The 60,948-nt window shown below is 47.8% G+C and overlaps 2 protein-coding genes, 1 long non-coding RNA gene and 1 pseudogene across 10 annotated transcripts; 2 read left to right on the forward strand and 2 right to left on the reverse strand.

Moving 5' to 3' along the window:
- Positions 1-22,104: 22,104 nt before the first annotated feature.
- Znf556 (zinc finger protein 556) lies at positions 22,105-32,929 on the reverse strand. Of its 7 annotated transcripts, none has more exons than XM_047530249.1 (6): positions 32,645-32,929; positions 31,748-32,005; positions 27,549-27,675; positions 26,593-26,776; positions 25,118-25,991; positions 22,105-23,328 (listed from the first exon to the last, which is right to left on the reverse strand). In XM_047530249.1, exons 1-6 carry the CDS (start codon positions 32,810-32,812, stop codon positions 23,314-23,316), a joined length of 1,626 nt encoding a protein of 541 aa, XP_047386205.1. In that variant the 5' UTR covers positions 32,813-32,929; the 3' UTR covers positions 22,105-23,313. The 7 variants fall into 7 exon arrangements, with proteins under 7 accessions (XP_047386205.1, XP_047386204.1, XP_047386203.1 ...); XM_047530248.1 differs by having other exon boundaries at positions 22,105-23,331; XM_047530247.1 differs by having other exon boundaries at positions 22,105-24,469; positions 32,645-32,928.
- A 3,387-nt stretch (positions 32,930-36,316) lies between these two features.
- LOC124968937 (RING finger protein 11-like) lies at positions 36,317-36,811 on the forward strand (annotated as a pseudogene).
- Positions 36,812-46,309: 9,498 nt separating this feature from the next.
- On the reverse strand, positions 46,310-50,246 carry Znf555 (zinc finger protein 555). Its single transcript, XM_053743317.1, is given in 5 exon segments — positions 46,310-48,266; positions 48,269-48,946; positions 48,949-49,134; positions 49,137-49,484; positions 50,118-50,246. Coding segments are annotated over 4 exon segments (1,170 nt in total). The 5' UTR covers positions 49,375-49,484; positions 50,118-50,246; the 3' UTR covers positions 46,310-48,198.
- A 5,601-nt stretch (positions 50,247-55,847) lies between these two features.
- LOC124967876 (uncharacterized) lies at positions 55,848-60,509 on the forward strand. Of its 2 annotated transcripts, none has more exons than XR_007105627.1 (4): positions 55,848-56,151; positions 56,409-56,629; positions 57,339-57,443; positions 60,037-60,509. It is a non-coding gene; the product is annotated as an uncharacterized LOC124967876 (long non-coding RNA). The 2 variants fall into 2 exon arrangements; XR_007105626.1 differs by having other exon boundaries at positions 56,492-56,629.
- Positions 60,510-60,948: the final 439 nt, after the last annotated feature.

Here is a 60,948-nt window from a genome sequence, read left to right on the forward strand (position 1 = left end):
TATGAACGTCTCACAAAGCAGGTGGAGCAGCCCCTGTTCCACAGAGTTGGTCATCATGCAAAGAAATGCCACCTTAGCCGAAGGCAAGGCCAGAGTGCACTTTGGAACAGACAACAATCAATCTGGAGCTGCAGTTGTGGCTCAGTGGTAGAGCACGTGCCTAGCCTGTGTGAGGCATGGGTTCCGTCCTGAGAACCACAAAAAGTAAGTACAATGAAGGTGCTGCATCCGTCTACAACCACGAGAAAAAGAATCAAAGTATCCCGCAAGAGCCCAACCGTCCTGCGATTCCACTGTGCAGACAGGAGGAAAACGGCCCGCACACTCCTCCAAAGATGGCTGACTCGGCCGACTCTCACGTCTGGACCAGTGTTGCTCTGAAGAGAGCCTCCCACGCGCAGGCACGAGCTCAGCGAGCCACGACAGCAGCACGGAAGGTGCCAGCTAGCGCAGTTCAGTGGAGAATAGCCAACCCACGTCCACTGTCGGCCACAGCCTTTACTTACCTTGGACTGAGCAGTGGGGCCTTCACCGTGTTTTCCTGGTAAATACACTGCTGTTCGCCCCTTATTGCTTTTTATTGAAAGGCGAGCTCTTTTAAGCAGGCAAGTCAGCATCAGGTTCCTGCAGTTGCGACTTGACAGTGCTTTCCTATGTTGAGTCCGTGGGTTATGAGGATTTGAAAAATACTGCTCCATTTAGAGCCAATAAAATTTAATCAATATTCAACATTGGTTCAGAAAATTTTAAGTCTTCTAAATCACAGCTTTTTTTAAAATTTATTTTTATTGTAAACAAATGGGATACATGTTGTTTCTGTTGTACATGGAGTAACAGCACACCATTTGCGTAGTCATACATTTACATAGGGTAATGGTGTTTGATTCATTCTGTTATTTTTTCCTTCCCCCCCACCCCTCCCAGCCCTCTTTTCCCTCTATACAGTCCCTCCTTCCTCCATTCTTGCCCCCTCCCACCCCCCATTATGTGTCATCATCCGCTTATCAGTGAGATCATTCGCCTTTTGGATTTTTGAGATTGGCTTATCTCACTTAGCATGATATTCTCCAGTTTCATCCATTTGCCTGCAAATGCCATAATTTTATTATTCTTTATATCTGAGTAATATTCCATTGTATATATATACCACAGTTTCTTTATCCATTCAATTGAAGGACATCTAGGTTGGTTCCACAATCTGGCTATTGTGAATTGAGCAGCTATGAACATTGATGTGGCTGTATCTCTGTAGTATGCTGATTTTAAGTCCTTTGGGTATAGGCCGAGGAGTGGGATAGCTGGGTCAAATGGTGGTTCCATTCCAAGTTTTCTAAGGAATCTCCACACTGCTTTCCAGAGTGGCTGCACTAATTTGCAGCCCCACCAGCAATGTATGAGTGTTCCTTTTTCCCCACATCCTCTGCAACACCTGTTGTTGCTTGTATTCTTGATAATCGCCATTCTAATTGGGGTGAGATGGAATCTTAGGGTGGTTTTGATTTGCATTTCTCTTATTACTAGAGATGTGGAATATTTTTTCATATATCTGTTGATTGCTTGTAGATCTTCTTCTGTGAAGCGCCTGCTCATATCCTTAGCCCATTTGTTGACTGGGTTATTTGTATTCTTCGTGTAGAGTTTTTTGAGTTCTTTATAGATTCTGGAAATTAGTGCTCTATCTGAAGTATGATTGGCAAAGATATTCTCCCACTCTGTAGGCTCTCTCTTCGCATTGCTGATAGTTTCCTTTGCTGAGAGAAAGCTATTTAGTTTGAATCTATCCCAGTTATTGATTCTTGTTTTTATTTCTTGTGCTATGGGAGTCCTGTTAAGGAAGTCTGATCCTAAGCTGACAAGGTGAAGATTTGGACCTACTTTTTCTTCTATAAGATGCAAGGTCTCTGGTCTGATTTCGAGGTCCTTGATCCATTGTGAGTTGATTTTTGTGCAGGGTGAGAGATATGGGTTTAGTTTCATTCTGTTTCATATGGATTTCCAGTTTTCCCAGCACCATTTGTTGAAGAGACTATCTTTTCTCCATTGCATATTTTTGGCCCCTTTTTCTAGTATGAGAAAATTGTCTTTCTTTGGGTTTGTGTCCGTGTTCTCTATTCTGTACCATTGATCTACCTGTCTATTTTGGTGCCAATACCATGCCGTTTTTGTTACTATTGCTTTGTAGTATAGTTGAAGACCTGGTATTGCGATAACCCCTGCTTCACTCTTCCTGCCAAGGATTGCTTTAGCTATTCTGGGTTTCTTATTCTTCCAGATGAATTTCATAATTGCTTGCTCTATTTCTGTAAGCTACATCATTGGGATTTTAATTGGAATTGCATTGAATCTGTATAGCACTTTTGGTAGTATGGCCATTTTGACAATATTAATTCTGCCTATCCAAGAACATGGGAGATCTTTCCATCTTCTAAGGTCTTCCTCAATTTCTTTCTTCAATATTTTGTAGTTTTCATTGTAAAGATCTTTTACCTCTTTGATTAGATTGATGCCCAAGTGTTTTTTTTTTTTTTGAGGCTATTGCAAATGGAGTGTTTTCCTCATTTCCCTTTCAGCTGTTTCATTGCTTGCATATAAAAATACTTTAGATTTATATGTGTTGATTTTATAGCCTGCTATTTTGCTGAATCCATTGATGAGGTCTATAAGTTTTCTGGAGGAGTTTTTTGGATCCTCTAAATATAGAATCGTGTCATCAGCAAATAGTGACAGCTTAAGTTCCTCTTTTCCTATTCATATCCCTTTAATTTCTTTAGTCTGCCTAATTGCTCTGGCTAGAGTTTCGAGGACAATGTTGAATAGAATTGGTGAAAGAGGACATCCCTGTCTTGTTCCCATTTTTAAAGGAAATGGTTTCAGTTTTTCTCCATTAAGAATGATGTTGGGAGGTTTCAAGATGGCAGACTAGAGGGTGGCTGCATTTCATGTTGCTCCAGGACTCAGGATTCAAAAGAGGAGATATTGAGAGACTTGGGACCAACTCAAAGCAGCTGGGTGAGTCTCTCCCATTGGGGAGGTGTCCCAGATGGGGCAGTAATCCTGGAATGCAGGGAACTTTGTGAAGTAGAGTTGCCCAATAAGACACCCCTCCCCCCGCTGGAGCAGTGAACTCGGACAACTGGGAGCATCGTAGAGGAGGCCGCTCAGCACAGCGCTTGGACTCGGAGCAACCACTGGGGCTCCGGGTGGCTGCCCAGAGGAGGAGCTGCACAGCAAACTGTTTGGACTCAGAGTGATCGCTCCTGAACACCGGGGGGCTGCCTGGAGGAAGAGGAGGAGCGCAGCAAGTCGCTTGGACTCGGAGTGACTGCATCAGAGCTCCAGGTGGCTGCTCAGAGGAGGAGGTGAGTGGTGAGTTGTTTGGACTCAAAGCAACCGCTCCTGAACACCGTGGGGCTGCCCGGAGGAGGAGGAGGAACGGGGCAGGTCACTTGGACTCGGAGTGACTGCCCAGAGCTATGGGCAGTTGGTGGGAGGAGGAGGCGCGCAGTGAGTTGCTTGGACTACTAGTGACCACACCGGAACACCAGGCAGCTGTCTGGAGGAAGAGGTGTGCGGTGGGTCACTGGGACTCAGAGTGACTGTACAGGGTTCCAGGTGGCTGCTCAGATGAGGGGCCACATAGCCAGGCAATTAGGTGCAGAGTAGGGTCTCAGGACCTAGGAGGCTTCTTGGTGGAAGAGCCACACAGAGACATGCTTAGGGGTGGAGAGAAGGTTCCAGGACTTCAGGCAGGTTCTCTGAGGAGAGGCAGCCTAAGGAGACTCATCTGCGAAGGGTGAGGCTCCCAGGCCCAGGAGGTACGTCCGGGCCCCTGGGAACGTTGCAGAGGAAGGCAGCCAGCCCAGGCGGTAGTTGTAGATTGAGGGGAACCTCTAGGAGGGGAACTGACCAGCGAGACCTCCCCACCGGGTGAGTCTTCCTCGCCGGGTGAGGTTTTCCCACAAGGATGGTAAAACCAGAGACACAGGCCCAAACAGGCCTTGCCTTAGCCCGCAGCATAATTCCCCTTTGGATGACCATTGGTCAACAAGTGGAGGCACCTCTGCCCACTAGCAGGGAATATACCCCACCTGAAGGTCACCACCCCTAGAGAGGCAGCTTCCTTGTGGAGCACCGAATTATCAACTTCCTCCAAGACTTCAGGCTACTGAAGGATAAGAGGGGATATACTAGCAATCTTCAGGGACACTATAAGTCAATAGAGGAAATCTGCAATATCTTAATGACCCACTGATTCCTGAACAATATGAGAAAACAAGGGAAAAATGCCCCAACCAAATCTAGATGTTACATCAATAAAATCCAATGACAGCATGGCAGAAGAAATGACAGAAAGGGAGCTCAGAATGTACATAATTAAAATGGTCAGGGAAGCAAACGATGAGATGAAAGAGCAAATGCAGGCATTGAATGATGAGATGAAAGAGCAAATGCAGGCATTGAATGATCACACCAATCGACAGTTAACAGAGCAAATTCAGGAAGCAAAAGATCATTTCAATAAAGAGTTAGAGATATTGAAAAAAAAAACAGAAATCCTTGAAATGAAGGAAACAATAAACCAAATTAAGAACTCCATAGGAAGCATAACCAATAGGATAGAACACCTGGAAGACAGAACCTCAGATATTGAAGACAAAATATTTAACCTTGAAAACAAAGTTGAACAAACAGAGAAGATGGTAAGAAATCATGAATAGAATCTCCAAGAACTATGGGATATCATGAAAAGGCCAAATTTGAGAATTATTGGGATTGAGGAAGGCTTAGAGAAACAAACCAAAGGAATGAACAATCTATTCAATGAGATAATATCAGAAAATTTCCCAAATCTGAAGAATGAAATGGAAAATCAAGTTCAAGAGGCTTATAGGACTCCAAATACACAAAATTACAACAGACCCACACCAAGGCACATTATAATGAAAGTACCTAACATACAAAATAAAGACAGAATTTTAAAGGCTGTGAGAGAAAAGAATCAAATTACATTCAGGGGGAAACCAATATGGATATCAGCAGATTTTTCAATCCAGACCCTAAAAGCTAGAAGGGCCTGGAACAACATTTTTCAAGCCCTGAAAGAAAATGGATGCCAACCAAGAATCTTATACCCAGCAAAACTTACCTTCAAATTTGATGATGAAATAAAATCCTTCCATGATAAACCAAAGCTAAAAGAATTTACAAAAAGAAAGCCAGCATTACAGAACATTCTCAGCAAAATATTCCATGAGGAAGAGATAAAACACAAAGAAGCAAATCAGCAAAGGGAGGAATTATCCTAAAGGAACTGTCAAATAAAGGAGGAACCAAGTCGTGTCAAAAAAATAAATAAATAAAATTTAAAAAATGAACCAGATGACCAGGAATACAAATCATATCTCAATAATAACCCTTAATGTTAATGGCCTGAGTTCATCAATCAAAAGACATAGACTGGCAGATTGGACTAAAAAGAAAGATCCAACAATATGTTGCCTGCAAGAGACTCACCTCATAGAAAAAGATACCCATAGACTAAAGGTGAAAGGATGGGGAAAAACATACCATGCACATGGACTCAGCAAAAAAGCTGGGGTATCCATCCTCATTTCAGATAATGTGGACTTCAAGCCAAAGTTAGTCAGAAGGGATGAAGAAGGACATTTCATACTGCTTAAGGGAAGCATAAATCAGCAAGATATAACAATCATAAACATCTATGCCCCAAACAGTGGCTCATCCATGTATGTCAAACAAATCCTTCTCAATTTCAGAAACCAAATAGACCATAACACAATAATACTAGGTGATTTTAACATGCCTCTCTCACCACTGGACAGATCTTTCAAACAAAAATTGAACAAAGAAACCATAGATCTCAATAACACAATCAATAATTTAGACTTAACAGACATTTATAGAATATACCATCCAACCAAGAGTGAATACACTTTCTTCTCAGCAGCACATGGATCATTCTCTAAAATAGACCATATATTATGCCACAAAGCTCATGTTAGCAAATACAAGAAGATAGAGACACTACCTTGTATTCTATCAGATCATAATGGATTGAAGTTAGAAATAAATGAAAGAGTAAAAAACAGAAACTACTCCAACACCTGGAGATTAAACAATATGCTATTATATGATGAATGGATAACAGAAGATATTAGGAAGGAAATTAAAAAATTCTTAGAGGTAAATGATAACAAAGAAACATCATATCAAAATCTCTGGGACACTATGAAAGCAGTACTTACAGGAAAATTTATTTCGTGGAGCGCATTTAATAAAAGAAGTAAAACTCAACAAATAAACGACCTAACACTACAGCTCAAAGCCCTAGAAAAAGAAGAACAGACCAGCACCAAAAGTAGTAGAAGACAGGAAATAGTTAAACTCAGAGCTGAAATCAACGAAATTGAAATGAAAGAAACAATACAAAAAATTGACAAAATAAATGGTTGGTTCTTCGAAAAAATAAACAAAATTGATAAACCTTTAGCCACACTAACAAAGAGAAGATGAGAGAAAACCCAAATCACTAAAATTTGGGATGAACAAGGAAATATCACAACAGACACGAGTGAAATACAAAACATAATTAGAAGCTATTTTGAAAAATCTATACTCCAACAAAATAGAAAATTTCGAAGACATCAACAAGTTTCTAGAGACATATGAATTGCCTTAACTGAACGAGGAGGACATACACAATTTAAATAGACCAATATCAAGTAATGAAATAGAAGAAGTCATCAAAAGCCTACCAACAAAGAAAAGACCAGGACCAGATGGGTTCTCAGCCGAGTTCTACAAAACCTTTAAAGAAGAGCTCATTCCAATACTTCTCAAAGTATTCCAGAAAATAGAAGAGGAGGGAACCCTCCCAAACTCATTCTATGAAGCCAATATCACCCTGATACCTAAACCAGACAGAGACACATCGAGGAAAGAAAATTTCAGACCAATATCCTTAATGAACATCGACGTAAAAATTCTCAACAAAATTTTAGCAAATCGCATACAAAAACATATTAAAAAGATACTGCACCATGATCAAGTGGGTTTCATCCCAGGGATGCAAGGTTGGTTCAACATCCGGAAATCAATAAATGTAATTCAGCATATCAATAGACTTGAAGCCAAGAATCACATGATTATTTCAATAGATGCAGAGAAAGCATTTGATAAAATACAGCACCCCTTCATGCTCAAAACACTAGAAAAAATAGGGATAGTGGGAACATTCCTTAACATTGTAAAGGCAATCTACGCTAAGCCCATGGCCAATATCATTCTAAATGGTGAAAAACTGAAAGCATTCCCCCTAAAAACTGGAACAAGGCAGGGATGCCCTCTTTCACACCACTTCTTTTCAATATCATCCTTGAAACTCTAGCCAGAGCAATTAGACAGACCAAAGAAATTAAAGGGATATGAATAGGAAAAGAAGAACTCAAACTATCCCTATTTGCTGATGATATGATTATATACTTAGAGGAACCAGGAAATTCCACCAGAAAACTTTTAGAACTCATAAGTGAATTCAGTAAAGTAGCAGGATATAAGATCAATGCACATAAATCTAATGCATTATTATACATAAGTGATGAATCTTTGGAAAGACTAATTAGGAAAACTACCCCATTCACAATAGCCTCAAAAAAAAATAAAATACTTGGGAATCAATTTCACAAAAGAGGTGAAAGACCTCTACAATGAGAACTACAGAACACTAAAGAAAGAAATTAAAGAAAACCTTAGAAGATGGAAAGATCTCCCATGTTCTTGGATAGGCAGAATTAATATTGTCAAAATGGCCATACTACCAAAAGTGCTATACAGATTCAATGCAATTCCAATTAAAATCCCAATGATGTAGCTTACAGAAATAGAGCAAGCAATTATGAAATTCATCTGGAAGAATAAGAAACCCAGAATAGCTAAAGCAATCCTTGGCAGAAAGAGTGAAGCAGGGGTTATCGCAATACCAGGTCTTCAACTATACTACAAAGCAATAGTAACAAAAACGGCATGGTATTGGCACCAAAATAGACAGGTAGATCAATGGTACAGAATAGAGAACACGGACACAAACCCAAACAAATACAATTTTCTCATACTAGAAAAAGGGGCCAAAAATATGCAATGGAGAAAAGATAGTCTCTTCAACAAATGGTGCTGGGAAAACTGGAAATCCATATGAAACAGAATGAAACTAAACCCATATCTCTCACCATGCACGAAACTAAACTCAAAATGGATTAAGGACCTCGGAATCAGACCAGAGACCCTGCATCTTATAGAAGAAAAAGTAGGTCCATATCTTCAATATGTTGGCTTAGGATCAGACTTCCTTAACAGGACTCCCATAGCACAAGAAATAAAAACAAGAATCAATAACTGGGATAGATTCAAACTAAATAGCTTTCTCTCAGCAAAGGAAACTATTAGCAATGCGAAGAAAGAGCCAACAGAGTGGGAGAAAATCTTTGCCAATCATACTTCAGATAGAGCACTAATCTCCAGAATCTATAAAGAACTCAAAAACTCTACACCAAGAATGCAAATAATCCAATCGACAAATGGACTAAGGATATGAACAGGCGCTTCACAGAAGAAGATCTCCAAGCAATCAACAAACATATGGAAAAATGTTCAACATCTCTAGTAATAAGAGAAATGCAAATCAAAACCACCCTAAGATTCCATCTCACCCCAATTAGAATGGCGATTATCAAGAATACAAGCAACAATAGGTGTTGGAGAGGATGTGGGGAGAAAGGTACACTCATACATTGCTGGTGGGGCTGCAAATTAGTGCAGCCACTCTGGAAAGCAGTGTGGAGATTCCTTAGAAAACTTGGAATGGAACCACCATTTGACCCAGCTATCCCACTCCTTTGGCCTATACCCAAAGGACTTAAAATCAGCATACTACAGAGATACAGCCACAACAATGTTCATAGCTGCTCAATTCACAATAGCCAGATTGTGGAACCAACCTAGTTGTCCTTCAATTGATGAATGGATAAAGAAACTGTGGTATATATATATATATATATATATATATATATATATATATATACACACACACACAATGGAATATTACTCAGCCATAAAGAATGATAAAATTATGGCATTTGCAGGCAAATGGATGAAATTGGAGAATATCATGCTAAGTGAGATAAGCCAATCTCAAAAAACCAAAGGACGAATGATATCGCTAATAAATGGATGATGACACATAATGGGGGGGGTTGGGAGGGGTTAGTGTTAGGGTTAGAGTTAGGGTTAGGGAGGGGGGCAAGAATGGAGGAAGGAAGGACTGTATAGAGGGAAAAGAGGGGTGGGAGGGGTGGGGGGAAGGGAAAAAATAAGAGAATGAATCAAACAACATTACCCTATGTAAATTTAAGATTACACAAATGGTATGCCTTTACGCCATGTACAAACAGAGAAACAACATGTATCCCATTTGTTTACATTTTTTAAAAAAAGACAAAACAAAACACACACACAAAGAATGATGTTGGCCATTGGCTTAGCATAAATAGCCTTTACAATGTTCAGGTATGTTCCTTAAAAATCACAGCTTTTTAAGGTCTAAAACCATCTTATGATATTGCCAACATAATGACAGGAAATTTACCCATTAAATTGTTAAACTTTTTATGGTTATGTGAAGATACGAACTGTTTCCCAAAGATAAGCCGTTACTTGAATTGTACTTGTTAGGCAAAGCAAAGTAAGGAAATGCCAGCTGAGGCTTGTGAGTAATTTCCCCTGGGACAACAGTCTTGCTGGGCTGGATCTTCTGCTTGTTGGTTCAATATTGACCGGCAATATAGAGGTTGAAGTCATTTTAAATACTAAGTCATTTTACCTTTCCATTTTATTAGTGAGATGTTGCACTTATTTGTATGCTAATAAACTTATAAAGTGATTGGCACAAAGACTTCCTTGAGCAAAAAGTTATATAGTTAAGTACAAAAAGATACCTGCTTTGAAGACTTAAAATTTCTGTTTTCGTGACAATGACTTTTTTTTACCAAAAGACTAATAGGAACTCTTGATCCTTAAATCAATGTACTCTCCATTTTATTGCCTTACACGAATCAGTCCTGTTGGGTTGGTGAGAGTTTGTTTTTTTTTAATAAACCCAAGTTTGATTTAAAAATAAATTCTAGTTACTAAGCACTTTTAAAAATAAACCCAGAAGCACATTTTTCTGCACAAATCAGTTACAAAGTTCAAATGCATTTACTTTAAGATTCGGTTTTTAACTTTGTAAACTATATCCAAGAGATTTGGCACCTCTGCATTACTGTATGTGTTTTCTCTTGATTTTATTTTGATGAGGACACTAGATAAAGATTTTCTGGCATTCTTGCTTACTCGGTTACATTTATTTAAAGCTCTGATTGCCAGTTGCTCAGATAACAAGTGACAAGGCAGAATTCTTTAAAGCCTTATAGTTCCTTAAGCCTAAGGTTAAATCTTGAATACACTGTTGAATTCCTTAATATCCTGATGACTAGCAGATTGACAGCTGCACATTTGGCACGCTGTTTTTTGGATTTTATTTTTCATTGAAGATTTATTTGGCAATGTATAGTAAATTTTGTAAATTTGCATCAAGTTTATGAATAAAGAACCATTTAAACGTTAAAAGAACCATTGAAGCCAGGCACCATGGTGACCACATGTCATTCCAGTGACTCAGGGGCTGAGGCAGCAGAATTGCAAGCTCAAGGCCAGCCTGGGCAATTTAGTGAAACTGTATCTCAAAATAAACAATAGAAAGGGCTGGGACTGTAGCTCAGTGGTAGAGCACTTACCTAGACTGTGAGATCATAGGTTCTATCCCTAGCACCACACAATAAATAATTAATAAACCAATGACAAAATGACCATTTTCTTCCCCAGTAGTCATGTGGTGGAAATATCCTCAGAAAATGATGACAGTAATCAGTGCAGACAACCCTTCAACCTGATTCTCAAACCAAATGTACATAAGGAACTTCCTACTGGAGTCCAGCCCGGTGAAGACAGGAAGTCTGAGAAACCCATGACAGCTATTGCATCTGTGAGAGTCCCAGAGCACTGTCCCAGTACCAACAAAGGCCCTATTAGTGTATGGGAGGCGAACGGACATTTACTTGCTACTTGCCTCTCAGGGCACACGTCAGAGCTCACACTGAAGAGAGACCCAAAGCACGTGAAGACTGTGGCAAAGCCTTCATGTACTTCTCCAATCATGGAGCACACCTGAGAACTCACATGGAGAGAAGCCCAAGTGTGAACGCTGTGGGAAAACTTTCAGGTCTCCCCAAACCTGTGGATGCACAGAGAAACCCCACACTGGCAATGAATGTGATAAATCCTTCCCATCTTCCTCCATCCTGAGAAAACATGAAGGTTCACAGTGCAGAGAAGGCCTACAAATGTAAGCAACGTGGGAAGGCCTTCTTTCATTCCTCTTATCTGACCACATACCCACAAATGCACAATGGAGAGAAAGCCTACAGCTGGCCCTCAGGGTTCATAGGAGGACACGTCCTGGTGAAAGGCCCTACGAAGGTAAGCAATGTGGGACGGCCTTCCGCTCACCCTCATTCTTTAAGGGACATCCGAGAACTCACGCTGGAGAGAAGCTGTGTGTGTGTGATGCATGGAGGGCTTTCAGCAGTCCCATACTGAAGAACCCACGTGAGAATTCACACAGGACACCCCATACCTGTAAGCAGTTTGGGAAAGGCTTCAGTTGGCCGTTGTCTTTTTGAGGATATTTGAGAACTCACAGTAGAGACAGACCTTTTGAATGCAAGGAATGCAGTGAAGCCTTCAGAAGGCTCTCAGCACGGCAAAGACAAGAAAGAACACGCACTGGAGAGACGCTGGGGGCTGTGACCACACCTGTGAGCCCAGCTATTCAGGAGGCTGAGACAGGAGTGCAAGTCTGAGGCCAGCCTGGGAAACTTAACAAGCCCCTATCTCAAAATAAAAAGGGCTGGGGATGCAGCTCAGTGGTACATCACTTGCCCAGCACATGTGCGGTCCTGGGGTCATCCCCAGGACCAAGGGGAAAAGGTAAGTCTTTTGAAGATACTTTTATTTGACTTTTCCTTCTTCCTTTTTCTATTTCCCAGCATCTGGCTGGGAATGGGACAGAACGTCCTCAACTTGACAGACAGAGCCTGTTCCTGGCGTATGACAGCTGGATACGTGTACTGCACCAGATCGCAATGCCATCCTGAGCACATGCTCCACATTCCTCTGAGTCTTTTTCAAACTCAATTGTTCCATAGTAGATTCAAGAAGCAAACCCTGCACGAGATCTGGGAGGCAGAAGTGAGGATGGCGTCACTTCCCGTTGTGAGCCATCGCACAGGGAGGTAGCTATGAACAGGCTCACCATGCACGTCCCAGCCTTCTCATAAAAAGTGCCCATGAGCTAGACCCGGGTACTGAGTCCCACATCCCGAGGTTGGCCTCCTGCACCCTCACTTCCCATCACAGTTCCACCTGCATGCTCACCCCGCGCCCATCCAGCCTCTGAATCGGACTTCGTGGTGGGTGGACCTCAGAGCCCGACCCCCTTCCCCGTTCTCTGCCTTCACAGTAGTGCTGGTCTGGGTGATGAAGGCCTTCCTCCTTTAGTGCATCTGGTGGCCCTGTGCTCTCCACCTCTCCCGAGGGCAGCATCAGGAAGCAGGGCTTTGCTCCCTGATCACGGTGTAGAGGGGTCACGTTTACCCTGACCTTTTCTATTTTGGACACTTAGTATGTGAACAGGCACTTTGTAGATAATGTGAAGCAACTATTAAATTCTCTGGTGCTCACAGCTGAGTGCGATCTCTAGATGAACCCAGCATATGCAAAGTCATCACTATCCTGATGATTCTAATAGTAATTTCATTTTTTGGACAAACACAAGTTTTGATATACATTTCTTTCTTTTGGTACTGGAACTGAACCTAGGGATGCTTAACCACTGAGCCACATCCCTAGTCTTTTTTTTTATTTTGAAAGAAGGTTTTGCTAAGTTGCTTACGGTTTCATTAAGTTGCTGAGGCCGGCTTTGGACAATCTTCCTGCCTCAGCCTCCAAAACTGCTGGGATTATGGGTGTGTAACACTGCACTGTACATATTTTTAAGGAAAAATTTTGGAACTATTTTCTGTTACATGCTTAAAATTTTAACTTTACCTTCCATGTACTGAGAAAGGATGTTAAAATATTCCAATACAATTATGGATTATGAAATCAATCTTGTAATTTTATCTTTTTAAACAGTATTTTTTGAGGCCATAGTGAATGTTTTACATTTTTATGTGAATTTTAAACTCTTATGTTAAAATTTTTTCTCATTAAAACAACTTATTTATCCATAAAAGCTTATATGTTGATTATATCAATGCCCACCAGCCAAAACCCATGAAAAACACTTTGTTGAACAAAATTAGGTTTGCTAATTTTAGTGTTGGACTTACCAGTGTCCTCCCTCCCTCTCCCCATCTCCCTCCCTCTCCTCCTCTCTCCCTCCCCTCCCTCTCCCTCCCCCTCCCTCTCCTCCTCTCCCTCCCCCTCCCTCTCTCCCTCCCCCCCCTCCCTTGTTTTAGGTGATACAGGGGGGTGTTCAGGAGGTAGCCTTTGCACTGGGTTGATGTGTTCGTGGTTTGAACATCAAGTGTCCTCTGTGTGTCAAGGCTTTGTTCCCAACACAGCAGTGTTCAGAGGTGCCACTTTGGGGCAGTGGTCCATCATGATGGCTCTGACATCATCAGTGTCCCCAGCTGAGTGAACTGCTGGGCAGGGGACCTGGTTGAGCCATGCACTGGAAGGGCATTTCTGGTACCCAGCGCCTTGCTCCATTTCCCAGCTGTGTGAGGTAAGCAACTGTCCTCTGCCACACTCTTCCACCATGTTTCTGCCCTGGAGCCTCAGACAGTGGACTGAGTCCTCTGATACCATGAGGCAAACATGATTCTTTCCCCGTGTAGGTTCGTTTTCTCAGGTCTTTGTCCTAGGGACGGAAAATGACTGACAGTTGTGGAAGGACATGTAGGGAAGTGCTGATCCAGCCTTGGTTGCTCAAGCCCTGGATTTTCTAAAGAAGGCACTGGACACTCCAGGTCCACCAGGACTCACCAGCCCCCAGGAAATAGCCATGCCCTGACCAGAGAGTTCACCCTGACCTGTGACTTAGGGTGAGTGCCACAGACTGCTGTCTGGGTTGGACCTCTAGGAGGGCAGCTGGAGCAGCTGCTAAGGTGTCACATGGTGCTACGTGGCCACGTGACTGACCTCCAGTTGAAATCCCAACAGGTGGCTCAGATGAGCACCTGTGATTGGCAGCTCCTCACACGTACTTCACACAGCACTGCCAGGGGTGGTGTCCGTGCCACTCCACTGAGGCGATGGAAATTCCACTTGGTTCCTGTGGAACTTCACCCTAAGCGTCTTTTTCCTTTGCCCACTGTAATGTGCACCCTTTAGCCATAACCACGAGGGTAAGAGCTCTTCTGAACCCCGTCAGTCTTTCAGGTGAATCACTGGGTCTGAGGATGCTCTTGGGAACTGCCGACACAGGAAGTGAGTGGAACTGTGGTAACTGAAACCTCGGCAGCACTTGTCTAGAACACAGGAAGGACAGGCTTGGCCTAAGGCTGAACTGTAAAGAAGCAGAAGTCAGTTTTATCAGCTGGAGGAGGAGCACATGGCACATTTGTCCCAGCTGTCCTGTTCTGTGTGGCACTGTGGTCACATGCTGCTCCCAGGGAAGCAGGCTGCTGCCGACCTGCCCGAGTCCAGCAAGCAGAGCACTCACACCACAGCACACCGCATGCGCTGGCTGCTCCCAGCAGGCAGCAGAGGACATGGGCCCAGGAAGCTGCCTCATCTCAGCTGTTTCTGGCCACCTTGCACCACAGAAGGGAACCCGACAGCAGCAGGTCCTAGGTCACATTACTCAGGGCACCTTGCACCACAGACGGGAACCCGACAGCAGCAGGTCCGAGGTCGCATTACTCAGGGCACCTTGCACCACAGACGGGAACCCGACAGCAGCAGGTCCTAGGTCGCATTACTCAGGGTGGCAGGAGGGGGGTCAGAAGCAGAAACAGAGCAGGGCAAAGGAGATGGAGGAGCAGGGGCCAGAGGGGCCTCTGCTGCAGGAGACCAGTATGGGGGTGGTTTGTTAGCCAGGTCAAAGTTAGAGGAGGAGGAGGGATTAGGAGGCAGAAAAGAAGCCAAAAGGAGGTGTCCAGGTTTGCAGGAAGAGCAAAGATTAGGTTTAGTGCACAAGACAGAGAAAGCTTGAACGTAGAGAAATCCCTTTCCACTTGCCCGCTCGCTCACAGAAGTTGTATAAGGGATCCAGGGTGCGATTAATTGGTCATTTGGGTTGATTATCTAAAAGACACTGTGGCAAATATCATTACACAAGCAAATAAGTTTTGGCAGCCTTAGGCCAGGGGTTAGGTGAAGGGGTTTAAGATTGTCTAGTTGGCCCCCCGGGGTGAATCTGCCAGAATGGAGGCCCAGATCCCATGGTGGTGACTGATAAACAGCTGAGTCAGTGTCCAAGGCATCCCGAGGTCACAGACTAGCTGGCTGGGGACAAGGAGGAAGCACAATGAGGGGAGTTGTCACCCCATCAGTGTGTGCCAGGCAAAAACCGAGGGGGTGGAGGCACCTGATGCCAGGAATTTTGAGAGGAAAAGTGAAGAGGAGCCTCAATCCAGAGAGAGAATCTCCACCATAAAGCTTGGGAATCACCCGTTAGATAAGGTCAACTAAGGGGGCAGCTGCAACTGTAAAAGTCGTGGCTGGGGGAGCCCATTCCTCAACTGCCTCAAGGGCGCCAGACAATCAACAGTTGTACCTCAGGTCAGCAAAGGAGTGTTTAAGTCGACCTATGGGAAAACTCACCAATCTGAAGGTCAGTGGTGGATGTGGAACCAGGTGTTCAGGCAAATGCAAGATGAGACCAGCATCTGGGGTCTTGGGCAATAGATGGGATTCCACTCACCTAAGTGGTGGCAGAAGAGCCCATCTGAGTCACCGCAACAATGAAAGCACCCAGAAAGCAACTCTGGATGCGGGAACTCATGCAAGAGATTTTATTAAGCAGACGAGCAGTGTCTGCCCTGAAGGGTGAGAGATGGTGAGTGAGTGAGAATGAGTGAGAGAGAGTGGGAGAGTGAGAGAGTGAGAGAGTGAGAGAGTGTGTGAGAGAGAGAGAGAGAGAGAGAGAGAGAGAGAGAGAATATGCCAGGGAGCTATTCTTAGGTATGGAATCTCCCAGGCTAATAACAGTCTGACCAATGACTGGTGAGAAGTCACAGGCTAGCAATCTAGGTTGTAAAATGGTGTGGTGGGGCAGAATAATGGCAGCAGCAAAATGGCAATGGGGAGACGGCTGTAGCCCTGTTAGCCCATTGTCCCTTACTACCTATCACAGATTTTTACATTATTACTCAAACAAGCCAGGCCTATAGAGCAGGGAATCTGGTAGCCACGTTGGACAGTGAAATCAAAGGTTTATTTGGCCACTTGTCCTCCAAGGAGCCAGTCACTTCCAGGGTCACCTCTGTACACATGAGCTCTTTCCATTGTTATTCCCTGTCCCAAGGCCTAGAATTCTTATCCCCCGTTCTTCCCTTGCACGGGTTCCTGTCATTACATCTCTCCTCCAACTTGACTCCCTTTTACTGGAGATTTCTCCTTCATCCCAGCCACCTGACACAAGCTCCATCCCGCCTTCTCCCTTTCCTGGAGATTTCTCCTCCCTTTCCTGGAGATTTCTCCTCCATCCCACCTTCTCCCTTTCCTGGAAATTTCTCCTCCATCCCGCCTTCTCCCTTTCCTGGAGATTTCTCCTCCATCCCGCCTTCTCCCTTTCCTGGAGATTTCTCCTCCATCCCGCCTTCTCCCTTACTGAGATTTCTCCTCCATCCCAGCCGCCTGCCACAGGCTCGGCTCCCACGGCGGGCAGGTTTCTGAGGATCTCGGCCCCTGCGGGTCCTGACTTGCCGTCACGCTCGCGCCTCCCCGGAGGCTGACCTCCTGGGTGCACTGGCCTGAGCCGAGAGCCTGCTTCCCACCTGCCCCACGCACAGGCCCACCGGCCGCCCGCTCGTGCCCTTCCTGTGCCGGCGCCTCGACCAGGGCCCCCGCTGACCCCGGACTGCAGTGTCCTGGGCTCCAAGCCGCGCGCTAGGCAGAGGGAACGGTCTGAGGAGGTCACCCTCCCTATGCAACAGGGAGCCCGCGCCGCGACCAACGGCCCGGACACCGAGGAGCCCCCAGGAGCCCCCAGAGCCCAGCGCGCAAGAAAGGGCGGCAGGGCTGCCGGGGACCCAGGGGTCAGCACTCGGCGCTGTCGGCTGCGGGTCCGCAGGGCGGCGCCACCTCCCCCTGACCCCAGGGGCTCCGGTGACGGCCGGCCGACGGCGGCAGAGGGAAGGGCCAAGATGAAACTGGCTCGCTGGACACAAGGAAGGCCGACTGCCTCCTGAGGCGGGCCCTCCGCGCCCCCCGCACGGCCCGGGCAGCCGCGGAGCCCAGCGAAGGCCCAGCCAGCGCGCACTGCCGTCGCCCGCTCGCTGCCGCCCTGCCCCGCCGAGGCCGCGCGGTCTCGCGAGACTGGGGAGCCCCAGCGGGCGGGGCTGCGCCCGGCCCCGCCCACTGGCAGCGTATTTCCGCTTCCGCTTCCTGGCGCCCGCCCGGGTTCACAAACCAGGGATGGTACAGAGTCGGGCCCAAGGCCTCCCTGAAGTCCCCACGTGGCTGCCTTCCGGGAGGGAGGCTAAAGACGGCAGAGGCCGCAGGGCCGGGCCCAGGGACACTGCCGCTAAACCCCGGAGCCGGAGCAGAGGACTAGGCAGGCCGCGCGCCAGGCCTTCTCTACCGCCCGCACGGATTCCACCCGGGGTCGGACAGGGCGGGCCCCTGGCGGGAGACGCCAGTGGACCAGGAGCTGGAGCACCCTCGCTAAGGGACGTGGGGCCATCCGGGCTCTCCTTCCCTGTGTGTAGCCGCAGCCTGGGGGAAGCAGGAGCCTCAGGCCGGGCTCTAGACAGCAGTAGGAGTGCAGAGGAACAGACCCCAGCCTGGCTCCGGTGGCCTCTGGCCTTAGCCAGCCGGGCGGGGACGCACGTGAAGGGCCCAGGTTGCGAGGCTTGTGGAGAATGAGTGACATCCTGGTCCTTGGCCCTTGGGATTCCCCAGGAGTCTTCTCAGGATCTCCGGCCAACTCCCACCGTGTCAGAACGCTCAAAGGAGCTTAGCAGCCACTGTCGTCACTCTCATTCTTGGATTTCCCGGACTTTGCAGTCCTGCTGGCTCTCCAGTGGAACCCTTCCCGATCCACAGTAGCTAGCTGGCCCCCGAGCCTGTGCCAGTGTGGTGGTTGTCCTACAAGACCACTGCTTATCAGCTTCCTCCACCTTGGCCGCCTGAGCCAGGATGTGGCTGTGTTAAGAGGAAGGTGCCAGAAACAAATGCTGGACAGGCTTTTAAACAAACAGCACTGGGAAAACTGGTTGTCCATATGTAGAAGAATGAAACTGGACCCTTTGGCCCTGGACAAAAATAAACTCAAAATGAACCAGAGCCCTTGGAATTGGACCAAACTATGCAACTCCTAGAAGAAAATGTAGGGTCAACACCACTGTGTAAGTACAGGCAATGACTTTCCTGGGAGGGCTTCTAAAGCTCAGGAAATAATGTCAAAAATTAATAAACAGGACAGTATCAAATTAAAAAGCTTTTTTACAGCAAAGGAAACAAGTAGGAGTATTACTAGAGACCTATAGAATGGAAGAAAAATCTTTGCTGGCTACTCTTCTGACAGGGTTAATATCTAGAAGATATAAAGGACTCAATACAAAGAAATAATCCAGTTATTAAATGGGCAAATGAACTTGAACAGACACTTTTGAGACATCTCGAAGGAAATACAAATGCCAATGGATATATAAAAAATACTCAACATCATTATCAATTAGAGAAATGAAAAAAACTACATTGAGATTTCATCTCACTTCAGTCAGAATGGCAGCCATCAAAATACAAATATTAAATTTCTATAGGACGTGGAGAAGAAGGGACAATTTACACTGTTGGTGGGACTGTACAGTAGTACAGTGACTATGGAAATCAGTACAGAGGTTCCTCAAAACCTGGAATGGAACACCGTATGGCCCACATGTACCATTCCTTCGTATTTAGTTCTAAAGGATTAAAGTTATCATACTACAGTAATACATGCATACCCATGTTTGTACTAGCACAATGCTCAATAGCCAAACTATGAAACCAGTCTACGTGTCAGTCAATGGATGAGTGAATAAAGAAAATGTGTACATACACAATGGAAATTTATTCCACCATAAATAAAAATGAATGTGTGACATTTGCAGAAAAATGGAACTAGAGACCATTATGTTAAGTGAAACAAGTTAAACTCTGAAGGTCATGGGTCATATGTTTTCTCTCATATGTGGAAGCTAGAGAGAAAAAATGAAAGGGGGTGGGGATCTCATGAAAACCAAAGGGAGATGGGTAGAGAAGAGGGACCAGGAGGTGGAAGGTGGGAAGGGAAGAGGGAAGTGCTGGGGAGGGATATTGTCCAAGTTATATTGTTGTTATGTGCATGTGTAATGTGTAACAATAGATCCCATCTTTAGGTACAACTGTAGTGCACCAATAAAAATGTAGAAACAAAAGAAAAATTAGCAGTAGTGTATTTAATATGTAGCTTTTAGGGTTTCTGTGCAGTCTTGCACATTTTTTTTTTTGGTATTTTCTTTTTTAGATAGAACTTGGGGTGCTTTTGCAAACTGAGCCACATTCCCAGCCCTTTTTATTTTTTGAGACAGTGGTCTTCATAAATTGATGAGGCTGTCCTCAAACTTGTGATCCTCCTGCCTTAGCCATCCTGGTTTCTGGAATTACCGGTGTGACCAGCATGTCCAGCTTACCTTTACACATTTTTATTGTAGTATTTATCTTTAGCTTTGGGCTTATAAACACTTGAAAATACTCATATTAATCTTTCATCTAGGATATTGTGGAAGATGTTTCCCAGTTGGTGTTTTGTTCACCATTTGTTTTTATTCAAAACATTGTGTCTTTTAATGTTTTTCAAACCTGGTTGGGGGAAGTGTGTGGCCTGTCCATTATAAGATGGTTAGGAGCATCCTGCCCCCTATGCACTCAATGGCATTAACAGCTCCAAGCAGAGCAAATCATGACATCCAAAACCTCACAGGTTGCCCAGCGTTTTCTGGATGACAAAATCGTGGCTGGTGGAGACCCACTGGTCTGCACTTATTATAGCCACAAGTTCACTGACACCATTTTTGCTTGGTAAATATTGTAAGTGGTGCATCTGGCCATTAATGGTCTTCCTCATCCTTCATGTGCAGTAGATTCCCGGAAACTCCCTAGCTCGGGAAAGCTCCCGTGCAAAGGCCGTACGCTGGAAAACGGAGCCTTCCAGCCAACGTGCACGGCCCCGGACTGGGTAAATGAGTTCGCCGGGCTGCCTAACTATCCGTCTCGCTGGCGCAACTCTCCTTCCCTACGCCAGCCTTACAGCCATCGGGGTGTGTCGCTGGAAACCCGGCGTGTCCGCCACATGCTCTCAGAGGAAAGCGGAAGCTGCTGACGCTCCGAAACCGCTCACCGCGACAGGAAGGTGAGTCTGGGCGAAGAAGCCAACCGGAACCCGAAAATCAGGGCTCGGGGCGGGACCCGAGAGGGCTCAAGAGCACTTCCGCTTCCTTCGAGCGCTTTCCCGGACGCGGCCCGGATACGCGCGTGCGCACTGGAGCGGACGCGGGCCTGCGGGCGGCCCGCTGCTTGCCGGGAGGCACGGACCGGGCGGGGCTGGGTCCAGAGCTGGGTCCAAGACACAAAGCCTTGGTCGCCGGCGTGGGACGCCGGCTGGGAGTCGCTGCGGCTCGCCGGCCCAGTCCCGCGGGTTAGCGGCAGGTCTGGCGCCTCCTCGGGGAAGGGTGTTTGTGTCTTGGTTTTCTCCGGATTTCTCCCGAAGCGGCTTCACCATTCGAAGTGCCTTGGCGGACCTCCGCCAGTGCCGCCCCGTAGCACGCGAGGCCCTCTGCTGCCGCGGACGCGCCGCCCTGCTGGACCCCGGCCCTGGACTCGGTGCCTGCGCGCCGCGGAGCGCACTCGGTCCGAGGCACTCGCTTTCCCCTGCGCCACGACTGGGGCCTCGGAAGCGGGTGAATGCGGTTACTGGTTGTGAAGTGGCACTGATTTCTTCAGCGCCACGAGAACCATGGGAAGCCTGGATCTCACTTGCACTTCAGACACAAAACCGAATTTTTCCCTCTTCTGATAGGTGCCGGGCGTCCAGGCATATGGGAACAATGTCCATGAAAGCGAAATGGGCATTTGGGACTTAAAAATTAAAATTCAACCAGGCAAGGGGGTGCAGGCCTGTCGTCCCAGGGGCTTGGGAGACTGAGGCAGGAGGATCGCAAGTTCAAAGCCAGCCTCGGTAACTTAATGAGACCCTCTCTCAAAATCAAAGATGAAAAGAGCTGGGGCTCAGGGGTAGAGTGCTGCCTAGCAGGGCGAGGCCCTGGGGTCGCCCTGAGCACCACATTCACAGTGAGCAAATAACGGTACTGTGTCCACCTACGACTAAAAGGAAAATTGAAAGGGGTCGGGGATGTGGCTCAGTGGCAAAGTGCCCCCGGGTTCAGTCCCCAGTACCCTCCCCTCAAAAAATAATCCTGTCTCTAGCTCATGCCATTTACTCCTTGGGTAGCTCCCAAATCACCATCTATAGTCCTTTCCTTTAGTGGACTTGGTCAGAGGGGACGGGCTGGAACCGTGTAGATGACCACAGGTCTCCCTCAAGCCATGAGGCTCTCGTTTCCTCCAGTGAATCTTCTTGGTGTGTAGAAGCAGCAAAATGAGAATGCAAAGTAGACGATGAAATTTAAAATTCTTTCAGAGTTTTCCAATCATCCACACCATGGTCTAAGTGAGTCTGTCCTTGGATACCAATGTCTAATGTCACAAATAAGTATTCCAAGCCTCAGAGCACCGGTTCATATTTTTATTGGTTCATGACTGTGGCGCACAATGGTGGGATTCGTGCTTACGTGTTTGGACGTGCGCATGACATAACAACACAATCTGGCCGACAGTCCCCAGGATGCCCCTTCCCCTCCTCCCCAGGGTACCTTGACTGCACTTATCTCCCTTCAGTTTTCACGAGATCCTCCCCTATCTGTCTTTTCCTTTTTCCTCTCTAGCTTCTACGTGAGAGAAAACATGACTCGATCTTCTGAGTTTGGCTTATTTCGCTTAACATACTGTTCTCAAGTTCCATCCATTTTCCTGCAAAGGACATAATATCATTTTCTTTATGGCTCAATAAAATTCCATCATGTATATATGCCACATTTTCTCTATCCATTCATCCACTGATGAGCACCTAGGTTAGTTGCATAGTTTGCAAGCCTTAAAACTTTTAACTTTTGTAAAAATGAGGCTGAACATGCTTATATGTTCATTTTTATGAAGGATAACTACTATTAACTCAGTGAAGGAAGTACTCACTAGCACCCAGGCCAGTTCTGGATGCAGTGTTTAAGGCATATTTTATAGCACACATATAAATGAATTGATGCTAGTCTCATTCACTGAGGCCCATATCCTTCATTCTGCATTCCTGAGTGACTCTCATGTCATGGTTTATATTTTACTTCATTCTGCCTCGATATATCACATAAAGCTTATACTTATTTTATTAGGATTCTTTTATATCTTTTACTGGATTTATTTAGTATGAAATCAAATTAATAAAAGTTTTTATTTTTATGAATGAATAAGGAATGATTTGGTAAAGTTGTCACACTGAATTTACTAAAAGGAAAAGAGCCTGAACTTTAATGCAGTTGGTAACACGATGCAGGAGGCAAATTCACAGACTTACAAAGTGACTCGACTTTTTATGGTTTCAATATGTCCTTTCAGTAAATGAAAAATAATGGCATTTGTTAGCACACAACTTATTTGGAAACACAGACAACTGGCTGTTTCTCAGAAATGCTTCCTACATTTATAGAGCAGGGCGACCCCGCTAGGTGGTTCACCTCGCATGATACTTGTCAGTGAGCAGAACTGGTAGAACTCAGTGAAACCATTCTTCAGCTTTTCAGTTTTCATCTCTTCCTGGTCTACATATGTAGGACAAGTCTCCTCCTGGCCAGCTCCCCGTCAGCCATGTGATCACGAGGATAAATAACTGATGCTTCACGGCGTACTGTGCTGCTGGAAATTGTGGGTAGAGGAGTTCAATAAATTGCATGACACACTCTACACTTCTATGGAATCGCCTTTGTTAGATGAATCTGAACGCTAATGCAAGTATTCTGGGCACACTGAGAATACTGTAGGTTAATCTGTGAGGCTGGGTAGTTAGGTGTTTCAAATGCATTTTCAACTTACAGTATTTTCAACATATGGATTTATCAGCAGGTAACAACATCATATATTCAGAAACATCTATGTACAACTCTGAAAATATAGCTAATAGGATATTTCTCAAATTTTTGTTTCAGTTACATATCAAACAACTGAACACACTGAGGGATGGTGTTCAGCCCCAGTCAGTCCCCATGTGACAGTAATGTGTCTTTTCATCTCCTGGAAGCACTAGGTCAGGGTAGCCTCTCAACAGTGCAGCAGGAAACAACCCCAGGTGTTTTTATGGCTGTGTTATTGAATCTGTCATGGCAGACTCAGGAACAGAGGAGTGAGAAGGATCAAGAGAATGAGGTGTTCATCAGACAAATCAGACTTTACACACTATGATAAAAAGGAACCAGCGCTTCTGCTGAGGTGACCAACCATGACATCTTGAACCAGTGGCTGGCGGACTGCACAGAACTTGTAGGGAAATCCAAACTGGACGTCCGACCATGGAGGTGTATCCATGAGGGAAAGCGGGTGTGGATGTGTGTGGAAGCCTGTGCCTCTAACAAAATGGAAGGCAAGCAGTTGACATGGATTTAAAGATGCTTTTGACTGATGGGGCTAAACTCAGGAAAATGAGCCAGACTGTGGGGTATTGCTGTGCGGTGGCTCAAAAGCTGAAGAGCTGCCTCTTCCGCATCATGCAAGCTGGGCTATTGCAAAATTCCAGAAGAGGCCCCCTGGATGCAGTCCTTCGCTTTGCCCACGTGGAGGGACACCAGCTGTGCCATCTCTGCCCCCGACGTCACCCTCCTGTCAGGACCCATCCTCCAGTTCCCAGCAGGGGGCAAAGAGCACGTCACACCAGACGCCCCTCAGGCTCTCTGCCCACCTGCACGTTTCTGCTCACGATCATCCGGCTACTGAGTGGCTGTGAGGATCTATACACAGGATCATACCCTGAAGCCAAAGTCATTCTTCTGATAATATGTACCTTATGTAAATAAAATAGTGTTAACATCAAAACTGTTAGTGATCTCAATACAATAAAAAGGTGGAAGATATGTAATGGGTAAGTGATATTCTGCCTGGAACCCAGGGCAAGTTAGATGTTAACAAAAGCCATGTTTCATTGGTCTAAGGGCCCCATGTTTATGGAACAACCAAAAACTACAAAAATCACAATGAAAATGTTAAAAACACTGAAAATTACTCATTGGTGCAGCACACTTCAAAATGAGAAAATCAACTGAATTTATAAGAAAAACTGTTGAAATTTTATGTTCTGTAAATGAAAGGTACTTAAGTCTCACCTCTGTTTATTTGCAAGAAAACGAAATTCGTTTGATAGGGTTTCACTTTTAGGGTGCGGCATTAACCAAGCAATACCATATTTATAAATAAGATTTCTCTCCTGGTGTAAATTTTCTGAACCTTTATACATGAATTAATTTGCATTGTTATTTACATACTACTTACATTTATAGGGTTTCTTTCCAAGGTGACTTCTCATATGACCTTGAAAGGATTTGGGACAACTGAAATCTTTCCCACATTTTTCACACTTATAGGGCTTCTCTGCAAACGGCACTGCATTTTGGGGAGGATGGGGGCTGGTGGGCGGCTTCTCCACATTACTTACATTGGCAGCTTTCTCGGCAGTGTGCTTTCTCAGGTGCTTACGTAAGGAAGAGGACCAGCCAAAGGCTTTCCCACATTTTTCACACTTGTAGAGTTTCTTTCCAGTCTGCATTCTTGCATCTTTGGAAGGACAAGGGTCAACTGAAGGGTTTCCCATCTTGTTAACATTTACAGATTTCTTTTTAGTGTGCATTCTCACATGTTTGTGTAAGGATGAAGGCCAACCAAAGGCTTTCCCACATTTTTCACACTTATAGGGCTTTTCTCCATTGTGAATTCTCACGTGTCTTTGGAAGGATGTGAGCCAACAGTAGGATTTCCCGCACTGCTTACACTCATAGGGCTTCTCTCCAGTGTGCATTATCATGTGTACTCGGAAGGACTTGGGACAGCTGTAGGCCTTCCCACACTGCTTACACTCATAGGGCTTCCCTCCAGTGTGCATCATCACGTGTACACGGAAGGACTTGGGACAGCTGAAGGGTTTCCCACACTGCTTACACTCAAAGGGTTTCTCTCCCGTGTGAGTCCTGATGTGTTCAGTGAGAGAATAGGAACGGAGAAATGTTTTCCCACAAGATTTGCACGCGTAGGGTTTCTCTCCACTGTGCGTCTTCACGTGAGTCCTGAGATAGGAAGGGCGGCTGAAGGCTTTCCCACATTCGTCACACTTATGCAGCTTCTGTCCCGTATGGATTCTTCTGTGCCTCTGAAGCGATGAGGAATGGGTGAAGATCTTTCGGCACTCACTGCACTCGTAGCGTTTAGCTGCCTTGGCTGGTTTCCTGGACAGGCTGCGATTTGGAATCTGGCAGAAGGAACCTCCACACTCGTTCCTTTTACTCCGTGCACAAAGTCGCTTCACCACGTGAATTCTGTTAGAAATGGGGAGCATGTTAGTAAAGGTTTGTATATTAGTGATTTCTCAATATTTACACATTGAGATCATATTTATTTCTGTGTAAGTATAGGTTTTCTGTTCAGTGTGAATTATTTCAAAGTAGAATAAACTAAATGCTCTGAAAGAGGGTTCAACCACAGTCCATTACTACAGAAAGAGTAATGTATGGGATCCCTGATCACTGTTTCCAATTGAATTATCTTTCAAATACTCAATGTCCAAATCATAAAAAGAAAATTTCTGTAAAATTCTCTAAATAAATTTGGATCTAGCTTTATCTCCCTCCCTCCCTCCTCCTTTCTTTCCCTCCCTTCCTTCCTGAGATTGAACCCAGGTGGGCTTCACCACTGAGCCACATCCCAGCCCCCGCCTCTTTTTTGACAGGATCTAAATTGTTAGAGCCTCACTAAGTCTGGCCTCTTAACTAGCCATCCTCCTGTCTCGGTGTCCTGAGTCACTGGGATTTCAGGAGAGCACCATACACCCATGCACAGCTTTATATTCTTTCTAAATTTTTTCATTAAATATTGAAATTCTCTACTAGGATATCACTTTTTCTTCTATGTGCAACTCACCTCAAATGTCTCCCCTGTTTGTTGTGTCGATTTCCAATGCTGTGGTCTCCCCAATTTCCACCTAAGAGGGAAGCCCAGGTATCATTTCTTTTGAACCTTGCTATTTTCTGTTTATTGGATAATTTTTCTCCACAAATATCTTGCTGGGAAATGGACCCGCTGGTTTCATGTTGACTGCCTTCATCTGAAACAAAACCATGAACAACCGTGAGAGAAGCCGTGAGGGAAGCCGTGAGGGAAGCACAGCTGTTGCATTATCTCATCATCAACAGGCACAAGAGATCAAAATGCAGGCAATTTTACAAACACAGAAAATCATCACAAGGATTCAGGCAAAAAACCCTTAGTCAATTTTTCTGTTGCTTCAACAGGATACCTGAGACTTAGTAATTTATAAGGAAAAGAGGTTTGTTTTGGCTCATGGATTTGGAGGTTGAGCAGCCACATCTAGCGGGCTGCATCTGACCAGCTTCCGGTGAGGTCCCCATGCCGTGTCAACCTGGCAAAGAAGTGGAAGGGCTGCAGGTCATGCAGTGGGGAGGGCAGAGAGGCCAGGGCTGCTCTCCTAAGAAGCCAGCCTGCTCCTGAGAGCCAGCGTGCCCCTGCAGGGACAGGGCTCTGCTGACCCTGGACCCTATCCTCCAGCAGGCCACACTGGGAATAAAATCCCCAGCTGAGGGACAGTCAAGCCATATCAGCCTCTGCTGCAGCCTGTAAATATGAGCCCACACAAATGACAGAAGGGATGCTAAACCTTTTACACAACACAGAAAGAAAAGCACAGTTCATGTAGATCTGCACTGTCACAGGGAAACCACTGTGTCCCTCTATGGCAGCTGTGACAGTCTCACTACCCAATGTATTCCCATCTACCTTCCAGATTTTGGAACAGGCTTAGATAAGCAGCAAATCTTTATTCTTCAAGTAACTAAGTGAAGAAGCGAGGCCACCCTCACCTACTGAGGCCAGGTTCCTGAAGGTCTCCAGCATCACATCTCTGTAGAGCTTCCTCTGAGCCACACTCAGCAGAGCCCACTCCTCCGGGGAGAAGTCCACAACCACATCCTCGAAGGCCACTGGGTCCTAAAACAAACCATGCACGTGTACAAGAGTGAAGCTTGGCACTGGGGAACGGACTCAATTTACAGGAAGTTCACCCATGACGCGTGGTCTCCCCGTGTCTGTTTATGGCTCTCAGCGCACTCCCCTCCCTGTCATGACCGATCTCCCTCCCTTCCTCTCTGGCAGGGTTTGGGGATGAACACACCTCACACGGCAGGCTAGTGTTCTACCTCTGAGCCGCACTCCCAGCCTGGGTCAGTTATTTTCTTCCGGTACTGAGGGTTGTACCCAGGGGAGCTTTACAAAATAAAAGCATGAGTCTTTGACTTTGAGACGGGGTCTCTCTAGGTCTGCAGCTGACCTCGGGCTTGTAAGCCTCCTGCCACAAGTCATGCAACGCCATGCCCACGTGATTCAGAAATGAATGTACATATGTAAGGTGTGCAGTTTGATGTGACATCATCGCGAGATGACCACCACTCACAGGTTCATCAATACGCCCTGTACCCCACAGTTGTTTTCACCTGGTGGTAAGAACCCTTCAGCTCTGCACTAGGCATATTCCCAGTGTACAGTAAGTTTGAACTTGTTATCGCTCAGTGCTGAGTGACGTGGTGGGCACTGAGAGGGATGAAAGATCCTTGCCCCAGGAATTGATGGACATAAAATGAAAATGTTTGTTTCATTCTTATAACATATTTCTCATTCCTCCAACGTATTGGGACCATTCTAGATCCTGCAAAAAGATCTAGAATAGAATAGTGTAGGGATCTACACTCCCTACAACTCGGGTACTATACAGTCACCAAGCTGTAGGGAGCTGCCCACCTGCAGCTGAAGGTCCGTGCCCTTCACCCACACCTCCCCATCTCCCACCCCGGTCCCTGGGAGCCACTGTCCTGTGCTCTCCCTCAGCTGGGCTCTTTCAGAGTCCATGTGTAAGTGCAGCCAGACAGCGTTTGTCCCTCCCTGCCTGACCTGCTGCACAGCTTGACTTCCTGTGCAAATGGCAGGACTTCCTCTTTTCTTCAGCTCGTAGTCTTCCTGTGTGTTCTGGCCACATTTCCTGCCCCAAGTCACACTGTAAACAGCCCTTCACACACCCTGAGCTTGCCTCTCTACTTGCTTATTGTGACCCTTCCACTCTTTTTTTTTTTTTTTTTTTTTTTGCTATTAAGAAGTTTATTTAACAAGAAGTTTAATACGAACGTGTACATGGCCCGGTTTTCATGTCACCGTTAATGGGCCCTTGGAGAGAGGACGTGGGTCCCCTGCTGAAGAGCCATCACCCACTCTCATTCCCAGACCTCTAACAGGAGGGCCCTGCTTCCTCTCATCACCACCGTTCCAGTCCTGTTCTCTTGCCCACTAGTTTCCAACTGCACATGTTCATCTATCACAAGATTCATAAAGGGGTCAGATCCCTGCAATGTTCCTGGTCACTTAATTTCAATGACAGCTTCCTGTTCGTACATTTTCTCAGCTCAGGAGGATGAGCTTGGCTCATGTCGTCTACTCGGCAGGCTCAGAGAAAGACCTTTCCATTCTTATAGGATCTTTTTGCAGGATCTAGAATGGTCCCAATACATTGGAGGAATGAGAAATATGTTATAAGAATGAAACAAACATTTTCATTTTATGTCCATCAATTCCTGGGGCAAGGATCTTTCATCCCTCTCAGTGCCCACCACGTCACTCAGCACTGAGCGATAACAAGTTCAAACCTGGCGCTCAGTGAACAAAAACCAGTGAAGGACCAGGAGGCTTCCTGCTTTTCTCTCATCAACCGCGGGCTTCTAAGGGCACGTGGAAGCCCCACTTGTAAGTGGGTCAGCTGGCCACACGTCCCGTCCATTAGAAGCACACCAGTACAACTGCTGCGTGAGAAGCAGGCAGGTTTTTAATGGATCGAATGTGTTGTTTCTGCTATTTTAAAACTATCTGATGTGTAAACCTTTGAGTTTGGCTCTGGCAGGCTTATGATGGGATTACGATGCTTTTTTGCAATTAGATCCCGATTCTCCTTGCCCTGTGTATTAAGGTGTGTGTCATATCTGCCACCAGGGGCCAAAGGCAAGGCTCAGACCTGTCTTTTGAATAAGGTTGATTCTTCACTGCACTCCAAGCATCCCATTTTGCAATTAAATTTCAAAATAGATCTTTCTAGATCTGGAATAACACAATATTTCAGAAAGATGCCTAATTTAATTGATCATGGCAAGTGTAAAATAGAGAACAAAAACAACAGAAATGAACAGGAAAAGGAAAATTATTCAAGTGGCATTAACAGCCAGAGCTCAGGTTCTGCAAAGAGACAAGTAGGCAGTAGATACTCAGCACAGTTGGAAGTTAGCATAATGGGTGCAAAAGGGGAGATGAGAACAAGAGAAGGTGAGAGAGGGCCGGGCAGGACACGAGGAACCCCTGCCTGCTCTGGCAGAGACCCTGGCTTCAGTGTTGAGGGACACAGGGGTTATTCAGAGTTCTGAGCAGGAAATGACCAGACCCAACACCGTATCCCTCTGTGACATTGAGCACCTTGGTCACAGAACTAGGGAGCAGATTTTGGACACTGTTGCTGTAATCAGGTAAGACAAGAAGGGGGGTCTGCCGGGGAGTGGCGGTGATGGTGTGCACACTAGATTCTGGATGTGATCTGAAGTTTAGGCCAACCACATTTCCCAGTGGTCTGAGGGCGCATTGTGAGAGGAAAAAAGTACCAAGGCAGCCCTCGGGCGTTTGCATTCTGACTCACAGGAGAGGGTGGCGGTGGAGAAGAGGAGCTGAGAGGGAGATGAGGATGGGACAAAGGAAGGCGTAAGACAGCACGATCCTCCATGGTGTCTCCACATAACTCGGCCTTTCTGCCATGGTGGGAGCAGGCAGGGATCCCTGCAGCAGGAGGGGGCTGGCCAGGAAGAACCAACTTCCCTTTCTTCCCGTGGAGACTGAGACTGGCCTTAGCTTGGAGACCCTGCTTTGGGTCATTCAGTCCTGTTGGACTCCCATGGATATTTTTAATGAAACAAAATCCAGAGTTTAAAGAACCCAAATCACTGAAACCCACTGTTCACATACAAAGCACAAAAAAGACTTTATGCACTTTCTACAGTTCAAGAGGAAAACACACCACACAGTTCTTTCAGAAGATGCTACTCAAATATCTCCACAGAAACAAAAGGCCTTATAAACAATCAGATTTCAGTGTTTCTAGGTGGTTTTAAGTCTCATGACGTAAGGAGAGTACTGACCTCTAAAGCCCAGGCAGGAGGTCAGCCTTGAATTACCCTGTCATGAATTCCCGCCCTGTGGAAGGGCACACTGGCATGTGCTGAGCCCTGTGCACCCACCTATAGCCAAGCCTGCGTGATGCTAGGGCGCTTCCTGCAGCCACGGGGGACTTGCTGCCGGTCTCAGGCTGTCTTTCCCAGCTGCCTTCTTAAGGCCAAACCCTGGAAGGCCATTTGTCAGCACCAAGAGGAAAACAACAGATGCAGCTTAAGGACACACAAAGAGGAGTGGGGACACCGGCCAGGCCATTCAACAAATGGAACGTAGGACTAGAACCTTTTCCCACAAAATTCACCTCTTTCTTCCCCCTCTAGAAATATTTTCCCTTTCCAACTCTGTTTGTTGAGTGTATGTCGGAAACTCTGGGAATCAAGTAAGCAACCCCCGTTCTGAAGGTGGCAGACCAGGGAGGGCAGTTCTGAGCTGGACTGGGACTTGCCGGACTCAGGGTCAAGTCCGGCCACCCTACCACGTGGCGTGGGGCGCCCGCCCTCACCACCTGTTCCCAAGTGCCCCGGACACCCTCCAAAGGACACTGGCTGTGTCGCTGCCTGGTCTGCATTTCGCTCTGCAAGTTGGGGGTTGGTTCTCTCCTTCACGTGTCTGAACCCAGGCGACAAGAGAAGGGGGCATTTCTGTCCTCCTCCGTGACCGCGCTCCGTCCCAGGAACTAAACTCGGCGGGGGAGAAATGCCCTGCGTTTGGGCGCCAGCCAGGGGCAGAGGCGGGTGGTCCCGGGCACCCCACGCCCCCGCTGGGCTCTCGGAAGGAGGAGGGGGGACGCCCCCGCGGCCACACTCACCATCCTCTGGCTCCGGGCTGCCGCGATCTCCGGGTCTGGGTGGACCCGCGGTGCAAGGGAGCGCAGGGCGTCTGGGCCACAGGCTGGCCCGGCCTGCGACCTCAGCGCCCAGGGGGCGGTCCTCCGGCCGCGCCCAGCCCCCATGGTGTCCCAGGCAGCACCCCGCCCCTGGGACTGGCCACTGCCCATGATGACAGTTCCACGTAGCCGTCCAGGCGGCAGCTTGCCCTCCGGCCCGGGAGCCCACAGGGGTCCTTCCTGCAATGAACACGGTACTTAGGACGGACGGGCCGGGCCTCAGGCGGCTCCACCTATGGCAGGTGTGGCCTCTTTGTCCCGTTTGTTGCCTGATGCGGTGGTGGGGGAGGAGGTCCCCTCTCCAGACCAGGGGCCACCTGGTGGGACTTGGGATCGGCCAGGGGGCAGGGGAACGTTCTCCACCCACAACCAGGTGGGCCCAATTGCTGGAACCTTCTAGCATAAGAGGCACTGGCAGCCACTCTTTAGAAATCTGTACCACTTCTCGCGTCATTAACACCCTTCACCATCTGCACCGAGGATAAGGGCCCGCGGTCACTAGGCCAGAGATTCCGGAGCAGAACTCGGGGCAGTACTGCTCCACGGTCACCTGGACGCGAGCCAGGCTCACTCGGCTGGGCCTGCAGAGGCCACACCAGGGCTCAGTGCGCTGTGCCGACAGAGGACGTGGCTCTACTTTCTGAGATGCATATGGACATACATAATCAAAGGGGCACAGACCCCAGGGCTTGTCCCTGGGACAGGCTTCTTGAGAGGCCCAAGGCAGCTCTCTGCCATCTTTCGACCTGGACTCAGAGGCCCTTCCCACTACTGCCGTGACTCCCCAACACTATTCACACACGCGGCCTCCTGACTGACCCTTCTGATCCTTCGGCTCAGTGTCCCAGAAACGGACCCTGCTGCAGACGCTCCTTTCACAAGGTCCCTCTGAAGAGCTCTGGTTCCTGATGACAGCATGACCTCTGCCCTCATGTCCCCCAGGCCTTCCTTCAAACACCTGTCGCCCCGGGCACGCTCAGCGATCATGCTGCCTGCTCCCGGCCACGGCTCCCACAGAAGCCTGCAGGCTTCCTGCGGCTCCCACGCTTCTCAAGGTAGTGGTCACAGGTGTTGCTCGGGCACACATGGTGCCAGCCTGCAAACCTGGTCATGGCCTTGCCAGGGACGTGAGACACTCTAACCTCAGCTAGGGCTGGGCTGATTTATGAGGAACAATGCTCCCTTGAAGCCAGAGCAGCTGATGACCACTTGGCCCGGGCCCACACACTGGCCAGCCAGCAAGAGCTACGTTCCCTTAAAGGGGCGGCCTGCTGCACGTGGGCAGCCGACACTGGCAAGGTTTCACCAATAACCCCACAAAGGAGACGAAGGGCAAAGGTCCAGGACACTACGGAACCCTGATGGCATATTGTCCTGACTCTCTCCAACGGTCTAGGATGCCTGATTCCAAATGCTCTTCAAGACCTGTCTGTCTTGATTGTATGTTTCTCGGGCAGGCGGCCTTTAAAATTCACACACGGATTCATTGATGTGACACTTTTCAGCCACTGGGACAGACGGTAATAAAGAGGCTGACGTGAAGTTCTATGCGAGGCCACGGATCCGTGCCCATCCTTCCCTGCTTACCCCACTTAAGGTAACTGGACAGGCTGCCCAGGAGTGCTGCTTGTCCTGCTGTGCAGTGTGCAAATGCCACAATGCCCCACCCAGTCCCTGGCCACCACCCAGGCCCGCTCCACTCTGCTTCCCTCAAGCCACCTGGACAGGGAATACCTGACCTCTTCCCCATTCCCTCAGTATTCTGTTACACACTGTGTGCTTTCACCCACCTTGAAATCCTCACCATTTTGGTTGGGGATTGACACGAACCCTTCGAAGGAAGGGCACACCTGGAAAATGGTTTTGGGTGAGGAATGGAGTTCAGTCTTGGGATTACAAGAAGAAAATGAGATTGGTGAGGGGGTGCCCTGGACACCGAGCCATGCAGCCAGTCCACGGGGCCTTCTGAGAAGTGGCAGGGCGGTGGCCCAGGAGGACGGAAGCACAGGCAGAAAGCAGGGCCTGCCCCACGGAGCCTGCCACGCCCGTGGGGCAGCCAGCACTGTGGCGAGCTGGGCCGCCTACGGCACTCAGTGCCAGAACCCCACCACCACCGAGCACGCACGTTCCACTGACTTAAACCTCCCACTTCCTGGATCAGGGAGGACATGGAAGTAAGGAAACCTGAAAGGGATTCAGGCCTGACCAACAGCATTAGGACTTGTCCAAACCCTAACCAGCACCGTTTCTGACCAGCAGCATTAGTACTTTTCTCAAACCCTGATGAACACAAGCTGGATCAGGAACATTGAGCCAAGTGCTTCAAACCCCTGGACCAGCACTCGCAGACAGCAAGCCCCATCAGGCCTCACGGGGGAGTTCTCTCTGCACACACCAGTAATCCTGCCTCACACTCTGATCCTGGGCTCTGCATTCCATTTTTTGAATTCATGAGACAAGAACCCAGAAAGAAGGAATGGGTGGTGAGCTGCAGGGCCGGCTGCCCACTGGAGGGCGTGGCCCACCATTGAGAGCTGCGCACTTAGGGGCTAGAGGCCTGCGGTGTGCCCAGACGCCCCGCCAGCAGAAGCAGCGAATTGAGCTTCATCCCAAAACTCCAGTTTCGCAAGGACATCCAAATGCAAGTGACAGCCATGTAAAATGCCTCCAGGGGCAGTGAGGCCCCAGATGGCCACTGGCAGTAGTCAACATGAGACATGGCCTGGCCTCGTAAGAGCTCTCTCCAGAATGAGGAAGCGAGTGGAACTGTGGAAGAGGAAACCTGCAGGGAGCCCTGCACACCAAGTGCATGCAGAGACAGAGGCAGGCATGCTGCCCAGGGAGCGACTGCGAAGAGCAGGGAAAGCACCCCGAACCATTCAGGACTCTCCTCACCCCGAGGGAGGGGATGTCACCACGCCTCATTCCCAGCACTGGGCTGGTGGGCGCCACATGATGTTTACTCTAGAATGTTTCAGTTAACATGCAGTCACCTCATGCATTTTCTGCATACATTATGTACCACAGCAAAATACTGAGCAATCGATTAACAAAAATTATCACAACATCACAATAAAGGAAAAAGGTCAAATAATATGTATACAGAAAAACTACACCATTCGACATCCACCCACAAGAAAACTGAGCAACTTAGGCGTGGGTGGGGACCTCCGTGCCTTGACAGGAGGCACGCTGCAAGGCAGGCTTATCCAGACATAACGGATCGAGGACACAGAACACAGGCACCACTTGTTATTTTCATGGCAATATGAGTGGAAAGATTTGTAAGAACAACTCTGACTTTAAGGATTCGAGGAGGGCATACAGAGGTTTACCAAGGGTAGCAACATTAGGAATTCTTTGACCTTAGCTAGCTGCTAGTTATGCAGTTATTGTTTTATTTGGAGAGCAAGATAGATAAAATTGGTTCAAGGCATTTTGGGGTGAGTTTTTGAGGGAGGTCCCTGGGCCTACTGCCCACGTCCTTCCTTCCACACTCTGAAAAGTGCATAAGAAGTTGGGGCGATGTCATCCTATGTGGCTACTTCATGCTGAGTGGGGCAGAGTGGGGGATCCCCTGTCAGAGAGCTGGGAGAGGATGAGGAGGTGGGGTGTTTTAGGCTCCTAGTCCTGGTGGTTGTGGCTTGGGGTGCAGAGGGAGGAACTCTGACATCATTGTGGGCGATTCCTTCCTTGTGGGGGTCAGGACGGTCGCGCTGTGAGTGGAGGAGGAGGGGCTTTCACAAGTTCTTGGGAGGTGGTCTAGGCTAGGTGGGTCACCGTGTCAAGAAGCTGCTTCTGTATACAGTTAACAAAGAAGGAAAAAAGGTTCTTACAAGAAAAATGAGTATTAGATGGTTAAAAGAGGAAGAAGCTAGGAAGTCCCCCATTTTAGGAACTGGCTAGTTCTCCTCTCTGCTGTTCCAAGGGGTCCTAGAGTTGTTTAACCTTATCCCTTACCAGTCCTGATCAAATGGCATAGAAGCAAGTTCTTCTCCAAGGAAGAGGCAGAAGCCACCTCACTCGCCAGTAAGGAGATCTAGGGCCCGATGATTCTGCAGAATGGCAGGTGCCAGGGAATCCAGTTGATTTTGTAAAGTCAGCACAGAATTGGCGACCTGTTGGATATCTTAAATAACCCGTACTGACAATTTTTTACAGTAGTGAAGAGAGGCTCCTAGTCCTGTTGCCCCCTGCCAATCCTGGCAGATATCTCCAGTCCTGTGACTAAGGGAATAAACTGAAGGGCTGTCTTGTGAATGGGGTGTGCCATTATCAGGATGGGAAAACTTTGGTTGTCAGGTAAAACAAATCTGAGGAGTAAGGAAGACCAAAGTACAGAAGCCAGTCCAATTTTTGGTAGGCAGGGGTAAATATAAGCCTCACAAAGGAAAGATGCCTCAGAATTTGGGTGACACCAGGGCTGTGGGTCTTAAGTTCCATTAAAAGAATTACTGGAGAAGACTGTTAGATCAGTGCAAAGATCACACGCCCCAGCCCCGGAAGATGGGGAACCGCCTCAAATCCCCCACCCCGGATGACATCCCTGCTTCACGAGTCTCAGTCCAACCGGGCTAGCTTTGGCAAGGGGACGGAGCCAGATCAGGAGCCGCCGCGGCCATATCAGGAACAAGTTCCAGTTCCAGTGTATCATCCAACACCCAGCCAGACTGGGCTAGCAACTCAGCTGACTAAGAGGAACAAATTGGGATAGCTCAGAGAATAGGCCTTATACAGCATCTGCCTAAAGGAGTTTATGACCCTGGAAGGGATGGATCAGAAAAAAAGATCCGGGAGTGTGTGATTGGTGTGATGGACTCTGTTTATGGGGACCCGATTCGATTTCTGCCGTGCATGCACATCTATCACCTGGACTGTACAGATGACTTGTTGATGAGATCCGTCACGTGCCCCTCCTGCGTGCAGCCAGTTGATGCAGCACTGCTTTCATCTATGAGACTAATTGAGCCGGGGTCTCTCGTCTGACTTCAAGTGAACCATCATTTTTGGTGGTTTTGATCTTTCGTCACTGAGCCCAAAGAACCAGGGATTAGGAATTAAGATCATGCCCAAAAATTTCCTAAAAATTCCTGGATGGCTGCAGATGTTGAGGAAAGTATGTGATATTTTAGAAACTTAGGGGGGAAAAAGTAGGATGGTATTTTTATGTAAAGCCTTGACCCAGTGTTTAAAAATATAATTGTATTTAGATCTTGTTATTGCTCCAGTACATAGGAATTGTGTAAAGTGTTAAAGCAGCTGAATATGTTTAAATTGTGTGTGTTGAAGATTAGGAAAAAGATAGTGGTTATTTTTCCTAAATGAACTAACTTTCCTCTCTCCACAAATTCTTTTCTGAAGTTACTGGCATTTGGGTCAAGGTTTTATTAAAAGCTACATTTTATAACACTGGCACAAAAAAAGTAGTTTTAAGCTTGTTTGCACAGTTCTTTTTTCCATTGGAAATGGAATTCATTGCCTTAGGTCTTTTTAAATAGTGTATTATCGTTGGGGCTGGCTCTATGCTTGAAAATCAGTTTATTTATAACCTGTTTTAAGTGCTATATTCTGTTTGCAGTTAGGAAATGCAGAATTTTAAGTGATCTCCTAACTTGTAAGCAAACTGAGATGCACTATCACTTTTCTATAAAAATTGAGTTAATGTGTCAATAAATCAACTCAGCGGAGTGGGTTTAATATTACCCTTTCCTATGGGTTTTATCTAATTCTTTTGGTTGTTAATGTGATAAATGAAAGTCAAGGTAAATTTTAAATATTAAGATTTCTGATTTATTGAGCTTGAATTATGCCACCATGCTTATGTCAAAATGAAGGTGGCACCCCAGTGAAACTTAATGAGAAGTAGATTCTCAGTTGTAATAATTTTGATTTCTCTTTCTTGTGATCTCCTTCCCTGTTGTCTTGAACCATAGCAGAAGGATACTGCAACTCTCATTACTGTAGTGATGAGGTAACTGAAGTTATATAAATACATCTCAGTCTCTATTTCTTGGAAAGGTATCTGTTAAGTCCTGCTAAGTGATTGACAAGACTAAGTAGGGAGAATAAAGGTAAATGTGCTTCATGTTTTGCACACAAATGCAGAATTTGTATAACCACATGACTTCATAGTTGTGATTTCAAAAAAGGAATTTCTCCTTTAATTTCTTGCAGTTAATGTAAGAATACTCTAAATCTCTAAGCTTCTGAAGTGTCAGAGGTAGAGATGGTCTAGTAAAGATGTAGTAGTAATATTTATCCATTTACCATGTGTTTATTTTTCCTTATGTACTCAAGGTGATTTATCTGTTCAGCTAAAAAACATTCATTAAGTGCAGGCCATATAGCCCATCTCGTAGAGTGCCTGCCTCTCATGCGGGAGACCCGGGTTCAAGTCCCCAGCACTCTGGGATTGTGGAAATAGCAAAAACATTCATTAGCAAAAGGAGAAGCAGTCTCCACCTAACAATGGAATCAGAAATGTTTTTTGTTTTTATTGAGTTGAATGTTAGACTCTTAACACTTTTCTACATACAAAACACAAGTTCCTTGAAGATTCTTCATAATTGTAATATAGAAGAATTTAGTATGTCATAAGTACTTAATTTGACATTCAACTGTAGTAGCTGTATGTCGTTTAATTTCCTTATGAGCACCATGATGGAAACACTCAAAATGAATTTGAGAAAAATTGAAAGAAATTAGATTATCGGGTTTTGTTAAAATGTTAATGTATCTTGCTTAAATTTCTGTTTGTTAATTTATATCCATCCAATTACATAAAGCAAATTTGGAGGGGAAAAAAAAGAATTACTGTGTTTTCTTTTAAATGCCCAGGAATGGCTGTACTTTGGTCATAACTGTTTTTGCTAGGTGTTCAAGACCAAGCTGGTCAAACTGACCCTGTTCCTATCTATTGTTGAGACTCAGCTGAGTTCCCTCAGGGGGTCACTCTTGGGAACTTGTGAGCAGCCTCTTAGCTCCTTTAGTGCCATCTGCCAGGATGGATCAGGGTCTCCTTGACCATGTGGCTTCCCTTGAAAGCATCAGGGATGTCTCCTTCTCCAGTGACCCTCCTCTGCAGCATGTGCACTGGTTGGCTTTCTGTTCTCCAGGGTCTCATGGATCCCCTTGCAGGAGGTCCTCTGGCCCAGAGTTGAAAGCCCATAGAGAAGTTCCCTTGTTGCCTGGTTCAAGCTGACTCAGAGGCCAAGAGCCAAATATCGTTCATTCTCATTCTTTCATTCATTCATTTTCCCTCCACCCCCTCATATCTCTCTTTCTCTCTCTCTCTTTCTCTCTCTCTCTCTGTCTCCCTCCTCCCTCCCTCCTTCCCTCCCTTTTATGTTCTTAACTTTGGTCTTAAGCATCAGCAAGTCAGTTTCATCAGTCTCAAAGTAAGAGTGCTGGGCTTTAAAATTTTAATGCCTATAACTTCACAGTCATTCACCCCTTTTGTTTAACTGGGGTATTAGTACTGGAAATTTGCCTTACATCCTGTCTGCCTATAAATGATGGCCTATTATCTGAAATTAACTGATGTTGTTATATTGAAAGTTCAACTTTTTAAAGGCATTAACAGACAACAGTTAAAAGTTTACAAAGGAAATACAAAATAAATTAACAAGAGTAAAAAACATATTGAGTTTGTATAATAGCTGTGAACTAAGAAACACAATTTTTATAATTCCAAACCTTTATGTTACAGTTGAAAGAACATCAGCTTGGTAAAATGTCCTAAACCTTACCTTAAAGACTTGTACACTTGGAAAATATGTATATAGTCAGTATACAAAGAGGCCAGTAATAGCACCACAATTACACTGATGTTTTTATATTGACCAAGTTTAGCTTTTAAAGAAAAATTCAGAATGTTTAATGTAATGTAATATAATACTCTAAAATACCAGTTGTTGTTTAACAAGAGTTGTACAAAACCTAATTCCTGTACAGTTGCTCTAAAGAATAAATAATAGACACAATAAATTATCTTGCTAGATAAGAACAGTTTAAGGTTTTAAGTACTATTTATTACCCCATAGAGGATTAAATTTGGTTTACATAAGCATATTAATATTTGACCTGAGGAAAAAGTCTTAAATGACTTTGAATGTGCTAATTATATGTGTATCTAACTTACGCAGACTTTTAGAAATTCATCCTCCACAAAACTTCTACAACTTAGACAATTAACAACAATTTATTTAACCACACAAAAGACTTTCTTATCCAGAAAAAAATTTTCCCTTCCACTTTCCATTTTTTGAATATATTTGCAGGGCTGGGCTGTGGCTCAGTGGCAGAGTGCTTGCCTCACACATGTGAGGTACTGGGTTTGCTCTTCAGCACCACAAAAAAATCAATACATAAAAATCGTGTCCATTTAAAAAAAAATGTATTTCCATACCTAGAACCTTCTTGTGTATCTTTCCCAGCTATTGACCCTTTTCTTCATTCACACTCTGAAACAACCCTAATGAAATTACTGAATTTAGACAAATTACTCCACTTTAATAAGATGAAACACTTTGTTTTTATGGTATTTTAATTGAAGTCCAACTGAAACCTCTTGTATTCTCTGCACATAAATTACTCCTGATAGAATCTTTTTAAAAAATATTTTTAGTTGTCAATGGATTTTTTATTTATTCATACATGGTGCTCAGCATCAAACCCAGGGCCTTGAACACGCCAGGTAAGCACTCTACCACTGAGCCCCAGCTCTAGCCCCTGACAGAACCTTAACTCTTAGTACCCTGTAAACCTTAAACCTTTTTCCAATACCAATTTATGAAAACACATGGACTGGGGGTGTGGTTCAGTGGTGGAGCACTCGCCTAGCCATGTGAGGCACTGGGTTTGATTCTCAGCACCACATATAAATAAATAAAATAAAGGTTCATTGACAACTAAAACAAATTTTTTAAACAATTTTTTTAATTAAAAAAAAGAAAACATGGGGCTGGGGTTGTGGTTCAGTGGTAGAGCACTTGCCTGGCATGTATGAGGCACTGGGTTCAAAACTCAGCACCACATAAAATTTTTTTTAAATAAAGGTATTATAACCAACCATTTAAAAAAAAGAACACACACACAATGTTTAAATATATTACCTTATGGAATTTAAGAAGTTAAGAGTACTTGATTTTATATTTAGCAGTTAGGACTTTTAACTTTGTAAATTAATCAGATGTCTCTGACAAACACATTTATTATTAATCCCATTTATGTCAAATCTAATTCACTCATTTTTAATGTGAAAACTAAGATATCAGACGTGCAGTTAACAGTACTATCCTTCTCTTCTTTGTTGAAAAAAAATCTTAGAAGCGATGGATATTACATACTAGACGTTTTACAGAAACCAACACTCTATTGTCTGACCACCTAGAAAAACTTGTGAGTTAGTCATTTTAAAGATATCTTTAGTCTCATTTGTTTACCTAATTTAAATTGAACTTTTTAAATTACATGAACTAAAAGGTATTTGAACCCATTTTTCTTTTAAATTTTAATTTATGAGTGCTCATTTATCTATATACCAATCACAATACCATGTACATGACATACGAACACAGCACATATGTAGACACAACATGAAACAGGAGTGCACACATGCACAAAACAAGAGACATAGATCCTGTAGCTGTTTGTTGTAAGATGAAATTTTCCCCAAGTATTTGATCGCTGACCCTTAAAAACTGGCCTCTAATTGAAGACAAAGTGTAAAAACCTCTATAGTTAGGAAAAATAAGACTGATCAGAAAAAGATATTAATTTAGGAACACAGGATCTAATGTAAATTCACCATAAAACCATGAGCTCAAAAATACAGAATTTAAAAAACAAGAGTTCTAAAACTTGACATAGCCATTATGAGAGTGAAGTTCATTCTTTGGCTCAGATTAGAGCTAATTTAGCTACTGAAAGAATGAGAGAGCCCTGAAATACTTAGGTAAAGATTCTCAAGGTAAAGAAAACTTGACCATTTTATTTTTCCTCCCTGTCCTGTAGTGTTTAGGGAGGAACTTGTTAAGAAAGCAGTGTGGTAAGATAGCTAGCCATTTGAGTCCCATAAGCCTCTGGGATTTAATGGTGACACTTTGTCCTCCCTTCAGTCCCAGATCAGTTCTCTGTGAGCCTTGCAAGTCTCGCAGGCCTCCAAAATTTACATTTCAAATGTAAGCCTTGGAGAGACAGAGATCTGGCAGAAACCAAGGGAAGTGCTGTTTGAGCTAAACATCATGTCTAGGGCATTTTACCCATTTTTTCTTTGAGAAATCAGTCTCTTAAGGTGTAGTCCTGTAATGTATGTTTCCCAGAGAGACAGTGTTACTTCCCAGGTGGTAATCAGGCCAGGTTGGATACAGAAAATTATTAGGCATCTCCTTTATCTAAACTGTGATTATGTCATCCTCTACTATTATTTTCTAGAAGAAGGCTCCCCTCTGAACAACAACAACAAAAATTTAATAGGAGACATGGCACCTGTGGCAAGAAAACTGTCTTTTTGGTTAGGGGACAGCTCCCCAATCCTGGAGCCTCTAGAGGTCAGCAGTTTCTGCCTTTCCTTTCATGACCTCTTGCTGGCGCCTCACTCAGAATGGTGGATACTTTTTAATGACTATTTTAATTTAAGGGAGGACATCTGCCAGCTAGTTGTGCCCTTAAAATTCCTTACATGTTCCCTTTGTCCTTTTGGCTCCTTATTCTCACAGGACCATGATTTCACATTAAGCTCCTCCATTTGAAGTGGAAGGCTAGCTTGTTAGTGCTCTGGGTGATGTCCCCACTAGAGAAAGTAAATAATTTGGATTCCTAAACTAGGATGGATAAAGAGTAGTTTCACTCTAATTAGCTGAGAGGACGTCCCTCCTGCAGTCCCACTGGTGGAGGACCCCCAGGGACCAGAGGAACCAAAAGGCAAAGGTCTTGGACAGGGCACCTCTGCAAGAGACCTGAAGGAATCTTACCTCCCAAGAATGATAAGGCCAGTGTTGCATGCAGGGACAAAATGGCAGAAAGTGGCCTCTGATGGAGGTTTGAATACATAAGAGAAGGAAGAAACTGAAGAGGATAGGGTAGAGAAAGATTCTGCCAGCACCAATAAAGGACCCAATACAGGTTCTTGCTCTATCCACTTGGCAGTAAGGTAGGAAAAATCCAGCCCAGGGTTGGGGTCAATTTCAGGTTGCATGTGGGCACCACTGAGTCACGGTGGACCTGGAGAGTGGGAAGAGTCTCCTGCTATGAGGCAGAGCGAGGAGAAGCAGTCTGGGAATTCAGCCAAGCTGGTCATGCCAGAAGCAGTGCCCAGGGCTCACCTATTGGCCACACCTTCAGCAACTGCAGCCCTGAATCATCGCAGTCCTTCGAATGCAAAGAGGAACTGTGGACCAGGGTGCAGCCTAGCTGGGCGGCCCCCAGAGGCGGCCAGGAGCCCACATCCAGGCCACGCAGGCCGCCTGGCTTTCCTTCCTAGGACCAGCTCCGAGGCGGTGCCAACGGGCATGCGGCTTCCTACTGTGGAGGAGGCTGGGACAGGCCGTGCAGGCCCAGCCCGGTCCAGCCGGCCGCCCTAGGCCTCCCCCGCGCACTCCCCGTGGAAGCTCAGCTGCTTCCCATCGCAGTGCAGGCGTGGCGGCAGCAGGGCAGTCGCTGGGACCGTCCCTGACACGCCGCCACCCAGGTTACTCACCTCTGGGAAGACCGCGGGCTCGGGGGCGAGGGTCAGGTGAGGTTCCCGCCACTGCCAAGGCCACTTCCGGTGCCACTTTCCCGCGCCCACCTGCGCCTGCGCACTCAGCCAAGCCGGGCTCCCAGCAGGCTCTGGGCCCCGCGTGCCGGATGCCGTGGAAGGCGAGGCCGAGGTGCAGGGGCGGTCCTTGGGAGCTCCACTTCCCACAGGCCTCCGGGCTGGGCCTGGGCCCGGTGGAGCACTGCGAGAGGAGCGGTGCGCATGCGCCGCGGCTGGGGCGGGAGGACAGGCAGCCAAGGTGCTTGGATTGCAGAGCTCAGCTCTCAGACCTCCGGGCAGAGAAGCCCCCTTTCCTGGGGCCCCGCTGCCTGCTTTGTGATGTCACAGGAAGTGTTAGCAGAAAAAACCTGAAACCCTGAATGAGCCATCTAATTCCTGAATGCACCCGCTAGACGTCACCTGCTCTTAGTTGGTGGCTCTTTAGCTGACTGTCGCTTAACTCCTCTGATGCGTGGGTCTTGATGGTCACAGATGAAGTTCAGTTCAATCGCCTTTTCCATGCCTCAGTCCATAAATGTCCCCTAAATCTGATCCTCAGAGGGCTGGATCTGAGGCTTGCCCTTTCTTGTGAATCAACTCTTCTGCAAAGCTGGTCGTTTCAGTCACTGGCATAATGCATGGTGGGACTGGTTTGGGAACAGCTAGAGTGGGAGTGGCCAGGAAGAGCGTGTCCCCAGGCTGTGGGTTCTGCTTTGGCTTCCACCTCCCCAGCAGCCAAGTGGGGCTTCCACAAGGTTCCCAAAATCAAGAGCGGGTTGGGGGTCCATATGGCGTTTTGCAGGACGAAGGCACAGAACTGAGCTTGAGATGGGAACTTTACAGCTGGAAATGCCTTGACAGAGGCCTTCCAGAGACAGGATGCTGATGCAACACGGTTAGGTGGCCCCAGGGCAGCGTCTCTCTGGGGAGAGCTGTCTGTGTGCTGGGGTGTGTCCTTCATGTTCCAGAACCACTGGCATTCCAGAATCTGTCAGGAAGTACCTGGTGTAAAAGACAGACACTAGAAGGGAGTTTGCTTCTCTCCTGTATGTGTCCTAGGTAAGGGCAGGTGTGGCCATTGTGGCTGCTTCCTAATTGCAGACTGGGTTCAAACAGGTTTTGTATCCAGTCCTGCATCTCCTCCAGAAAAGGATTTCCAAGTGGTGTAGACAGGTCTTCTTGTGCACTTAAAATTTTTTTTTTAATTTAATTGTAGATGGACACAATACCTTTATCTGTTTGTGGTGCTGAGGGTGGAGTCCAGTGCCTCACCCGTGCCAGGCGAGCTCCACCACAGCCCCAGCCCCTTGTTGTGCACTTACATGTCAAAGTTCAGAGGAGTTTTAAGTTTCCTCTTAAAATATTGGAAGTATTTTTATTGTTCAATTTTAATATATCTATAACAAAATTTTAATATCATAGAGGGTTTTGTATTTTTCATTGTAGATGGACACAATGCCTTTATTTATGTATTTCCATGTGGTGCTGAGGATCGACCCAGTGCCTCGTGTGTGCCAGGCAAGCTCCACCACTGAGGCCCAGCCCCAGCCCCATCGTGAGAGTTCTGATGATTGCTTGTTTACACCAACACAACCAAGGTGGAGAACACTCAGTCACTCCAAAGAATACTCTTGTGCCTGTGTGTGTGCATCACTAGGCATGGAATCCACAGCTCTGTGCATGTGAGGCAAGCGCTCTGCCAATGAGCTACAGCCCTGCCCACTTGTGCCCATACTTACTCAAATTCTTCACCCCAAACCACTGATCGGTTTAGTTTACTATACCTTTGTCTTTTCCATGTCATACAAAGAACACTATATGGTCTTGAAAGTCTTTTTTTTTATATAAAATTTGATGCCCTGCTTGTACACCTGAGTAATTACATATGCGTTCCATTATTCTCAGCTTGGAAGTGAGGTTCCTCGGAGAGCCAGGCCTGCCCAAGAACACTGGAGCAGGGGCTGCTCTTAGGTCCCATCTTGGGTGCCAAATCCATTGCCAAAATCTCAGTCCTAGTCAACAATGCTAATCCAATAACGAGGACAGGGTTTTGAGCAAAGGAGAAACACAGGACTCCTGTCCCAAAGGCTGTAAATCTCCATTATTCTCAATCTAAGTGTTGATGTTGTCCAGTGCAAGCTAAGCACAGAGCAAGCACTCAAACTAGAGCGACTAGCCCTTACCAGCTGTGAGCACTTGGTGTTCTTCATCTGTCTGATGCAAGGGAGACGGGGCAAGGATGAATGAGCCGGAGCCACTGTCATCCACATCTAGGGAATGCCATGAAGACCTAAATCCACATGGATTAGAAAAAGGGGAATGAAGGGAAAACAGATTCACATGAGAAGTACCAGGAAAGATTGGTTATGTTTTGCTCTTTAATGAAACAGTAAGGAGCTACATTTTTTTTTCTCTTCTTTTGCTAATGCTGGAGTCTACAAATGTGGAAATTATATTTTTGAAAAGCAAACAGACTTTTCAGGTATTCTGGATCATTAAAACAAAAGGCTTCCACGTTCTTCTCCTCGAAGACGTGTTAATCTTTCCTGTTTGAGTCTGTCCTTTCTACAGATGTTGCTCAGGTCGACACTTCAAGTTCTGGAGCCTCCAAGCCACAAAAATGATCAGACTCTCCCCTTTCTCCCGGTCTGGCTGGTTTGTCTCCAGCTCCTCTAGCAGGCACTCTGAAGGCCCTGGAGAATCACATTCACGCCTGAACACTCGCCAGGATCGCCAACCCTGGACACATCTGCTGGCAACTGCCTTTGAACGGCCGGGCTCCGTGACCCCAAGCCTCCAATGGGGGCTCACACTGCCTTGACGCCAGGAAGCTCATTTTTTATTTTTTACTACCAGTGGGATACTAGGTTTAAAGGGCAATGGCAAAACCAATTATTTAAGTTTTCAGTAACAATGAATAAGAACTCATTTTAATGGCAAATGAGTCTAATGAAAAATAAAATTTACATAACAGAAAAGTGCCTGTACTTGTATGCCTGGTAATATGTTTAGGGAATGGGCAATGCTTAGACTGACAAGATCACAACGTTGACTTGAAATCTGTGATAAATGATTCTTTCAGTTAATGAAAAACAGATGGTGAGTGGTCCTGTCCACACGCTGCTGCTAGACTTTTGGCCTCCAAAACCCAAACGAAATTATCTGTTGTCCTGAGCCACTGAGTTCTTGCACTTTGTTAATATCAATCCTAGGAAACAAATACAATTAATATACAGCTGCTTTGAAAAGCACAAAAAGTAGGATACTTCTGAGGAATAGGTAGCCATTTCCCTTGAAAAGAATCCATGTTATTTTTAATGAAACATAATCAAACATAATTAAATCCATATAAAGAACCACATTCAGCTCCAAGTGGGAGAAATCTCCCAAATCTAACGTAAGAGGAAGGCCTTTGTACTGGGTCAGCCACTTAAAAGTGCAATCGAGAAACAGTGTCTCCTGTTCTTTTTCTTGTTTTGTACAACATTGTGGCTTGCATGGTGGAATCAGGGTCACAGAGCATCGGAAGTGTTAAGAGAACAGGCGTTGACCATACAAATCAGACCTCACGCAAATACGCCAAGATCTGCAGAAGAGGGGCCTTGGCACACCAGGGAGGTCAAACGGCGGCCGTCCCAACCACGGTCTAGTGAGCTTGCTGGGTTTGCAGGAAACCAAACTATGGGTTCCAGGCCTCACAAGCACATGTTGGGCCAAGCCCACAGGGACGTCTGGATGACTGAGCTTGGACGCAGTGGAGATCGGGCACTGAAGTCTTACTGATGATGCTCCTGACTGGGCTGGATGAGAATCCAGAAATAAGCTAAAGGCTGGTGTCCACGATGCCCCTGTGCCACTGCTTACTGTGACTTACTGTGGTCTCCAAGACCCAGTGACACCTTCTTCACTTCTTCCTCTACATCTCAAGCAAGTCAGGCTACTGGTAAATTCAAACATGCAACCATCCAGGAAAGGGATCCTTGTCAATTCAGCTACACACAGTGTCCACGTAGCCACGGCAGAATCTAGAGCACCAGCGGCAGCCCGGTATGTCACTGCCACGTCAAAGGTGTCTCTCAGGGCAGAGCCTGTCGTCCGACTCAGTCGCCAGCAAGGACGGACAGCAAAGGGCCACTCTTGAAAACATCACTTGGGGCAGTATTCTTTAAGAACTTCACAAAATTCCAAAGCTCTGCTAATTACACATAAGTCTCCTCTGCCAAAAGCAAGCAAGCAAACTTTCAGTAAGGTGGAAAATACGATGGGTGACGTCCAATATCTGCTTCAGTGTCAGTGGAAAAAACTCCTGACCCTAGTAAATACCAGTCATTGTTCTACTAACCCGTTACTTGGAGAACAATTTAACACCAACTCGTGTATCAAAAAATATGCCTCGAACACTCATGAATCCTCAAAATGTGATTCATCAAATTGCAAGAAGAGGAAAGAAGACTGCCTGTCAAATTTCATGTGCTACATCTGAGCATGATCAGGGTTCTCTGACCTAAATGTTCACTGCAGACGAACCACACACTCGTGTGTCCACTTTGGGGAGCGGCACTCCTGAGGGCAACACCACGTGCACAGCTCTGGTGAGGCTCTGATGCCGTGAGGGAGCGCCGCGCAGGAGTCCGCCTCAGGAGGCTGTCCCGCCTTGCACCTGCAGGGCTCCCTGCACGTGTCTCCTCAGAGAGGAGGAACAGGGAAGGCCTTCCTGCTCTGCTCGCAGCAATAGGGCCTCTCCCCAGTGTGCAGGCGCACGTGCACTGGCAGGGAGGACGGCCTTTTGAAGACTTTCCCACGCTCCTGACATCGGTAGGGCTTCTCTGCGCTGTGTGTCCTCATGGGCAGCTGCAGGCGTTCCAGCCAGCTGAAGGCTCTCCCACACGGCTGGCACTCACAGAGCTTCTCCACGGTGAGCCTTCACACGTGCTTTTGTAAGGACACGTGGCAACGGAAAGCCTTCCCACGCAGCGTGCACTCCCAGGACTGGTCCTCGGGGCGCATCTGCACGTGTTCCAGGAAGCAGGCTGACACGCTGAAGGCCCTCCCGCAGGCCCTGCAGTGGAAAGGCTTCTCTCTGGCATGTGCTCTCCTGTGTTTCCATAGGGATACGGGCCAGTTAAAAGTCCTCCCACACTGCTTGCACTTGTGGGGTTTCTCTCCAGTGTGCACACTCATGTGTCCTCGAAAGGACGAGGGGTGACTGAAAGCTTTCCCACACTTCTCACATTCATAGGGTTTCTCTCCACCAGGAGCAGGTTCGTGTCTTCAAAAGGACTGGGGATAAATGAAGGTTTTCCTACACTGTCTGCGTTTGTGGGGCTTCTCTCCAGTGTGCATTACCATGTGTCTCCGAAAAGCCGAGGAGTAGCTGAAGGCTTCCCGCACTATGCACATTTATGTGGCTTCTCTCCGGTGTGTGCAATCGCGTGCCTGCGGAACGTGGAGGAGCTGAAGGCTTCCCCGCAGTCCGCACACCTGTACGGCTTCTCTCCCGTGTGACTTCTCGCGTGGCTCCTGAGGCTGGAGAGGTTGATGAAGGCTCTCCCACGTTGCTGGCACTCAAAGCTTTCTCAGCAGTGTGCGTTCTTACGTGCCTGTTGAGGGAACACACACAAGGAAAGGTCTTCCCACGCAGCATGCACACATAGGGCCTCTCCCCATTGTGCTTCTCACACGTTCCCAGGTGTGAGTGGCGACTGTAGGCTCGCCCGCTCTCCTGGCACTGGCCCAGTTTGTGCCCAGGTGGAGAGTGACGTGACCCTTGAGGCAGGAACACTGCACAGAGGCTTCTCTGTCTGGGCCACATTCATCCGCGTCCGCTGGCAGGAATCTTCCTGTGCAGGTTATGGTTTGGAATCTGGCTGAAGACTTCTCCACATTGACTCTTATTTCCACAGTCTCTCTACTACCTGTTTCCTATTAAAAATGAGAAACATGAAATTAATGGTTTGCTTGATAATGATTTAATGTTGTTACTAGAACTTTGTTTTAACCACGTTCTGTGAAAGGGCGGGTTTCATACCCTACCTGAATTGTTTGAGACAAGAATAAACTAAATACTCTGGAGGATAGTGTGTCTACTTTCAGTATTTAAAAAATATATATTATATATGGTGCTTCTTGATAGTCGTTGCCAACCAAACTGTGTTTCTAATACTCCACGTCAAAGTCATTTAAAGAAATATGTGTAAAAATTCTGTGAGTAACCCAGGCATGATGATGCACGCCTGCCATCCCAGAGATTCAGGAGGCTGAGGTGGGAGGATTTCAAGTTCAAGGCCAGCCTCAGCAACTTGGCAAGACCGTCTCTCAAAATAAAACATAAACAGGGCTGGGGGTGTGGCTCAGCAGTAGAGTGCTTGCCTAGCATGTGCAAGGCCCTGGGTTCAATATCTAGTACTAACAAACAAACAAAAACAAAATGAAACAAAAAAACTCTGAGTGAACAATTTGGAGCTGGGATTGTGTTTGGTTCGCTTGCTTTTTCAATTTTGTGACATACTAAGATTCTCTCCTGGAAAGCTGCTTCTCTTGTTGAGTTCAGCTCACCTTGGACATCTCCCCTGGTCTGTGTACTGATCTTCAATGCTAAGTAAGCTCTTCCCAAATTTTTCCAAACACAGAGGCTCAGGAATTATTTCTGGTGAGCTTTCCTATTTCAGGTTCCTTGAGTAATTTTTCTCTGTACATATCTTGCTGAGAAACTGACCCACTGGACTGAAATTGAGTTTCATCATCTGAAACAAGAAGTGAAGAAATCTTACATGAAAAAAGATGTACATGCCAGTCAAAAATCTTACATGCCAGCCGAAAAAGTCCCCGAGGAGCGCCAGCACTTCAGGGCTTCGTGAGCACAGGTGGCAGTGTCGAGTGTCTTGAAGAGAACGGGAATGTTCTCACCAGGCCCCGAGACCACACCCACAGTGGGGTGCTCAGGGAGCTCTCCTTACAGAGAGAAAAACTGTCTGACACGCACATTCTCATTCTCACGGATAAACTGATTCCAGCCACCACAGGTGCAGGTGTGATCTTGTCTGTTCATGAGTGTGTTCTGCCTCCTCAGTCCAGTCCAGGAACAGGCTCGCCGTGCAGGAAAGACTTGCTCTCTGAATGACCAAGGGATGGGGGGGCACCCTCACCTACTGAGGCCAGGTTCTGGAAGGTCTCCAGAACCACATCTCCGTAGAGGTTCTTCTAGGAAGGATCCAGCAGGGCCCACTCCTCCAGGGAGAAGTCCACGGCCACATCCTCAAAGGCTACTGGGTCCTAGAACAATGTGCAGGAGGAAGGCTGGGGAACCACACAGGGCCACTGTCCTCAGCCCATCCACAGTTCACACAAGATCCTGTGCCTCCTGGGGTCCCCCCGACTCCACTGCAGACCCGGTCCTCTCTGTGCACGCTCGCTTCCTCAGGGTCCACAGCCCACTGATGCACCCACCTACGTCCACTGTCTACTGGGACCACCTCACGGCTTGTTTCTCTCTCAACAGTTCAGACCACACTGGAAATGTCAAATATTCTAAAAGTGAAACAAAGCTTTCCATTCAAAGACCACCAATCCCTTGCAACACAGAGATTTTTGGCCCCTTCCCTATTACACACCACACCCTCAGCACTACAGGAAGCACAGAGCCAACCCCGGCCACTCAGGGGGCTGAGGCAGGAGGATGGCAAGTTCAAGGTCTGCCTGGCATGAGGAGGTCTTGGTTTCCAACTCCGGCACTGGAGATAAACTCCCCCCATGTATCCCACAAGCACTGAAGGCAAAGGCGGATCTCATGAGGACATCAGAGCTGCAGTGAGCGCCCCAGTAGTCAAGGTAAAAGGGCTGTCTTGGGGACAGAGCCTCCTTGCCTCATGCCGCAGGCGTGTGCTGGACTCCACGCTCTACACCTTAGAAAGGTTAGGTCTCCACAACAGACTTATACCTCTTAGGGTCTGGCAAAAAGGGAAATGAAGAAAGGCAATCTCTAAATGGTGGTACACTTTTGGGATTTTAAGTAGCCGTTTTTAGTTTTGTGCCTCTATGAAAACTTTGGAGCTGAGGATGGAACCTAGGGCTTTGCGCTGACCACTGAGATACTCCCCCGGCCCTGAAAACTGATTTCTGGCAACCTTTAGAAGCTGGTGATCCTCAAGGCAATGTGCATATTTCCAGCTGGGTTGATTTATTTGGTCTCTAAGACTGTAAGACCCTACAAGGCAGAAAGGGCTTAAGGAAAGTCCTGTTCACCACGAACTGGGGACCTGGCTGCCCAGCCCTGCAATGACATGGCTTTGCTGCTCCAGAAGAAAAGGCCAGTGTGTTGTGCAGTTCTGAATTCAGGACCTAACCGCCGGACGAGACCCCAGGCCCACACCCGACAGCGGCACAGTGTCAGCCCGGCTGTGCTCTGCTGCTCTGAAAGAACAGGACGGAGCGTGCAGAGCGCTGCCCGCCTAGCGCGCCCTTCTGGAGGCCCAGTCTGAAACGGCTTAGTGTGGACCTGGGGTGTCCCCAGCGCTCCTGTTGGAAGGCCTGGCTTCCAGGGCAGCAGCATGCAGACCTGGGGCTCTGGGGAGGAGATCCACCAACCAGAGGGCGGACTGTTGGGAGGCGGAGCCCAGGGGCAGGGCCTCGCTGTAGGAGGCGGTTCGCTGGGGCGCCCTGGGCCCAGCTGCTCTCCGCCGCCATGAGCTGACCGCTTTCCTCTGCTGCGCCTTGCTGCCATGCCCTTTCCGCCTCAGAGCCAGCTGACCATGGACGGATACCTCTGAAACTGAGCCCAAATACTCTTTCCTTCTCCACTGTTCCATCGGGTATGCTGTCGCTGTGATGAGAAGCTGGCCAACACAGAAAGCGTCTGCGGGGATAAAACCCTCCTCCTCTAGGGACCTCCCCGGCTGCCGCTCCACACTGCCCAGCACAGTGCATCCAGACTGGCTGCTGAGCCTCCCACCACAGCTGGCAACACTGGATAGGAGACAGCAGCAGTGGCCCAACTTCTAGAACGTTCCATGCAGAACACCTCCAGGTATCGTCCACACTGGGGACTGGATGAATTGGTGTCACAGGTGACAAACCATCTTGAATGCCTCAGGCAGCCCCTCTGAGGTGATAGACTGGATTATCCCGTCTACAGCGAGCACCCTAGGGTGGGGGCCCCACGGGGACACAGGGTCTATTAGACTCACCACCTGACCAGTGGCTTGACCACTGTGCTTCCAAGGCCCTAAATGATATAACCAAAATCAATACTGCAGTGTGGACCGACCCTAATCCATAGGGTCCTCTGAAGATAAATTTGCTGTAAAGATACCTGTCCTGATGCCTAGGGGTGCACTGTGCGGGAAGGCCTGAGAGTCCTTATCCCTGGAGAGTCTTATGTGCACGGCCAGCCCTTGACTGGTGCATGCCAGAGCCCTCCTTCCTCCTGGGATTCTGAGATCTTGGCTCATGCCAGGCCAAGGTGACCGTGTAACAGCCCCAGTGGACGTCCCAGCAGCTGAGGCTCTCCTGAGCTTCTCTGGCTGGTGACATTTCACATGTGTGGTCACAGTGTGCGGCCGTGTGACTCCACGGGGAGACCCTGGCACCGGAGCCTGTGCCACCTCCTCCAGACCTCGCCCCTCACCCTTCCCTCTGCTGACCGCGCTGGGTGTTCTCGCCCCACTCAGTCGCACCACAGGGCTCTCTGCAGGGTCCTGCGGGCCCTCCCAGTGACTCCCGACACCAGGCATGGCCCCGGAAACTCCCGTGTGCCTAGTGTTGAACCATCAGACGCTGTAATGCTCTCTAGCACACTGATTTTTTCACATGCGCCATTAACTGGGCATCCACAGTGTGAGAAAGAGTTTGTAAGAGCTGTATATACTTGAGCTTTAACGTGCTCGTAACTCTGCAAAGCGGACAGTACTAAGACCAGCTTGCCTTCCAAGGAACGCAGAGACCACGAGTGACACCACCCCTCGAATGCCTTGGGCCAGTGTCTCTCCACAGCCTGGGCTCGCAGCACCCACTGCCTTTCCTTCACACCCACCACGCACTTCCACTGTCCGCACTGCAGCTTCCTCAGGGGAGGAGATGGCTGGACTCTGCCCAGCACTGTGGAGTGGAGAGGAGGGTCCTCTTGCAGCCCCCGGCCTAGGCCCCTCTCCCGTCTCACTCAAGGCTAGCTCCACCACACCTGACCACTGGCTCCTTTGTCTGCTGCCCGTATGCAGCTTACAATCACACGGTTCCTAGGGAACATAGGCCTGAGGGCTGCCACCCTAAAAACAGATAGACTGCGAGGATCTTACTTTCTGTGGAAAACAACAGATACACAAATCAAATGTAAGTACTGTGGAAGCCAGGAGGGAAGGGGAGACCATAGGAGGAGACCATAGGAGGACATCCCCTATGCAGCACATGACTGCCCTGAATTCCAGGTTGCAGAGCAGCCTAACGGGGAACATCAGTTCAACCATCTGAGGAAATACTCCACGTCGATACCTGGATTGCTTGTTTTTACAAAACGTAGAGATATAGGACAACACGCACAAATGTGCATAACTATATTAATTATTAACTTAATATATTTTTTTCATGTATGAACTTATATATGACTAACATGAATTATGATTCCTACATATATATATATATATATATATATATATATATCACATAATTAAAAGTGTTTATTACATGTGGAGAGTGCAGGGACCCACACCCGAGTTCATTTCAAGGGGATGCCAGAGGTGAAAACTTGTTCTGTATCAAGGCCAGTCTTCCCTTCATGGAGAACTTTCGATATTTCTATGAATTGTACATATGTCATGTATTTGCATGGATGTTATGTTTTACATAGAAAAGTCTAAAATATTTTCATATGAATGGACTGTAATCTTCAGGGTTGTTGAACAATATTTTATAATATTCAACAAAGATATATTTTTAAAATCCCCCTTACCATGGGAGACAGGTGGTAATGGGGAGGAAGAGAGAACGCTTAACCAAGGCAGGGCTGAAACATTAAATTTTTTTAAACCTGAAATTCACCCCTTTGGAAATATTTTTATCTTATACTGAAGCTCTATTGTTACGTTTACTGAAAAACTGAGGCTCCAATAAGGGAACAAATCTTTTCACAGACACAAACCCAGGGAACAGCTCTGAATCCACTCGAGGGTCAAGACCAACCACGGTCCCCCAGGGACACACACACCCCAGCTGCTCACAGCTCCCTCCCTGAGCTGGTGTCCCCCTGTGCCTGGGAGCGCCCTCCCATCTGGGTTTCGCTGCGCTCTGCAGCGGGCCTCCCCCTCCTCTTTGGGAGAGCCCAGGGCCAGGAGTCTGGAGCGCTCTTCTCACTACCCCGGCACCCTGTAGGTCGTGGGAAGCTAAGCACTAGAGAGTCTCTGGGGAGCAATCAGGATCGTCACCCCCAGGGTCCACCGCGGCCCTGCAAGGAAGGAGCATCCGGCGTTCCAGCAACCTAGCGCCGGCCCACCCCACCCCCGCGCTGTCCGGGTCGCCGGGGGCGGTGGCAGCGGGGCCCGGCCACCCGGGCAGCGATGAGGTCAGAGGGGGGCTTCTCCTCAGCCGACCAAGAAGTCCGGCTGGGCCGTGGCCCCAGGAGAGCAGGAGCGGACAGAGACCACACGGGCCTCGGGGTCTCCCCGCTGCCCAGTGTCCACGCCTGACACTGGCCGCGTCTCTGTGGGCAGTGAGGAGGCGGGAACGGCCGAGGGTGCGGCGGGAGGACAGGGACCCTGTACACCTGTGTCTGCGCCCCGCGCTGGAGGACCTGCTCTGGGACCGTGCGCCGCCCAGCTCGGGTCACCGAGCCTCCCGGGATCCCGCCACAGAGGCCGAGGGCGGAGTGCGCGGCCACCACTTCAACCGCCCCTGCCCAAGCTCGAGCGCCACCGGCACTCACCATCCTCTGCCACTTCTGGGCCCAGGGGGCCAGTGCAGGCAAGCGCAGGACCGGCACCTGGAGCCTCAGGATGCTCAGCCCTGCCCCCGCCCCTAATTGCACCGCGCTTTCGACGTCTGCACCTCCGATTGGACAGTTCCCTACGGAACCCGCCTCCTGACGTCCTGGATTGGTTACTGCTCCGGGCAACCCCTCGGGAACCGCCCCTTTCTCTTCCAATTGGACAGTTCTTCAGGCCCTGCTCCCGCAGCCTGAGTGACAGCCGTGGTGGGAAGGCACGTGGCCCGCCCCGCCCGGCTAAGTCTTCGTGTGAGCTGAGCTCGCTGCGGTCCAGGTGGACACGGGTCTCTGCCCAGAGCTCGGCGACCGCTCTGCACGCTCCTCTCTGGGCTGTGGGAGCAGGTCTGACCTAGAGAGCCAGAGCCGAGACGCGGAACTGCTTTTTCAGGAGTGCACGTGTCTGGAACCCCGTTCCTTAGAAAACCTTTCGGGAGGGGGGAGCTCCTGCATTATTGCCCAATCAGAACACAAGGAGGTCGGGCTCTGTCCAATCATAGACTCCTGCATCAGCAACGCAGCCCAATCAGGGCCAGGGGGCGGAGCGTCGCTGTTCAGTTGTCACAGCGGAGGGTCCAGCGCTCCCCAGCTCTAACGCCGGGCCGCGGGAGCAAGCGGAGAATGGTGAGTACAGGCGGCCCGAGATGGGCAGGCGCGGGTGGGAGCGGCCCAAGTCTCCCCGCGACCGGCCAGCAGCGGCCAGGGAGGGGAAGGGGACAGTTTGGGGGAGCGGGTGTGGCGGAGGGACCTCGGCGGGATGACATGCCCTGGGATGGTCAGCTGTGTCTTCTGTTATTTCGGCCTCAGATTTCATGAAGTGCGACCCAGCGTCTCTGGGTGTCTCGTACTTAGAACACAAATCTGGGTCTGTCTGCCTCCAGGGCTGAGTGGCGTGGTTCTGGGGCTTGGGCTAAGAACACCGCCGGAGAGAGGCCGCTCAGGAATGTCCTCTCCTCCACTGCAGTGGCGGTCAAGGCGCCCGGTCCTACGCATGAAAGCAGACGAAGAGGTTGTTAGTCTTAAAAAACAGTAGTCTTCATACAGGGTGCAGAGTTTACAACGGTGCGCGTCCCTCTTGCATTTCCTCTAATGTGGGCATCAGGTGAGTGTGTATCCTGCAAAATGCGATCTGTACCGCTGAAGAGCGTCAGTGCTGGTGAATTTACAAACAGGATCGCCCTGAGCCGAGGTCTGTTTTCCCATAGGGACAAGCAGTTCCAGTTATGGAACCACATCAAAAGTGCCTTAGGTTTGCTTCTTACCTAAAGGTTGGCGGTAGTGATTCTGCTGTACGTATTCAGTCACTGGTGCGGGGGTCTTTTTGTCATGCAGGTTGTCAGTGGTGATGTGAAACAGGTGAGGGTGTGGGGCCGAGAGGTGAGGCTGCATCTAGCGTGGCCAGGTGAGCCACAGTGAAGCCTGCACGGGGTGGTGGAGGTGCAGCTGGGCTGGCTCAGGGCCTTCCCTGCAGGGGCCTCCAACCACCGGTGCACCCGCGGAAGGAGCCATTCCTCTTCAGAGAGGCCACTGAGCACGAGGCCAGGGGGCGGTTCCTGGTGCAGATATGTTGCAGGAGTTTTGTCCTGAGGTTGTAATTTGTGGTTACCCGGAAGTTTTTCCTAAACAGTTGGTTTGCATGTTGAGTTTTAATAATATTAACCAGCCATCCAGAATGAGTTTATGCTCACTACCCAGTCATATTGGCCTCTTTCACAGAAGTTGCTGAGGCCGTTGGTCAGCATGTTAACTTACTGATTCTAGTGCTTATGGGCCTCGGTTGCTTCAAGTTTATTTTTCCATCTCCTCGACAGTGCTACTGTAGTCATTCTGATGTAGACGCAGAGAGGTCCCTACCATGATCCTAACAGCTCTCTTGCCAGCAAGATTGTTAGAGAATGTCTGCAAGATTTGTGCAGGTAGGTCATTGTGGTTTAAAGCTTCCCCTTTCTTAGATATGCAAGATTCCTCTTTTAAAAGCTAAGGTTTGCAATCAAGCTTGTTGCTGTGCAAAAGTTATGAAAGTTACTATTTCTGTTTTTCTTGATAAAGCTCCCCTCTGTCCAGCCTAAGAATATAGAGCAAGCAGTAATTCTTATGTACCACTCACGGAGTACAAATCTCAAAGAATTTGCAGACCCAGGTTTCTAGAGATTTTTCCCAGTTTTCCTCTCTGGATCACTGTAGCTTAAATCAACCTGCTTTCTGGAAATTCCTTGGGTGTCTGGCCTCATCTGTCCTCCATCAATCCTTGTTTTGGTCTCTAAGTGCAAAATGCATCTTGAGTTTATAAATTTTAGAGAAACATTGTGGGGTTGTAGATTGTGAATAAGTTTACTAGAAATTGCTAAAGTGTATAAATTGACCCCCACCATTCATGACTGTTTTTGTTTCTTGCATTTGATCACCAACACTTGGGATTCTCACTCGTTTTTGTCCAGCAGGACTCCTGGTGGGCACTGGTTGGTGACGCAGACTCTGGTGCTTGCTGACTGGTTGCTGATTGTCCTGGAGTTAAGCACTTTCCACATGCAGTGCTTCGGAGGTGGCAGTTAGTCCGCAATCATTCTCAGGCGTACTCATTTCCTAGGCCTCTGCTCTCTTCCTGTTCCCTGGGCTTCCTTTTGATTGGCGTGTGCAATGAGGATCTTCTTCAGGGTGAGGTTTTCCTTTCTGTCGCTCTGCCCCATGCTGATGGAGGGGCTTCTCATGGGGGCGAAGTTGGGTGATCTCCTCTTTGCAGCTTGGCACTCTGGGTGTAGGCTCCCTGTGCGCATAATGCATTGTGTCAGAGGCCATCAGGTCACTTGGCTGCGAGATCCCAGAGCCCTCTGTCTGTCATTGCTGAGTCTGCACTGAATTGGTCACCCGGAGATGGAGAAGACACTGCTTACACCAGATGACCAACCACTGTCCTCGCCCCTGTGTCCCCGTGCCCATCACGTCCACCACCATGGGCAGTGCCCATCAATAGGTGGCGCTGGCCCAGAAACTTCCATTCCTCTCCATGGGTCTTCATTCGTCCCGTGACCACCCTCCCCTGGTCACCATCGTGACCATGGAGAGGTGGCTGTTGGCAGCATGTGTCTTCCAGCTCACTCAGGAGCTTTCCATAAGACCAAGGAGAAGACTGGGTTGACCTCTGTGGACTTTGCAGAAACCCCACCTGTTGAAGGTCTCGGTGTGGTGACATCAGCGGCTTTCTCAGAACGGGTGCCAGGGCTCCCTCGTCTCCTTTGATGTCATTCTGTGATATTTAATACTCAGTATTTAATTGTCTTTCCATGGTTTTATGTTATGTCATTTATTAGATATACTTTGGAACTTAAAGAAATTTTATAATCATTTGAAAATGTAATTAGTTTTGTAGTCTGTTATCTTCTGAAACTTTTTCTTGCAGTATGGGGGGGTGGAACCTGAGACCTGGGAAGTAGTATGCAAGTCCCATCACTGAGCTACAACCCAGCCACCCTGAAACAAAAAGCAATGGCTGTGGGCAGTAATTCAGAATGCTCCCAGTTTCATTTTATCTGGACTAAAATTCGTATTCCCTGGTTATGATCATGTCCATTTGGGTCTTCTGTACACAGTCCTTTGGCCCATGAACAAAGGCGACATCTTGCTTGTTATGATTTCTGTGTAGAGCTCTCCTGCCGGCGCGTGGCTCTCTAGCGTGAGGCTGCCGGGGGTGAGGCCGTGGGAACGCTTCCTTTCATGGTGTCACTGACGGCGCAGAGCTGCTGTGGTCCGTCCCTTGGTGCAGCTGACTCCTCCGTGGTCCGTGGGGTGGTACGGCCCCCACCTTCTCCGCGTGGCTGGGAGCTCAGTGGCTGCTCTGTTGAATGGTGCCTCTTTCGCTTCTGCTGTTCAGTGAGTCCCTTTAGTGTAGCACTGCCATGGCCGGGACCAACTCGGGAGTCTGGGAAACCTCAGGCGGATGGGAGATGCGCTGGAGGGGCAAGGGATCGCCCGTGGCGGGGGAGCAGACAGACCAGCCTCGGCAGAGCACAACCTGGGGGCCAGCAAGTGTGTGCGTCCCTGACTCGGTGCGTCCACTGTCCACAAACCAAGTGTGTCAGGTGCTCTGACCCCACGGGGACATCGTTTTCTACGAGAATGGTGGCCCATTCTCTTCTCTCTCTGGCTCAAGTCCGGTCCTAGTTCCTGTAAAGCATCTGAACGTTGGCCTCTGCTGCACATGCCCAGATGGTTGGGAGAGCTCTGGCCCCAGCCCCGCGCTTCCTAGAGCTGGTGAGAGGACAGGTGAGGCTGGACGCCGGGAATTATCAGGGAGCTGCACTGGTCCAGGGAGGCAAATGCCTACAAATCTCTGGACCCTGGGCCTGGAAATGCTTTGAGATTCATACCCAGTGTGGGGGTGGGGTGACATGGCAGGTGCCCCGTCCCACATTCCTCGGCTAGACAGGTTTCACAGGTTCTACCAGAGAAAACAGAAGAGAGACTTCTGCACAGCGCGCTCTTCTGCGTCAGTCTCGCCCCTTTTGCTTGCAGGCCTGTCACTTACAAGAAGAGGAAGCTTCGAGCCACCCTGAGCTCTCTGCAGGAGGCCCGTGAAGTCCTGCCAACTCTAAACTCCTGCAGAATGAAGCATGACTGTGGTAGGGTCCCTGGAGAAGCTTGTGTGTGACTGTTAGGGTGGTGGTCCCATCCCTGGAGCTGAACCCCCAAGTCCAGTCTCTTCCCCAGGTTAGACCGGCACCTCCTCACAGCACCGTCGCTGGGCTCGTCCTGCCTCTCCGTCCACTACCCCCTTCACAGCCGCACGGCTCCTTGTCGTTGGTGTCGGGGCTTGTGCCTCCCGTCAACACTGTGTTGTCCAGGATACCACAGTACTTCTAAAATCCTCGCCCGGATGCGTGAGGCCTCTTCTTCTCGTTCAGAAGTTGTTGGCTATTTGATTTTTTTTGGCAAGTAGTTTTTGTTCTAAAACGTTTCATCTGAGCACCCGCCTAGGTGGCCTGTTCTCCCCGTGACTCACCAGGCTGACTGGGCAAGGTAGCGAGACCCTCTCTCAAAATAAAAAGATAAAAAGCGCGACCCCTGGGTCAAACCCCCATTACTGCAAAAGCAGTTTCACTTGAAGACGTAGTGGAACTTTCCAGAACCCCGACTGTGTTTGGGCGTCTGAGGCTGTGCTGAGGTGAGATGGCCCTGGGAACACCCCTCCCTCCGCTTGGTTGCCACCCACAGGCCGACTGGCCACGTCCTTCACTAGCCCTCATCCCTTACCGAGGACTGCTGGCCTTTAAAACTCAGTCTCCGCTGGGTGCAGTGCTGGGCCCGCCCAGCAGCTCAGGAGGCTGAGCCAGGAGGATCTCGAGTTCAAAGCCAGCCCCAGCAATTTCATGTGGAGAACTTTTCTCAAAATATACACCGGGCTGGGGATGTGGCTCAGTGGTTAAG

The sequence above is a fragment of the Sciurus carolinensis genome, chromosome 17 (genome assembly GCF_902686445.1).
Source record: "Sciurus carolinensis chromosome 17, mSciCar1.2, whole genome shotgun sequence".
Taxonomy (NCBI): domain Eukaryota; kingdom Metazoa; phylum Chordata; class Mammalia; order Rodentia; family Sciuridae; genus Sciurus; species Sciurus carolinensis.

Coding starts and splice junctions, on each gene's coding strand:
- Znf556 (XM_047530243.1), bottom strand. CDS start 32,812: ATGATCGCTGAGCGTGCCCGGGGCGACAGGTGTTTGAAGGAAGGCCTG. Junction 27,676..31,747: donor CAGCCCGGAGCCAGAGGATG/GTGAGTGTGGCC, acceptor GGTTTGTTTTAG/GACCCAGTGGCCTTCGAGGA. Junction 26,777..27,548: donor CAGGAACCTGGCCTCAGTAG/GTGAGGGTGGCC, acceptor GTTTTGTTTCAG/ATGAAGGCAGTCAACATGAA.